The sequence below is a fragment of the Beta vulgaris genome, chromosome 1 (genome assembly GCF_026745355.1).
Source record: "Beta vulgaris subsp. vulgaris cultivar EL10 chromosome 1, EL10.2, whole genome shotgun sequence".
Taxonomy (NCBI): Eukaryota; Viridiplantae; Streptophyta; class Magnoliopsida; order Caryophyllales; family Amaranthaceae; genus Beta; species Beta vulgaris.
Window position 1 is genome coordinate 7,960,640 of NC_079202.1, and position 67,307 is coordinate 8,027,946.

Sequence of the window (67,307 nt, forward strand, 5' to 3'; positions counted from 1 at the left end):
CGGATTTCAAGGATTAATTTGAAGACTAGTATGGAAGACATAGATATATGGTCATACTATCAAATTGGACATTGAGAGACTTAAGAAATTTGAATATTGCACACTTGTCTCGGACAAGTGGGAGATTGAAGGAATTATGTCCTCGACCATTAATGCAATTACTAAATATAATATGGATCATATTATGAAAATAATAAGTTCATTAAATTCGGTCGTCTATATGTGTTGCTTAAGAATGCTCTTGAACTTTATGTTAGTAAATAATAAACTCAGAGCCCAATTCAATGAATCCTACAAGGTCACACATAAGATTTGGATCAACAAAAGAAAAACCTAAAACCCATAAGGGGCTCTAAGGTGGCCGGCCAAGAGAGAGGAAAGAGGGGGGGATTGCCTAACCTAATAATACTTGTATAATAGTTAGGTAATCAAGAGGAAAAGATACTAGGTCTCTCAATATTTTTCTTTCTCCTCTTGTCTCCAAAAAGCCACATTATTTCTCCAAGAAAAGAAGAAGGTTTTCTTCCTTCCAACTAGCCTTGAAGGAGTGTTGATCTATTAGTGGACCAAGTAGAAGAATCAAGGTTGCGGTTCTATCTCCGGATTATAAAAAGCTTTGTGGAAATCACGCTTCAAAGGTTAATTCTAAAACTATTATATGATCCTTAATTGTATATGCATGAGATCTTGTTTTAAGTGCTTATGAATATGATTCATGAAATTCTGCTTATAGTACTTATAATCCTACAGTATGTGGTCCAAACATACACTTCTAATGAGAAGTTGCCACATCATTGTTAGCCGAAAAAAAAGTGGGAAAAATGGAGGGGGGAATAATTTGGCTGATGGCGCAACAAAGTATGGTGTGGCGGGACAAATTGTTGTTGGCGCCCAACATGCATTTAATGCATATTACTCTCACCAGCCTACAAATTGTAATATATGTTTTGATTACTAAGTAAATGTAAGTTGTTATTAAAAAGTTACAAACTTTAAATCTTATGAACCTGCTTTGTTATTAATGCATATTACTCCCACCAACCTGCAAACTGTAATATAGTTTTGATTACTAACTAAATGTATGTTGTTACTAGAAAAATTACAAATTTAAAATCGTCTGAACGTGCTTTGTTATTAATATAACTGATATTTATATTTATATAATTTGTTTTACTTTCAATTTTAATTATCATACAACGGATTCAAATGTTTCCATTGTATTGACAAATTTAATATTCCTTCACGATACAAAAAAAAAACATCTTAATGAGGGAAAAAATATAGCACTACTGGCAAGCATGAGATTCGAACTCGGGATCTAGTAGCCGGAAATGCGCTTTCATTGCTGCTGTTGTAACCAATGTGCGGGATATTCACCATGCTAAAAAGTGGATATATTAAATGATTATAGTATGCACAACCGTTATCTGCAAACTGTAATAAAGGTTTTGATTACTATAAAGACTCTGTTACTAGAAAAATTACAAACTTAATACCGTTTGAACCTGTTTGCCTATTAATATAATTGAATATTTTGTTGTTGATATGATATGTTTTACTTTCAGCTTTAAGTATCATATAATGCACTTCAAACAAGGTTCTCAGGATCGCGATCCTACTTTGGATCGGTGAGGGCATATATGATCGAATCCTTGGATTGAATCGTAGAATCGTACGATCCAACAAATAACTAAAATGTGATAAAATATAATCTAAATATGTTCCGAATGATTCATAATTTGAGGAGAATAATCCTAAAAGTGCAAATTAGATTGTTAAAGCTAACATAGGGGTTGAATTTTAAGATAATAATGTGTTTGTACACAGACGTTACCATTCATATAATAATTTTTAAAAAATGCTTTTAAAATTAAAAAATCTGAATAAGTAATAACAAAGTGATAGTAGTTAACTTATTTGCTTATTTTTGCATTATAAATGCATAATTCATATATTTGGATGACAAATAAAATACAAGTAGAAAAGCAAACAAGAAAGAAAAGGAGCAATAGGTTAGGTGTGTGTAGGATCGGTTGATCCTAACGATTCTATGAAACGATCCAACGATTCTATACGATTTTAATTATTATAACAACGTTTGGTTCAAACAACATTTTCTGTGTAGGAAAGGTTGATGTTTGGTTTTAAACCGGAAGCTTAAATTTTTACTAATCTATTCCTGCTAAATATAACATTTTGTCAAAATTAACAAATACAAATGCAATTTTAAGCAAAAGTTTTATAATCTTTTTGTAATAAAACTTAAAACTTTAAATAATTTTTTTATTTTTTATTATAAGGCACACCAATTATTAATCTTGTCATATACACATACTAACTCTCGCTCAATTATTAGCCTTTAATATTGAAGTTATGTTCCTTAATATTAACACAACTACTAAATCAAGATCAATTGTTTCGCCAAAAACCGAAGTATGCTCCATAATATTATTATTAGATAATTATTTGTTCTAAGTCACTTCAATTATTAATCTTGTAATATACAAATACTAAATCTCGATCGATTGTTTCACCAAAAATTGATATTATGCATACATAAATACTTACATACTAAGGAGTGACCCTTGAAATATTCTATAATACTACAACCACGCAATCATAACGACAAAGCTTAAGTTGGATGGGTCGAATCAAACATTCAAGGGTTAAAATAAAAAAGTGAAGGGTTATGAAGTATAACGATTGAAATTCAAATACTAGTTATCTAAGGGTTATATATATATTTATGATATGTTTTAATTTCAATTTTAATTATTATATTAATGGATTTCAAACGTTTTCTGGATTGAAAAGCTTGATATTTGGTTATAAACCGAAAGTTTAAATTCTTACTAATGTGTTGATGTTAAATAAAACATTTTGTCAAAATTAACGAATATTAATGCAATTTAGGCAAAAGTTTTATAACGTTTTTAAGATAAAACTTAAAAGTTTAAAAATTTTGTTTATGGTTTATTATAAGTCACAAAAGTTATTAATCTTTTTGTACACAAATGCTAACTCTCGATCAATCCTTAGCCTTTAGAAATGAAGTTATTCTCCTTAATATTAACAAAGCTATTAAATCTCGATCAATTGTTTGACCAAAAATCGAAATTATGCTCCTTAATACTATTATTTGATGACTTTTTGTTATAAGGCACTACTTGTATATTTTCATCTTATAATATACAAATACTAAATCTCAATCGATTGTTTCACCTAAAATTGATGTTAAGTATAAATAAATACTTACAAACTAAGGAGTAACCCTCAAAACACTCTATGCTACTATACAACCACCTAATAATAACGACAAAAGTTTAAGCCGGATGGTTGAAATTAGACATTGAAGGGTTAAAATAAAAAACGGAAAGGTTATAAAGAATAATGCTTGAAATTCAAATAATAGTTATCGGTTACTAAAAAATGTCGCGTTATGTGAATACAAATACAAATGAAGCAAAAGGTTCAAATAACATATCTATAATAAAATTTAGATTTTTGATACTGTGTTACTTTTTGTAAGAAGATCTCTAACTATTCTTTGTTTTATTATCCTTTTTTTCAATTATGTAAGGAGATATTAGTAAATTGTTTCATTAAACAATTCATTCACTACTCATTAGCATTACTAATATATGTGATCTTATTCTTTAATATTAATATTTGTCAATAGGTTATTATTAGACACTTCAATTGATCCTATATTACAAAATTTTAAATATTTTTCATTATATTCTAATATAGAATTATAAAATATTTATCATGATATCAGATAATTGTATGTACTCATCCATTCTATCGAATGGGGCACTATATCTTCTGTCATTTTGTCTATAGCATATTCATTTGGAATTGTAATGTCTAAAGGTTTTAAACAAATAAATAGTGGATGGTTAACAAAATATCCATTTGGAAAAAAATGAAAAATTATTATCTATTAAATAAAACCTACAAACATGTTATTACAACAGACTAATGTGCTACTGCAAAATAAAATAAAATAAAAATAGAAAATGGGGTATTAAGCTAATGGCAAGCAACATGGGATTCGAACTCGAGACCTAGAAGTCAGGTAGAGAGTTTTAGTGTTGCTGTTGTAACCAAGTAGGCGGGATATTCACCATGCTAACAAGCGGATACATCAAATACTTATAGTATTCATAGTCATTATTTGCAAACTGCAATATAGGTTTTGATTACCAATTAAATTTATCCTGTTACTAGAAAATGTATAAACTTAAAATCGTTTGAACCTTTTTTGCTACTAATATAATGAATTTTTTTATTTATATAAATCTATTTTACTTTCAATTTAAATTATCATATTAATAGATTTCAAGCGTTTCTTGGATTCTAAATCTTGATCTAAACATGAAGCTTAATCTGTTACAGTGATGAATCAAGGAGCTTAATATGTTGACGTTGTGATCAATCTAATGTTTATCTTCTGTTACACTAATCAATAATCACCCTTTCAAGAAAATGAAACTTTGATGTTGAACATCTAGGAAAACGGAAGAATATTGGAAATTACAATTATTATTTCTTAGTTTTATACTAAGAATTCATACAAATCCAAACAAAAAAAACTTCATAAATCAATTCTTTTTAATAAAGATTAAGAACAAATAATTAAAAACAAAAAAAAAAATTTCTAAAGAACAACTCAACTTTTTCTAAAGATTTCAGAAGTTTTCTTAAGAACAACCCAGAAATCCAACTCAACAACTCATAACAAAAAATTAAACAAAAAAAAAACCAACTCATAAAATTTAAAAACAAACAAACTTTTATGTAAAAATTATATGTCATGAATTTATGTAAATAGAAACAAATTTTTAAAAACAAAAAAAATTAGGTTTGTGAAATATTATACAAAAATTATACAATGTAGAAAAAAATGAAATCAAGAACATGAAGAACATTAGAAGAGAGAGAAGAGGGAAAGAATCAAATTTTCCGATTCTTTTAAAAATTCGTGCAAAAAAATTGAAATCAAGGACATGAATAACATTACCGCAAGAACATGAAAAACAGTACAAGAAAGAAATATTAGACAACATTGTTTATCATTTCAAATATATGTGACCGTATTCATTAACATGAATATTAGACAACATATTATTATTATTATTATTATTATTATTATTATTATTATTATTATTATTATTATCATTATTATTATTATGTTATATTATTATTATTATTATTATTATATTATTATTATTGTGATTATTATTATTATTATTATCTCTTAAGTCAAACTAAAACCATATTTTAACAACTTATTGCTTGAAAACACCAAAGTGCTATTACAACTTTCGAGAAGATTTAAGCCCTACTAAAAAGTAGACAAAAATTTAATAAACATTTTTATAGAGAAAAAATGTAGGATCCTGTGATCCAAAAGGACATGATCGATTCTTATCCTGTTGTTCTACGGTGATTGAGTGATCCTCCAATCCAATCCAACTAAATTTTTTTAATTCTTTTAGATTTAAGTTATATATTAGGAAAGATTGTTTTAAATAAGTCAACCTTTACGTGGTATTTTAGATTTAAGTTACATTATTATTATTATTATTATTATTATTATTATTATTATAATAATAATTATTATTATTATTATTATTATTATTATTATTATTATCTCTTAAGTCAAACTAAAACCATATTTTAACAACTTATTGCTTGAAAACACCAAAGTGCTATTACAACTTTCGAAAAGATTTAAGCGCTACTAAAAAGTAGACAAAATTTTAATAAACATTTTTATAGAGAAAAAATGTAGGATCCTGTAATCCAAAAGGACATGATCGATTCTTATCCTATTGTTCTACGATGATTGAGTGATCCTCCAATCCAATCCAACTAAACTTTTTTAATTCTTTTAGATTTAAGTTATAAATTAGGAACGATTGTTTTAAATAAGTCAACCTTTACGTGGTCTTACTATTTTAAGTCTACCTTTTGATTATCCTTGATTGAGTCAGGCTTGTATGTTTGTTTTCTTCTATTGAGTTTTTAACCTGCTTGTGACTTGTTTAGTAGGTTACTTATGAAACGTGTTACAATGCCCCACCCCCACCCTTGCCTATTTTAGAAGAAGGGACATTGTAACACGTATCATAAGTAACCTACTAAACAAGTCACAAACAGGTTAAAACTCAATAGAAGAAAATATACATACAAACCTAACTCAATCAGGGATAATCAAAAGGTATACTCAAAATAGAAAGATCACGCAAAGGCTGACTTATTTAAAACAATTTTTCCTATATATTATTTAGATCATAAGATATAGACTTAAAACCATCACTTGTAAAACTTATTATTGACATTTATTATATTCCGACCTTTAAATATTGTTATCATGCTTACACCTATTTGATCTATGTCGTAAGATCTTACGATCTAATCCTACCCATTAGATCATGCCTACCTTTTAGATTCAAAGTAGGATCTCGATCGTGACAACATTATTTAGCATTACGAGTATATGTGATCATATAACATATATTATTATTATTATTATTATTATTATTATTATTATTATTATTATTATCTCTTAAGTAAACCTAAATCCATGTTTTAACAACTTATTCTTTTATTCTAATTAAATTTCTTCCATCTTCAACTTTTTCTCTCACTTTATTTATTTCTCAACTTTTCAATAGCTATGGCTCATAATATTCATTTTTCTTCCTATTTATTCTTTTAAGTTAAACCAACAACCATGCCAAAAACTTATATCTTCCTTTCTCCCTTTTTTTCCCATATTAAGTTCTTGTAGTAGCCGGGATTTTGTATGGTTGATGGAAAAAAAAATCAGACAATTTAAATTAGTTTCCAACAATATATATAAACGGCAAAAATTCCAATAATATAAAGGCGCAAATTTTGGTAAATATGTCTTTACAATTAAGGGACCCATTTCCAAGAATATATATGAAGGGCAAAAATGTTACAAATTACAAATTTAAAAGGGGTACTACAAATTTTTTTTTTAAAAAAAACAAAAGAATGGTGGAGGGGCGGGAAATGCGGAAGTAATATCAAGCTTGAGATTCGAACCCAAGACCTCACAGCCATAAATGCGCTTTCAAATGTGCAGTTGTAACCAAGTTGACGGGATATTTAACCGTGTTAAAATTAAAGTGAATACATTAAGTAGTTGTAGTAAACACCAGCGTTATGAACAACCTATAATATGGTCTTGTTTACTTTTCAAATGTATCGTGTTAGTAAACAAATAACAAACTTACAATCGTTTGAACCTTTTTTGTTATTAATATGATTAATATTTTTATTATATAATTTGTTTTACTTTCAATTTCAATCTATTAATATATGTAAAAGAACATCCATAAGCCACTTGTAGTGATTTTCACACGCACGTTTAATTACGTGATACTTTTTTTTATTAAAACAATTACTTATTTTGAACTTATCGTTAGTAAATCACGAAAATTTCATGATAAACTATATAAAGAATCTTTTAATATTTCTTAAAATAACTTATTCGTGAATTATGTACTTTAATTCATTCATTCATTAGAATTGTATTTTAAAATGTCGCAGCATAAACCTATGTTAATTATATCTATTGTAGCCTAAAATCAACGGCTCCTCAGGAGACACGTGGATCCATCCAGAGCGTCCACGTGCCCCCCCCCAAAGGACTAAAAAACAGAGACTAAAGCTCTGAGTTTTACTGAGAAAAGGTACAAGCCCACCTTTTTTTGGTTGTAGTACCGTTTTACTCCTTTGGGCGAATAAGAGAAGGGCCCAAACTTCTTCCTTGTGACGCAAATGGCTTTTATTATACGTATAAAAAAAGCTATTTGCATCGCATGTCACCTTACATGTATGTCACGCAAATGGCTTTTTTTTATACATATAGAAAAAGCTATTTGTGTCGCATGTGACCTTACATGGGACCCAAATGGCTTTTTTTATACGTAAAAAAAGTCATTTGTGTCACATGTAACCTAACATGGGATGCAAATGACTCATATTTTGCATCTAACACCAAACCGACGCAGATCACTCCTGTGCTATTTACGTCGAGACCTGTGTTATCGGACCAATGTACGACGCAAATGGTGGTCCCAGGTTCGACGCCAATTGTTAATTTTGTACCAGTGGTTTTTGCGCCTTTATTAGTTTTGTACCAGTGGTTTTTGTGCCTTTATTAGTTGTTAATTATATATATGTAGTAGATTATGGGTAGCGGTTGTAGAATGTTACCACAGGTTACGTTTGAGATTTAAAGGTAGCGGCCGAGCAAATAAGCACTATATAGTAGCATAAGGTAAATTTATTAGCCAATGTTTTTAATTTCTTTTTCCTTTTTTTATGTATTAATTGATTTATTTTTATGGCAGTTTTTTATTTTTATTCACGATAGCAAGGATGTGATTTCAATACTTATTTTAAAGATAATATATAGCTAATATTTTACAATTTGTTATACTCCTCATTTCACAAGCATTTTATTTAAAATTAGGTAATATAAATTTTTTGAGGATTGAATATTATCTTAAATTTATACATTTCTTTGAGTAGATAAAAATTCGTATGCTCCTTTTTATGAAAGTTATTTGAAAAAATAAATATTAAATTTATTGAACAAACATATGAAAGTATTGTAGTTCATTTCATATTTAAATAAATGTTATCTATTTTTTTTTTTTTACAATTTCAACAGCTACTTTTGCCAAATACTTGTAATTAAACAACTACTTTAACCACTAATCGCTAAGAGCTACTCCCCCCGTCCCAAAATATAGTTCTCGTTTCTCTTTTTTCACGGTAATTAATGCAAGTAGAATCTAAGAGAGATAGTAAAGATTTTTTGTTTATTTAAATAAATGTTGTATGGGAAAATATGATTTTAGGAGGGAGAATGGAGAATAATTGGTGAAAGAGCATTAATTATAACACTTGGGTTGAATAAATTAAACAAAGCAAAAAACAAAATTCAAGAAGCAAATAAATGATGGGACACGATTTTCTAGACAAATTACGGAAAAATATGGAACTAAATATGAAAAATGACACTATATTTTGAGATGAAGGGAATAATAGTAAACAACTAGTAGCTACCTCCAACAACTACAACCTAAACTAATGCAACAATTATAGTTTTACCCAACATGCCAAAGGATTTGGTTTATAAAAGGCTAAATACGTACTATAAAAAGTATCATTAAATTAAAGTTGGGAAAGAACATGAGCGCAAAATAGATCATAATCGATATGATCTTCAAATACATTGGAGTTCACTTCTTATATAAATGCCTCAATAACATATCTGACAACATGGAATATGTCAGTAGCATTTTTATAACATAACCTCTCTCTCTCTCTTCTTCTCCAACGTTAGAGGAAAACTAATTGTAGGTTGAATATTTAATTTATTTAATAAGGCACGATGCAATATATTTTGCCTTTAAGTTCATTGTGCGCAAGCATATTGTCTTTGTCATTTTATTTTTTCTCCATCATCTTTATCATTACCACCACAACAGTGGCAACTCTAAAGCTGCCACCAAATGTGACGGTTCCGGCGATTTTAGGATTTGGAGATTCAATCATTGATCCGGGCAACAATAATAACATCAAGACAATAATCAAGTGTAATTTCCCTCCTTATGGACAGGATTTCATGGGTGGAATTTCTACTGGCAGGTTCAGCAATGGAAGAATTCCTACTGACTTCTTAGGTATGTGTCAATGTGTTATATATATATATCCATGAAATTTTATCATATGACTTATAACATACTACTATTGTGTTTTGATTCAAATATTAGTAACACTTTAACTTTTATGCTTGTCAAATCATAATTTTAAGCCTTTGATTATAAGTTTATTTAGTTATCTATTAGTAATATATATATATATATAGAGAGAGAAAGAGAACGGGGGTAAAATCTCCACCGAAAACTAACCTTAAGTTGAAAATTGAAAACCGATCTTTTTGCTCATTTTACAAAATTTTGTTCATTTTACATTTTGCTCATTTTAAGAATCATTTTAGAAAACTTTTGCTCATTTTACAAATTTTTGCTCATTTTATGTTCTTTAGCTCATTTTATGTTACAGTTTTCAGTATAAGAAGTGGTTTTCACGTAATATTTTATATATATATATATATATATATATATATATATATATAATTAGTGCTTGCTTATTAGTTCTAATGCCATGTCTCCTCTTTTCTCCCCCTCTTCCTTCCAAAAAGCCCTAATCTTTTTCATTTACACCGGGTTGCCATCATACTTCTATGGTGGTAAGCCCCTAATCTTTATTTATCTTCTAGTTGTTGTTGCTTTAATTTTGTTGTTAATCTCCTATGCTCTCTCTTCTTGAGAATCTCCTACCCAATTTTTTACTTTTTTCTCTCCTTTTACGAAAGTTTAGAGTTTTGAGTTTCTTCTCTTCCCATATAGGAGATTCAAAATTGGTAATAGAGGTTTACTTGAAAGTTTCGCCTTATACTTTTGCAATCGATATCGAAATTTCGGATGCGGTGAACATGGTCAGGTGAAGTATTTTCTTCCCAAAATTATAGTAGAATGATAAACTTTTCCATAAAAGGCTGAAGGCTGTCTAATTCAAGGAACAAATTGTATTTTATTTTTCCTTATATCTATTGTAGGTAGGCCCGTATAAAGTTATACTTCAAAATTTAACACTAGTTATAGTAATCCAACAATATGATAATTTAAATGATTAAAATTGAACTCTTTTATGTAGTAGTAATAAATATTGTATGTAAAGTTAATCAAAGTCAAATTAAAACATTATTGGAGATATTTTAAAACAATGAGAAAGTAATAAATACTTTGTAAAAAAAAGAGGTTTATGAGATTAGGAATGCCTTTTCTCAAGGTGGGAAATCAATTCCTAGGTATACAAAATTGTTGATATTAACTCATAAGTCACAGGCCTTACGTGAGAGTGGTCCATGCACATATACCAGCTGGGTTGGAAAAGCTTGTAGAAAGAAATTAAGAAAAGCTCCATGCAAACATCCATATCGTACTATAAGATTGATCCTTCACTATCTAAACGGTCTTTCACTTAATATTAATACCATTTGTAATAATATCAAAATAATAAAAGTAGGTTTACTTCAATTATTGTTATAATAATTAGAATAATGCTATATGCAGCCCTTAGCTTGCATATAAGCATTAAATACATATCTTAAAATAATATAAATTCTGATATTTATGATAAAATCACACATAAATCAATGTAATCAATGCTTTATTTTTCAAAAACTTTCCCTTTTAAGCCTCTTATGTGCAGCCCTTAGGGCTGCATATAGCTTTTTCCTAATAATTATACTATCTCCATTTTCTTTTAATTTAGACATTACCCGTAAACCAACGAAAAGTTCATAAAGGTATAGAAAGATAATAAAAGCAAGGGAAAAGTGAAAAGGTAGACGAAAAGATAATGATCCAACCTACTACTCCCTCCGTCCCATAATATAATGCTTGTTTCATTTTTACACGGTCTCCAAGACATAATTTTGACCTTTAATATCTTCGATTCCGTATTAATAAAAAATATAAAAAGTTGATATTATGAAACTACACATTGAGACGAATCTAATAAGATCCCACATGAATATGTTTTTTTCTATATACAAATGAGAATATTCGGTCAAAGATTTTAAAATTTGACCATCCAAAAATGAAGTAGGCACTATATTATGGAACGAATGGAGTATAAGAAAAAAAAAGAGTCAAATGTTCCAATAAAGAAAAAACACTCCTAGATGGCAAAATATCCAATTAAAAAGCAACAGGAAAGAATGACTGTTATTTAATAGTATTATTCGAGTGATGATATCAAAAGCTGTAAAAAAATGACCTGATCTGATAACCCAACCTGAACCTGTAACGATCTGTAACTGAATTGCACCTGAAATTTTGGCAAAACAGATCACATGTAACCTGACCTGTACCCGACCTGATAATAACTGATCCATGCTCTTGACCCGATACTCTATGACTTGAACCTGAATCGATACCTGTCCAAAAAAGACCGACAACTGAAATGATCTGATCTGACAACGATCTGAACCCGATTCGACACCTGACCTGATTAGGACCTGAAACTGATTATAACTCGACGTAACTTGTCATTAACCCGACCTATTACGACCCGTTACCCGATTTTACTAAACCTGTTGCGACCCGGTACATTATTTTACCTGACTTGTTGCTACATGTTACCCGATTTTATCTGACTTGTTGATTGTTGATAACTCGACTTGTCAATTATTTTGCCACATAGTAGCATAAATCATATAACACATTAACACTACTATAAAACAGTATATAACTAGATGAACTATTCAAGCATTGCTTTTCAATGAAATCTTAAATAATGATACAAATTTGAAGCAACGCCACATAAAATTCATGACATGTTTTGTTCTCGAAGTGACCTGAAAGTGACCTGAAATCAGGTGTGGTACAACCCGATAACCACCAACATGAACCCGACTCGAAAGTGACCCAAATCGATATTGTCCTGACCTAATAAGGATCCGACCCACACATGAACTGAACCTGAAAGCACGCTAACAACCTGCAATAAACCGACCTGACAATATGATAGAAAGAGGACCTGTCCCGAAATTGACGTGCCGAACCTGAAAGAAGAAATGAACCGAGACAGACCTAACCGAATCATGACCGTTCCGGACCTGCACCCGACCTATTTGATTTAATGACCTGACACGACCTGACCGAATATGACCTGAAACCTGAGATGACCTGACCTGAACCCGACTCAAGTAACTGAATTGACAGATCTAATGATATCTATGGATTATTATAGTGTGCCCTTCATTTATTCTTGTTCTTCATATTTAAAAATTTTGCGAGAAAAAGTTGGTCAAAGTAGTGAGGTAGAGCTTTTTTTTTCTTTAGGGAGTAGAATTTTTTTTTTTGAATGAATAAAAAAATATTGATGCCATATATAAATATGACATTGATATATTAGGCACAAATTCTCACCATACACATGAACCCTTCTAGGAAGAGTCATTCGAAGCCTAAAAGTCATACTTATGACATATTATATTTTTTTTTTGAGGGGAAAGCAGATTAGATTAAATTAAAGAAGGTCTAAATCCGCCAAAGTAGAAATACTTTGAGGGAAAGACTCAAACCATACAATCTCAGAGTTGCTAACTCCAACGAGCTAACAGATGGGCACACAATTGCCCGCTCGTTTAAATGTAAAAAAGAGAAAGATTCAAACCCCAAACATAAACGATGAATGTCACTAAAAATCTGAAAAATAGGAGACCCACCCTCACTTTTATTCTTCAACGCATTGACCACCATAAGAGCATCCCCTTCGAAGATAACGTTGCCATACCCAAGACGAGTAGCCAGCTACGCATACAATGCGCCATGGCTTCAGCCGTAGGTGCATCCCAAGTGCAGCCACACGTCGCACACCCATCACACACACCGCACCCACCTCATTTCGAACCACCACTCCCAACCCAGTCTCACCATTTGGGGAATTATGCGCATCAAAGTTCACCTTCAATACCATAGCAGGGGGGACACGCCACGCAGGTGCCGAAGTCGACAAGCCACCACACGGCTGAAACACGTTGTGCGTACCACAATACTCCTCCACCAGCTTAACAAAATTCGCAGCACCGATGAAGCTACTAGAGTCTCTGGTCAAAAACGATCTTGTTACGACAATACACACTGCCCATTAATGCACACATGTGACGCATCTCCTCCTCGTACATTTACTAGCTAACCAAGAGAACACACCATCAAAGGAATCCGTAGGGGCAGCAGCGAGAAGAGGCCCAAACGAGCTTACCTTCCATACCTCTTGAGCGGTAGAGCATGAGAATAATGCATGACAAATCGTCTCGCTTGGAGCACCGCACACAGGACACGATGAGTCGCCACATATATGTCGCCAATGTAATCTCTCCTTCACCCCCAAACTACCCCTGCACGCACGCCATATGAAAGTTTGGAGTTTCGGTGGCCCCTGCACCCGCCAAACATTCCGCCATAACTGCAGCTCCCCTTCCCCATGCTGAAGACGCCAGGTTCGAAGGTGACCCAGCTTGCCGAGCCAGTAACAAGATTTAACCGAGAAGAGGCCGTTCCGAGAAGGCCACCAGTACCGGCGATCATTGGGCCGAAAACGTGACAGCGGGATATTAAGGATTAATGGCCAATCATCCTCTTGAAAAGTTTGGTGGACCAAATCCACATTCCAAGTCATAGTATCATAGTCAATAAGGGCACTGACTTTTAGTGTCATATCACTATCCACTTGTGGAGTGGGCACCAAATGGGAACCCTCCCCAAGCACCCAGCATCCTCCACACATTGATACTCTCGCCATTCCACTCGCCATTCAAACCTTCATCATCAACCTTTGACCCCAATACTACGCCATGTAAAACTTGGGTTATACCCCCTTCGTGCCTCAATGAAATCCACCCCTTTATAGTAGCGCGCCTTTAGTACCTGATGTAGAAAAGAATGATCATCTTGACATAATCGCCATGCTTGCTTAGCTAATAGAGCCATATTAAAGCAATGTAGATCACGGAACCCAAGACCACCCATAGACTTCGGAAAGCATAAAGAGTCCCAACAATGCCAATGCATCTTCCTCTCCACCCCGTTTGAACCCCACCAGAAGCGAGCGAACATAGTATGAATTTCGTCAATCAGACCGCTTGGGAGACAAAACACACTCATCATGTATGTGGGAATTGCCTGCGCAACAGATTTCAATAGGACCCCTTACCCGTCGCGACAATAGTTTCTCTTCCAACCTTGCATTTCTTCCAGATTCTCTCCTTAATACACACAAAAGTTACTTTCTTAGATCTACCAATAACGGTGGGAAGACCCAATACTTCTCCTGACAAGCCACCTCCTGCACCCCCAAAATACAAATCTCATTGCGACGTTGCACCTCCACACATTTACTAAAAACAACTTCCGTCTTGCTTAGATTGACTTTTCTGTCCGATGCTCTCTCGTATTTACTGATTATATCAAGCAAGAACATTCTTGCCAACGTAAGTAAACAGGATATATCGTCTGCAAAAATAAATGAGAAACCAACGGTGCCCCCCGACAAATACGCGCACCATGAATCCTTTTCTCCTGTGCTGCTTTTGTGAGAAGAGTAGAAAAAGCATCAGCACACAATAGGAATAAGTAAGGAGATATAGGATCCCCCTGGCGAAGACCCTAGACGGCACCAACACCTCCACCATCCATTGACTTTGAAAGTAGGAGACACTAGAGATACAAGCCATCACCTTCGATATCCATTCGACACAAAACCCCATTTTCACCATACTCTCTCCAGAAAGCCCCATTCACCCTATCATTATGCCTTACTCATATCTAACTTCAACGCACATACACCATCTCCCCACATCTCTCCTTTTCATGGCATGAAAAATCTCAAAAGCCATAAAGCATTGTCTGTTATTAGCCGACGGGGAACAAAAGCACTTTGGTTTGGTGAAATAATCGAAGGAAGCACCACTTTTGAGCCGATTAGCCAATGTTTTAGATAAAATTTTGTACACCACAGTACATAGGCTAATGGGCCGAAAGTCTTTCATACTCTTCGGACTATCACACTTCGGAATCAATACAATGCACATTTTATTCAAGGCACTCAAATCAACCCCACCATTCCACCAATCTTGCACAAACAGAATAACATCCGGCCCCACAATATGCCAAAATTTCTGAAAAAATAGAGCATGAAGACCATCAATACCTGGAGCTTTATTCGGATGCATAGAAAACAGAGCCTCGCGAACTTCCTCACCAGAAGGAGGCAGCACCAGACGCTCATTCATCGCCTCCGAGACACACGACTGTAACCCTTCCACGGCCTCTCCCATATCAACTGGATTATCTGACGTAAACAAGCCCGCAAAATACTGGTGCACTACCTCGAACATCTCCTCTCTTCCTTTTTTCCACACCCCATTCTCATCAAGTAGACCCTTAATACAATTGCGACGTTTACGCTGACTTGCTTTGTGGTGAAAATATTTGGTATTCTTATCACCATCTCGAATTTCATTTGCCCTTGCTCTAGCATGCCAGTAGGATTCCTCCAATCGATGAATAGCATCAAGATCATTCGCCACCGCTTGACATTGAGCCATAATTGACGCATCCTGGTCACATTATTGCAGCGCATCAAGGCGAGACAACGCATCCTTCTTGCGCTTTTTCAGATTACCAAAAGCCTTCGACGCCCAACTAGACAACTTATTCGACACCGCCTCCAACCGTGACAGCACATCATCCCCACCCGACGCCCTCCATGCCTCCTGTACCACCGTCCCACACTCATCCTGCGAGAGCCACATTGCTTCAAATTTAAACAATTTATTGCCCCGCCGAAAGTGGTCATTGATCCCCGTCTTCAATAGTAACGGAGCATGATCAGAGCGATATCTCGGAAGGTGCACCACCTCCCAGGAGGGGAAGAGATCACACCACTCATCATCAGCCAGCATACGATCAAGGCGCTCCCGAATAAGAGTAGATGGAGAGTTACCTCGCTGCCAAGTAAACCTGCTGCCTTTATAACCCAAATCCTTAACCCCACAATCATCAATCGCCTCCCGAAACGCATCCATCAACCTTTCACTTCGAGGAACACCCCCTTCCTTCTCTTCGAGACTCACTATCTCATTAAAATCGCCAAAAAACATCAATGGAAGGTTACATTGTTGCCGCAATTGTTTCATCAGTTGCCATGTCAAAAACTTATTCCCCGTTTCCGGCCAACCATAAATCCCCACTGCATACCAGCTCGGATTCTTCTGATCATTTAAAATTACCGCAAGCACATGATGGGAGGAGAAAGAGATCACAGAAACATCCAACTCATTCCACCACAAACCTATTCCACCTGAATTCCCATTACTACTCAAACATAAACCATTCGAAAAACCACATCGATTACGAACCTTTTCAAGTATCTGCGTATCTAGCATTGTCTCCATAAGAAAGACAATATTCGGCCTCTCCCTCCAACATAACGAATGAAGGGCACTAACTGTCCAAGGGTTAGCCAAACCCTGACAGTTCCAGCTTAAGAGTTTCATTGCTCTTCACGGGGTTGGACGAAACCAACCTCCGTTACTTGGACCATAGCCTGATCCTGGCATGCACCCTTTAGTTTTTTGTTACTACCAACCACAAGCATATCATTAACAATCAGCATATCATCATTACATTTACGTTTCCCATTAATATCAACAGCATTATTATCCAAAATAGTGGGAGCTACAGTAGAAAAATAGGAAGTATCCATAGGGGAGACAGAATTTCGTAAAATATCAGTATTTTTATGAATCACAGGTACCTTTTTCTTGGATTTCACTTTTTTGGAGACATTGGAGTTCGAGCCCACATGGAAGGTGGGATATAAGGCAGATGGTGGCCTCAAAGCATGTGCCTCATTATTGAAAGTCATCTCCACGCGGGTCCCCCCAACATCCTCATCCGACAATAGAGACAAACTGGTCTCCTCCTCATTATTGCTTGTAGCCCCCACACTCCCCCCTTGTACAGCATTGACATGTGGTCCACTCTCCAACACAGGCATATCTCCCACCCCCTGTACATTAACAAATGTAGAGGGAATATGGGGACCACTCTCCACTCCCACCCCATACACCACCCCATCCTTCCTTACCTCCTTCGTATAAAAGGGTCTCTTTTCCACTCCCCCAGCTAAAACCTCAACCTGCAAAACACTAGAGTCAGTCTTGTGAACCATTGAGTGCGGTTCCTCAGATTGCTTTGCATCCTCCTTCACAACAAACAACACTTTCTTCCTGGCTTTAATAGCCATCGCCTCTTCTCTATTTCTACTTCTCCCCTTATGTGGTGAGGCTTTCAACCACGCTCCCCACCCCAACTCATTCTCATGCTCCGCAGAAAGTTCAGCACTGCAATCCTTATCACTGTGCCCTAACACCCCACACCGAAAGCAAAAATATGGGAGTCGTTCATATTTGTACTCAATCGTTGTTAACACCCCATCCTTGCGCCTGATACGTTGTTGCCGACGCAGCGGTTTAAAGATATTCAACATAACTTTGACACGACAAAATCGTTCGAGTCCAAAGTTATCCACATCCACATCCACTATCGGACCTAGGCAGGAAGCCACAGCCCTAACATCTTCTTCCGCACGACAATTAAAGGGAAGATTATATATCCGAACCCAGAAAGGAGAGGAGTCCAGAACCACCTGTGACGGTTGCTCGTCCCCTTCAATAACCTGCAATACCAGAAGCTTCTGGTCAAAACTCCAAGGTCTCCCTTCAAGGATTTTCTCCTTATCTTTCCAGTGAAAGAACTGGAAAACAAAAGTATTTGTGTCAATCATTCGCACAACCAAACCATGAGTGAGAGCCCAAATTTGGTTCATCGTCCTTCTAAGAGCATCAAGGTTAACCGTTCATTCCGTAATTACTTAACCCACCAACATTAGAGAGGTATTCACATCCGTATTTCTAGAATCCACCGCCCCCAAATCAACAATTTCATTCTCCTCCTCCAGAATATTCAATCGGGCGCACTTGTCGACTAGATCGTCCGCCATCACCGTCGCAATCGGCTACCCTAGGGTAGCGACACCAGCCAGACGTACTGGGTATTCTTCCCTAACTCAGAGAGAGAAGGGGACTACTCCTAGTAAGGAAAGTGAACCTAAAGTAGCATTACATTGCTATTATATGTACATATTACATTATCAATCATACAAAATAAAGTTTGGAATAATATTAATGGCTCTTTTGACTCTTCCTTTTTGCAAAAAAACTTATGACATATTATATGTTAAGTGGTCTTTAATTTTTCTGTTTCAAAATATAGTTTTCAATTTTTTTGGATGTCTCAAAATATATAGTTTTCAATTTTTTTGGATGTCTCAAAATATAGTTCTCATTTTCATATTTCATTCTAGATTTTTCCGTAATTTGTTTAGAAAAACCGTATCCCATCATTTATTTGCTTCTTGAATTTTGTTTTTTTCTTTGTTTATTCAACCAAAATGTTACGATTAATGCTATTTCATCAATTATTCTCCATTCTCTCTCCTAAAATCATTTTTTCAGATACAAAATTTTATTTAAATAAACAAAAAATCTTTATTATCCCTCTTAGATTCTACTTGCATAAATTACCATAGAAAAAAAGGAAATTGAAACTATATTTTGGGACGGAGGGAGTACTATTTCATTCATTTTTTTGTTGTTGTTCCTGTATTATTTATTGGAAAATTTTAATTTGTTGCTCCTACTTTGAATCTTTTCATATATATAGTGTAACTTTATGACTTAAATTCTCATTGGTTTGAAGCTACAATAAATATGTTCACACTATTTAATAGTCATGTTTTACTCTTTTTTTTTTTTTTTTTTTTTTTTTGACGACAAGAACAAATAACAAGATTAGACTAACTCCCTAGTTACCTTGTCTTGCTGCTTTAGCAAGCTCATGAGCTGGTTACACCTCTTCTCTGTTTACCTTTACAACATCACAGGAAATAAATTTGTGCCTCATGGTTCTAATATCTTGGATGATGGTGGTTATCTCGTAAGCTTGATGTTGACTTTCAATTGCTCGAACAAGCTCTGTGCAGTCTGATTTGAAAGCCACCCGAGTAAACCCTTTGTTGTGGGCTTCTTGCATACTTTGAAAAAGGGCATAAGCTTCAGTCTGTAGTGGGGTTGAGGCCAAGATAAACGCTTTTCCCTCAAAACTTTTGACATTGTTCACTGAAGCCACCCATCTTATACCTGCTCTTGGCTGTTGGTTTTTATACTTTTTCCAAGCTCCGTCTACTGGAATGATACATGTTGACTCGGGATGTGAAATAGATTGATGTTGCAACGAATCATGAACATTGGGGCTTGTCTGAGGACTCCTATGATCTGTTCCTCTTAACCTTCTGCTTTATGCGTATTCGTGCTTGAGTGCCTTTATTCTCTGGTAGATAGCTAAGGGGGTGTCATTCTGGTTTCGGAAGACGATGTTGTTTCTATGTATCCAGATTGACCAGAACGTGAGGATGAATTCCTGAGCTCTCTCCGATTTTATTCCATCCTCCTTCCAGAACAGCTTTAGGAAATTTTTTATCCAATCGCTGATAGGAATGTTAGTGGCCAACTGAGTTTGGATGGCCAGGTAGGAGCATGCCCAGATGTGTTTTGTGAACTCACAATCAAGAAATAAATGTTTTGTGCTTTCCAAATGCGCTTGACATAGGTAACATTTTCCCTGCACTCGAATGTTCCTCTTTATTAAATTGGAATTTGTTGCTATTGCATTCGTGAGTATTCTCCAAATAAAGAATTTCCATTTTGGTCTGAAATCAGAGGCCCATAATTTCCTACAGAATTGTCTGCTATCCTGTGACTCAGACAGATTTCCTTTGAGGAGATGGTAGTGGGTATAGACGTCCTTAACTTTCAAAGATCCCGATTTGGATTCACTCCAAATATAGCGGTCTTGTGTGTCTTCCATCGGGATGTGGGTGGAGAGTATTCTAGTGGAAATACTCATATCGAAGACTCTCCTCACGAGAGGGACGTTCCAAGATTTATGATTTTGCATCATTAAGTCCTGGACCTTATTGAGGCCTATAGTTTCCAGGCTGATACCTTGCTTGAGCTTGACCGGCCCGCCTTTCAGCCACTTGTCTGCTAGAATGTTAGTGTTGGCCCCGTCCCCTATTAGTTTCGTGAATCCTTCTCGGCAATCGTCTACTGCTCTACATAGACCTCGGAAGCTCCAGGAGCCACTCAATGCATAACCCAAAACTCATTGGATAGTGTAATAATGGGGGACTTCAATCAAATTGAGTTTTTAAGTAAAAAATTAGGAGGATCTGATCACATACTGGGGAAAGAGCAATTATCGATGTGGCGAAACCAATTGAGACTATCAGAATTACCTTTCCAGGGGCAACCTTTCACCTGGTGCAATAACCGCTCAGAATCGGACAGGATATATGAAAGATTGGACAGGGCATACGCCTCGGAAGATTGGATTCATAGACATCCAGAAGCAACAATGCTAACCCTCCCGATTCTAGTCTCAGATCATAGCCCAATATTGTTATACACTTCGCCGAATAAGCCGAAAAGGAAAACACAAATCAAACTAGAGGCATGGTGCCCGAGGTTCGACGAAGTTGCTACAACTGTCACTAACCACTAGAACAAGCCCGTGAACGGATCCCCGATGTATCAGGTAGCGCAAAAATGCCGACACATAAGGTATGACCTTTTCAAATGGTGCAAAAATTATAAAGAGCAAAATAATATCCAATGGAGAGCGGCTCTAGACCAGTGCGGAAGCGTTCAAGCCAATATTCCTTTCAATCACGGGGGAGATATTGATGATAAACTCAAAAAGGAAAATATCGAGAAACTAGAAATCCAGCTGAAGTACTGGAAACAAAGAGCAAAAATCAAAGGAACGGCCTGGGACGACTCCAGCACAAAGTGGTTCTTTGGAAAAGCCAAACACCGGAAAAAGAAGAACGAAATACTCATTCTGAAGATCTTAACAGGCGGATGGGTCTCAAAAAAGGATGAGATTCAGCAAGAATTACTCACGTATTTCACAAACATATACCAAGGTAAAACCCATGAGAGTCAGTTTTGGTCTGAATTGGACACACTCCAACATCTAGTCCCAAAAATCCCTGAGGTACAACAAATGGACCTAGTCAAACCGGTGTCGCCAGATAAGGTCAAAAAAGTAGTTTTCCAGATGGGAAGCCTCAAAGCCCCTGGACCAGATGGGATTCCAGCTACATTTTACCAGCAATATTGGCATATTATAGGCAATGACGTTTGGAAAGCAGTTGATCATTTCTTCTCAAACGGATTCCTACTTCAGGAATGGAATCTTACGAACATATGCCTTATTTCGAAAATAGAAAGACCTGAGGAAGCGAGTCAATACCGACCCATAAGCTTGTGCAATGTTATATACAAAATCATCTCGAAGATCATCTCCAACAGACTAAAGCCAATTTTGAACCTGCTTGTCTCCCTGTACCAGAGTGCTTTTGTCCCAGGAAGAATTATGGCAGATAATTCCCTCACTGCCCACGAGCTGGTCAACGTCATCAAGCAAAGGAAGAAAGGTAAACAATATCTGGCGGCTTTAAAAATCGATATGTTCAAGGCATATGATAAGGTCGATTGGGATTTCTTGTTTTGGCTATTAACACAAATGGGCGTGCCGGCTGTATGTCGACACTGGATAATGCAATGTGTCACGACTGTCTCATACTCTATTCTGATCAACAGGGAGCCATCACAAAGATTCAAACCAACTTGCGGTCTCAGACAGGGAGATCCTCTATCTTCCTATCTTTTCATCCTTGTAATGGATTTCCTATCTAGATTACTAACTAAGGGTCAAGCACTACAAGAAAATGCCCAGTCAACGACAGCTACTTAGCGACGGCCAAGAAAACAGTAAAGGTAAATAGATCCAGCCCAGAATTATCTCACCTGTTTTTTGCAGATGACTCGTTAATATTCTTCAAAGCGACCCCTAGTGCTTGTGAAGGAGTGAAGAAGATTTTGTCGCAGTTCAGTCGACTTTCAGGAGAAGTGATAAACTATCACAAATCCCATGTTTTGTTCAGCCCTAACACGCCTAATAGATTCAAAAGATTTATGAGGAGCATAGTGGGTACCCCCTCAGCTGAGTCTCTCGGGAAATACTTGGGATGCAATATAAGTCGACGGAAAGAGCTCTCGGAAATTCCAGCCGCTAATCGAGAAAGTTGAGCAAAGAATCTCAAGCTGGCATCATCTCTCCTTATTATCACATGCAGTGAAGTCCTTTTTATTAACGGAATTCTGTCCATGCTTAGTCTAAATATTCTTAGCGTCTTCCTGATCCCCAAGAAAACAGCAGATAAATTAAATTCGATATTTGCAAGATTCTTATGGAATGGGTCTCGAACTACGAAGCTTATTTACTGGAAAAGTGTGGACACCATCGAACTTCCAAAGGGAGGGGGAGGGCTTGGTATCCGTAACGTTCACTTATTTAACAAAGCACTGCTTGCCAAGCAAGCTACTCGGATCCATGATGAAATAGAATCTCTTCTTTCCCAACTTTACTGCGCCAAATATAAGTCCTCCCCCGTCAATTTTGTATTACAGAGAGCTCATGTTTTACTCTTTTACCCCTCAAGCATTTGTATTATTGGTTGCCTAACATAAGTAGACTCGAAAACTATAGTCTTTTTTAAAATTAATTAATTTAATTTAAAATAATGAAATTGCCATTATTTAAGTTGAATTGATTTCTTTCCCGATTTCAAATAACAACAAAAGAAAACGAAAAAAGTATTTTTCATCATATATCCAAAAACTTGGGAATGTTAAAAGATAAGGATTGTATGACTGGACTTTTGTCCCTATCATGGTGTGGAGGGCAGAAACAGTGGGTAAACATAACTTCTTTTTTAATTTATAGGCTCTGTATTCCGGTATAGTCCATATACTTTACTTTGATCATGGTTGATGATTTATAAATAAGAAAAAATTTTAGTCATGTGAAATTATATTAGATTTATTTTGATTTATAGATTCAAACATTAAAATTCATATTTTTTTTACTTATTTATAATAAGAAATATTAACAATCAAATCCTATATGAGATTTCTTTCCCTTCCCCCAATTTCAGAGGATCTTGCCTAGGCGTGCTTATCGAACGGGCCGAGCCCAAATATCATTGGGCTCGGCTCGAGCTCGTTTTTGCATTATCATGGGTTCGGCTCAGGTCGGCTCGTGAGCTCGACGAGGTTGGGGGGGCGCCGAGATCGGCTCGAGCTCGTGATTAGTTTTTGCCGCTCGAGCTCGGCTCGTGAGCTTTTACTTTTTTTTTATCTTTCTTCTCATATATACCTTAGTTAATATTTTAAAAGAAATACTTAATATAATTTTGAATATAAAATATGGTTTGAATATAAAATATGTTTGAATATAAAATATGTTTTTTAGTATAAAATAATAATCGAGCTGTTCACGAGCCGAGCCGAGCCACAACGAGCCGAGCTTTGACTAAGCTTTGACCGAGCCCGAACTATTCGCGAGCTTGGTAGACTCGTTATCACCCTAATCTTGCCTATGTAGTTCGATTGATCAAATTAACATTTGCGAGGTTACGATCCAGTAAGATACTTGTCTTTATCACTTCCAAAGAAAAATGACAAGCATGGAAAAGACAAATTGTTTTTTTTTTTATATAAAAAAAGAGCATTATAGACTTTAGTTTATAAAATGACAACCACCTCCCATTATGACAAATGACAACTACTTTTGATAGAGGGAGTATTATTTTCTCAAAACTGCAGTTTTTTTTTTTTTTTTTTTTTTTGATAAGGAAAGAAAACTTAGGAAAACCTCCTAATCCGGAGGCCATCCTAAAACATCCTTACGGATTTTCTCAAAACTGCAGTGATTTACATTTGTTGCTATTTTCTCATATTATGTGGATCAAATAAGAGCATGAGGTAGGATTGATATCTCATTGTTGCATTCTAAAATGGACTTTAACAAGGATATCAATATAATTTCATAGGTTTGAGAAACAAAGTAAATGTAAATTATACCAAAGCGCTATTGTTGATCGAATTTGCAATGTAATTAGTTCTAAACTGTTATGTATTTGTATTGGAATTTTAGATTTTTTAGGAAATATGCAAGTGCGGTATGACTTTATATTATTAGTGAAACCCTATTTTTGTAAAAAAAAAAAAATGAATACTAATTTTTTTGTTATATGGCCTTTTGTACCAATATCAGTATCTCAAGTAAGCCCAAATCAAATGAAACACCCCCCTACAATGCTACAAGCCTACAACCCCCCTCCTCCTCAACTGTTAGTCGAACCCGGACAAATTGCCTGGTTTTTGGAGTGGGAATCCACTGCTCTTGCGATCCACGGCCTCCTCTAAACCCTAAAGGAATACTTTTACATTGGCCTAATGATGACCACAATTTTAATTCTAAGTATATATACTACAGCGGAAGAATTCTCAATTAAGGAATACCTGCCAGCATATTTGGATACAAATTTAAGTCCACAAGATCTCCTTACTGGTGTGAGTTTCGCTTCAGGAGCTGCTGGATTTGACCCATTGACATCCCAAGTAGCGGTAAACTTTATATTTTTATTTTATATAGTAGGTATGGCTAAATAATAAATAATTTATTAGGAAACAAGAAAGAAAATGGTATATATGTGTTTGGATTCTCGTAAAAAAACTCTACAAGATAGAGTTTGAACAATATCATTTTTTTTTTATTATTTACTATAATTAGTTTGACGTTTAGTACTTTTTTTCCTATAAAACTTTAAATTTAATGGCGTTATGTATGATATGTTTTATTGTTTTTAAGTTTAAATATTAATAATATTATATTAGGCTTTTGATATATGCAGCTCTTAAAGTTGAGATAATAAGCATTGAATACATTTTCTAGAATAGTACTCCATTTATCCTAAAATATAATTTTACATTTCCATTTTTGGGTGTCACAAAAAATAGTTGTTGTTTTTATATTTAGTTTCACATTTTTCCGTAATTTGCCTAGAAAAATCGTGTCCTTGCTACGATTTATTTGATTTTTGAAATTAATTTTATTTTTGCTTTGTTTATTCAACCCAAATCTTAATCCCTCTAATTGGGTGGAACAAGTTTTTGTTGATGATTTACCGCAAGGTTCTTAACCTTAATGAAACTTAATATTACTTACTACTCCCTCTGTTTCCTAAAGATCTTCCATCTTTCCGTTTAAGGACCTGTTCTCTTCGGCATAAACAGTAGAACTGAACTGAACTGAACTGAACCGAACTGAACTGAATTGAATTGAAATGAATTAAATTAAATTGCATTAAACTCAATTGAATTAGATTGAATGTAATAAATATATAAAAAATATTTAAACAATAATAATATGAATATTAAGTAATAATAACGAATAATTAATTATGAATAATAATAGTAATAATAATAATAATAATAATAATAGTATTTTGTATATTTTAAAATAAAAAATAAATAAATAATATTAATAATCATAAATTAATAATAATGATAATTAATACTAATTATTTTATATTATTTGTATTAATATATTAATACTGGATGATGATTATATAATAACAATAATATCTAAGAAGTAAGTTAATATTACTATTTTAATAATAAGATTTAATATATAATAATATTTAGTAATAAAAATAATGATTGGGTCGGACCGCACAAAATTGCATCATAAACCGTTTTGACGCAATTTGATTGGTTTATGGGCTAAAAAACGTGGGTTTATTTGTGCTTTTGACCTAAACCATGTTCCTCCTAATAATAATAGCAATAATAATGAGTAAAGCTATAATAAAAAAAATAATATATAGAAATAATAATAATAATACTTAATAATAATATATATAAATAAATAGTAATAATAAGAGTAATTAGTAAAATAAATTAGACCAACATAATAATATTTAACAAAATAGTTATAAAAGAATAGAGTTGAACTGAACTGAGCTGAACTGAATTGAACTGAACTGAACTGAGCTGAACTGAACTGAACTGAACTAAACTAAACTGAACTGAAAATAAGCTGGGGAGAACAGGCCCTGAGTGTGTTTCCAAAAGATCTTCCATCTTTTACTTTATTCCTTATTTGGAATTTTCCCCCCTTTTTACCCTCACATGTCCCTATCATATGGTCAATCATTACATTATTAATTCAATTTTACTCCCTTGCTCTCTCCTACTTTAACCCCTTTTTATTTGTTTATTTATCTTAACCCCTTTCTCTCTCCTACTTTACCCACCCGACACCCCACACAAATGGATCGTACTTGGTACTTGCAGAAACAATAACAAGGAAGATCTTTAGGAAATGGAGGGAGTACATATTTGGTGCTCTTTCTCCTAACAAATTCATTTTTTCTATCATACAATATTTATTTAAATAACAAAGAAATATTTATTATCCTTTTTAGATTTTATTTACCTTAATTTCCGTGAAAAAAATAAATTTAGAAATTATATTTTGGGACAAAGGAAATAGTATCAATTTAGGATATAATGAATAATCACACGTCAATTATATGTAATTAATGCTTATCTAGTGTTTAAATCTTTCTTTTTAACTTTTTATATGCAACCGTTAGGGCTGCATATATCATTCCTTGTAATATTATAATGATTAAAGCTAGGGGGTTAAAAAGTGGCATATAAACTTCATAAATTAAATTATATAAAAAAAAACTACATAAATTTAACTTCATAAATTAAATTATATATATAAATGCAATCTAAAGGGTAAAACATAAATATTATATGTATTGTCTAAAATAATATTAGTGTAAAAGTTTATAACAACATCATACATTTATTGCATAGTATTGCTTAGTATTTTTACTTTTAACTTCTAAAATCGGCTCTTAAAACTGCATGTTGTTGGTTGACTGCAGTCAGTAATATCACTATCCGAGCAGCTAGAGTATTTTAAAGAATACACAGAGAAGGTGAAACAACTAGTAGGGGAAGAGAAGACCAACTTCATTTTAACAAACAGTATTTATTTTATAGTAGCTGGAAGTGACGATATTGCCAACACTTACTTTGGCACTCCCTTCAGAAGATTACATTACGATGTTGAGTCTTACACTGATCTTATGGTTGAATCCGCATCTTCGTTTGTCCAGGTATTGGGGTTTTCTATTTTATTTTTACTAGGACTTGTAATCTTGTACAAACTATTCCTTCCGTTCCAAAATATAAACATTTTCATTTTGGGTATCCTAAAATATAGTTTCCATTTACATATTTAGTTCCACATTTCAAAAAAACCGTGTCCCATAATTACTAAGATACACGGAGACAGGTCACAAGAGTAATATATTTTAGACGCCATGAAACTTAAAGTTACCATAAATATATAAGTTTTTAGATTCTTATCTCAATGATAAATGAATCAAAATGCTACATGTATTAGGAGTTTAGGAGTACATAATTCATTATATACTTGGATTACCATATGCATGCTATATATTGGACTATTATATGTTGAACTTAATTTTGTAGAACTTAGGCCTGTTCTCCCTAGCTTATTTTCATTTTAGTTCAGTTCACTTCAACTCCATTCTTTTATAACCATTTTGTTAAATATTATTTTTATGCTGATCTAATTTATTTTACTAATAATTATTATTATTATTATTATTATTATTATTTATTTTTATATCATTATCATCAAGTATTATTATTATTATTATTTCTATATATTATTTTGTTTATTATAGCTTTACTCATTATTGTTACTATTATTATATGGACGAATATGGTTTAGGTTAAAAGCACAAATAAACCCACGTTATTTAGCCCATAAACCAATCAAATCACATCAAAACAGTTTATGATGCAATTTTGCGCGGTCCGACAGAAATATTATTTTTATTACTAAATATTATTATATTATTAAATCTAATTATTAAAATAGAAAAATTAATTTACTTCTTAGATATTATTATGTGATCATCATCAAGTATTAATATATTAATACAAATAATATAAAATAATAATTTTTAATTATCATTATTGTCAATAATAATAATTATTATTATTTATATTTTTTATTTATAGCTATCATTTTAAAATATCCAAAATACTATTATTATTCATTATTAATTATTCATTATAATTACTTATCATTATAATTATTATTTACTATTCATATTATTATTATTTAAATATTATTATTATATTTACTACATTCAATTTAATTCAATTCAGTTTAATTCAATTTAATTTCATTCAATTCAATTCAATTTATTCAATTCAATTCAATTCAATTCAATTTAACTTAGTTCAGCTGTTTTATGCCGAAGAGAACAAGCCCTTAGCTTATATCTTATTAATTTCAATATATTTGTACCGAACTTAGCTACTTTTACTTTTTTTTTTTTGAAAGAGTAGCTACTTTTACTTGAAATAAAGTAAAACTTGTTAAAAAAGGATTACGTTGAGAAGAATAAAAGGTCTGTTCTTTTTGCTAGATTTAATTTATATTTGTTGAACTAAATTTCTTTTTGGTCAACTAAACTTATATTTACCAAAGTGAATTAATTTGAGGTGAACTTTACTTATGTTTGCTAAAGTGAATTTATTTTTCTTAACTGAACTCAATATTGTTGGTGAAGTTAACTTTTCTTTCATAAACATAACTTCTTTTTGCTTATTTGAAATTATTTTTGCTGAATTTACTTTATTTTTCTTCAATCATATTTTATTTTTCTTTGCTCAACTCAAACTTATTTTTGTTGATATTATGTTGAATTAAGTTGAGAAGTATGGAGACCAACTTAGTTTCAAATATAAATTTTTTCCTCCTAACTTATTTTTCCTACTTCTGAGTCAAACTTCAAACTTTTACATTATTTTATAATTCTGATCAATTATTGTACTCCCTCCATTCCTTATTAATGTTCCTAATTTGACGTGCACATTTGCTATAAGATTTTGATATTATTAAAGTATTGATTGATACAAATCAAATAAAATCTCACATGATTATTTTTTTCTTATATATTGAAAAAAATGAAAATATTTTGTGTGATTTGAAAATAGTGTCAATATTCCAAGTAGGAACATCAATAAGAAACAGAGTAATACTCTTATTTAACCACATAGGTCAAGCTTGTCCTATATATCCTTGTGATTTGGAAGAGTTTCATATAATTGCTTGTGTATAATTTCTTGTGTTATCAAATATATACAATCTCATAATACATCATCCTAAATAATTAACTGTACAAACCTTATTAATACCCATTATTAGCCAGCAGACAAACCTTATTGATACCCACGTCGTTGAGGTTCCCCTGATGGGTCTATCAAAAACCTTAACAGATTCCACCTCTCCCAAGAAAAATTCCCTAACTGCTCCTCTCCACTCCCCGCCATAAAAATCCCCATCCAAAATTATCTTAAACTGCCTCCAGCTTTATGGGCTTCCCTACCCCAGTCCAATCCAAACTGACCCTCCTTTCCCATACAAACACCTTGTCGATCCCTTTCTCCAAAATTCACTTGTCAAAGCCCAATCTCCTATTTTAACCTCAAACCGATCCAGTCCTCTCCGAAAGCCTAGTAACACCAACTCCACTTCATCTCTCTCAACCAGGCCCATTTTCCCACCAGGCTTTGAGAGCTCAATTCCAAACAAGACCAATCAAGCCCATGCTAAAAAACGTCCGAAAAAATTTCAAAAGACAAAAAATACAAAAATCGCAATCCTCTTCCAGCCTCATCTCTCCCTTCATCCACCTCAGTTAAGAATCTTAGAGCCATTGATGTCCTTAGTATTTCAAGTACTCTCAGATTCAATTTTGATGGGAGCTCTTCCCAACTGCAAGCGCTCATTACAGGAATATTAGCCCAACAGCAAGAGCACTAGAATTCCACTCTCCTTTAACACCTCACATCCCATCATTCAAAGAGTGACTCATGATAATTTTATTTGGAATTATAGAGGACTTGGTGCCAAAGTCAAGCATACCCAAGTCAGGAAACTCACAACATAACCCCTCTTTCATCTGTTTGCAAGAATAAAAAACTGAACAAGCTAATCCAAAATTCATCAAATCTTTCTACCCTAAGACAGATTATGGATGAATATCTATCACGTTAGTTGGTAATTCTGGTGGTTTGATTTTTCTGTGGAAAAAACTCTACTTTTGAAATCGAGTCCAGCAAGATAGATAGGAGTTAGATTGCAATATAGGGCACATTTCCTTCACATAATTTCAGATGCATGATTATAAATATCTATAGTCCTTGTAGTATCGAAAGAAGAACGGAGGTATGGAATGCAATCAATGATCACTGGAGAAGCACCAACCTTTCCACTCTAATCATATGAGACTTTAACGAGGTTCTAAATGCATCAGCATGGGGCAGCTATCATATAATATTTTCGGGTGTCACTGATTTTCAGAATTTTATTCAAGACTCCCATCTTGTAGAAGTTCCTACAGTGAATGGAAATATTACATGGTTTCATGGGCCTTCAAAAAGTAAGTTGGACCAATGTTTCATCAATCCTTGGTAGAAGCTTATCGGACCATCGTCTATAATTAGTTCAATCATCGAGTTCCAACAGGGCCCCAAGCCCTTTAGATTCATGAATACGTGGCTATCGCATCCTGACTTCTTACCTCTAATTAAGAATGTCTGGAGCAATCTGCCCATCTTCCTACCCCTCACAAAATGAAATCTCTCAAAGTGGAATTGAAGGCGTGGAACAAGAACGTTTTTGGCATTATTGATGACAAAATCGGAGGATTGGAAGAAAGAATAACTAGTCTGGATGATATTGCAAACACCCGAGATTTATCAGATGCCGAGTTGAATGAAAGGAAGGAATCACAGATGGACCTATGGACATGGTTTAAGAGAAAAGAAATGTACCAGGTGCAAAATTCACGCGCAAAATGTTTCAAGGAGGGGGATAAAAACACCAAATGTTTTCATGCCATTGCTTCCATGCGAATAAGAAGAAACACCATCTCTAGCCTAACCATTGATAATACGTATACTAACATCTTTGAACCTGCAAGTATACGAAAGGAAGCAACATCATATTTTAAGAACCTCTTCAATTAAGAAATAAAAACTTGGCTTCACGTCGAGGGGCTCGAATTCAAGCAGCTCTTGCTAAATCATATATCAGGTCTCATAACACCTTTTAGCAGGGAAGAAATTAATAATGCTTTGGCATCTTTTGACAGCAATAAGGCCACGAGCCCAGATGGCTTTAATTTTCGTTTTATCAAATCAGCGTTGGAGGTTACCAAGGAGGATATGTATGATATCATTGGAAAATTCTAGGCGACTTCTATCTTGCGTAAAGGGTGCAACACAACTTTCATAACCCTTATAGCAAAAGTCGAGTGTCCAACGAGCGAGCTTCAATGACTATAGACCCATCAGCATGGTGGGTTGCATCTATAAGATCGTGGCTAAACTCCTAACTAAATGATTGCAGCGAGTAATGGACCATCTAATTAGGCCTTTCCAATCATCATTTATCGAAGGAAGAAAAATATTAGATGATGCCTTGGTTGCTAGTGAATTAATTGATTCTTGCAAAAGAAAGAAAATCAAAGCTACTGTTTTAAAACTCGATTTTCACAAGGCATCGACAATGTTTCATGGAATATTCTGGATTGGATTTTTATTTAGATGGGTTTCCCGATCAAATGGCGTGAATGGATGAAATCTTACGTTATGACGACATCAACATCAATCTTAATCAATGGTTCCCCCAATCATCTCTTACTATCATGTGATCTATCATGGCAGTTATGGAAATTGAGGCTAAAATTGTGGAATATTCAATGGGTTTTCCCTTCCTCTCTCAATGAATCTTTCAAGCAATGGTATCATATATGAAATGGCAATTTCTTCAAAAAAAGTATGGCACACCATTTTTTTCATCATTGTTTGGGTCCTTTGGAAAGAAAGAAATGAGAGGGTATTTAACAACAAAGCATCCTCTCTTCTTGAATTCCAAGACTTAGTTCTCCTTAGACTAAGTTGGTGGATCCATGGATAGAATGAAATTCCCTTTCTCTCTTCGTCTGAAGTGTCTCGCAACCCTGCTTGTTTGCAATGGAAGATGAGTCAAGCCTCCATCTTTTAGCAATGTGTGTTAATAACACTTCACTATAATCTTGGGCTCCTTCGGAGTTAGGCTATCTATAAATGGATCATAGACGCTTCTTATATCCAATTCTTGGCCACGCCGCTATCGGAGGAATTCTTCGAAACGAGGCTAGAATTTTTCTATGTATTTTTTCAAGTCGATCCCTATGATGGAGATCAATTCAGCAAAAATCATTGCCATTTTCAAAGCAATCAAAATCACCATGGCAAGTCCAAGAATACAAAGCCATCCTATCATCATAGAGTCGGACTCCCACAATACAATTCAATGATGCTCCCAAGACTATGGTGGGCCTTTGAACGTTGGCTTTTATTCTGAACTTCATTAGAGCTACGAGAAAGAGTTGGCTTGATCTTAAGTTAATTCACAAGACAAGGAGATTGTCAAAACAGCGTGGCCGACGCACTTTCCAAGCAAGGCCTTCGAAGTGTAGATGAATTTTTGGTCTTGGTGTTAGTAGCTTCGTATTTAATCGGGCCTGTTTTTTTTTATTGATGGACCACTGATCTTGTAGTTCCGTGCCTTCCTTGGGCTATTTCAATAAAATCCAACCAAAATTATCAAAAATAAAATGTGTAGTTACTATGATTCGGAGTGGTGGCCTGGAACCAGCCAGCCGTGACCAACGTGGCCGTGACCAACGAGGACGTTGGTCCTTATGGGGGGACGAATGTTATGGACTGACCCAGGGAAAGGATCCTACATCGACCGTATGGGAGGTTGGGTGTGGTTTATATAGGAAATGGGCTCTCCTCCTCTTGAGCTAGCTTTTGGGAAGTGCATCCAATTGTCCTATAACAATGGTATCAGAGCCAAACCTCGGAGTGGTGGCCCACGGAGTGGTGGCCTGAAACCAGCCGTGACCAACGTGGCCGTGACCAACGAGGACGTTGGTCCTTTGGTGACGGGAATGTTATGGACTGACCCAGGGAAAGGATCCCACATCGACCGTATGGGAGGTTGGTGTGTGGTTTATATAGGACAATGGGCTCTCCTCCTCTTGAGCTAGCTTTTGGGAAGTGCATTCCAATTGTCCTATAACAGATGGGTTTCCCGATCAAATGGCGTGAATGGATGAAATCTTACGTTATGACGACATCAACATCAATCTTAATCAATGGTTCCCCCAATCATCTCTTACTATCATGTGATCTATCATGGCAGTTATGGAAATTGAGGCTAAAATTGTGGAATATTCAATGGGTTTTCCCTTCCTCTCTCAATGAATCTTTCAAGCAATGGTATCATATATGAAATGGCAATTTCTTCAAAAAAGTATGGCACACCATTTTTTTCATCATTGTTTGGGTCCTTTGGAAAGAAAGAAATGAGAGGGTATTTAACAACAAAGCATCCTCTCTTCTTGAATTCCAAGACTTAGTTCTCCTTAGACTAAGTTGGTGGATCCATGGATAGAATGTCAAATTCCCTTTCTCTTCGTCTGAAGTGTCTCGCAACCCTGCTTGTTTGCAATGGAATGAGTCAAAGCCTCCATCTTTTAGCATGTGTGTTAATAACACTTCACTATAATCTTGGGCTCCTTCGGAGTTAGGCTATCTAAAATGGATCATAGACGCTTCTTATGATCCAATTCTTGGCCACGCCGCTATCGGAGGAATTCTTCGAAACGAGGCTAGAATTTTTCTATGTATTTTTTCAAGTCGATCCCTATGATGGAGATCAATTCAGCAAAAATCATTGCCATTTTCAAAGCAATCAAAATCACCATGGCAAGTCCAAGAATACAAAGCCATCCTATCATCATAGAGTCGGACTCCCACAATACAATTCAATGATGCTCCCAAGACTATGGTGGGCCTTTGAACGTTGGCTTTATTCTGAACTTCATTAGAGCTACGAGAAAGAGTTGGCTTGATCTTAAGTTAATTCACAGAGGAAGGATGTCAAACAGCGTGGCCGACGCACTTTCCAAGCAAGGCCTTCGAAGTGTAGATGAATTTTTGGCTTGGTGTTAGTAGCTTCGTATTTAATCGGGCCTGTTTTTTTTTATTGATGGACCACTGATCTTGTAGTTCCGTGCCTTCCTTGGGCTATTTCAATAAAATCCAACCAAAATTATCAAAAATAAAATGTGTAGTTACTATGATTCGGAGACATGACCTTTTTAATGAAATGTGAAAGTTTAACCACTAATCTACTACAATTTTAATACTTAATAATGTTTCAAAGTAAAACATAATAAAGTCTTATAATTGTATGAAATTATAAAGACATAAACAACCTTTTTTTTTTATCTTAACACTTTTAGTTTCTTTTTATATAGCTTATCATGTATAACGCCCATCTTCCAATTTCATACTAGACTGAATATTACGAAAAGCTAATAAAATTAATTATGAAATTTATAAATAATGATAATATATTTGATAATTGACCTGAGGCATCGTCCTAGTCAAAATACTAGTTATTAGTTTAATTGCTGACTTGATCAGACAAAAGACAACTCTTTCAATATCTCTATTATATAAACCAAGGGAGGAGATGTGGTGTCCCCATTTGAAATGAATAGAATACCTCTAATACTAAAACAATGTTTTTTTTAATAATAAATTTAAAAATGAGAATCAATGCAACTTGTCATATGGAATAAGTTCTTAATGGAATATGCAATCAACATTAATAACTTGACTAGATCGACACAATCAATTCACGAAATTAATTAGAATCTTCAATTTAAATAAAAGTTAGTGATATATATTCTGACAACATAATATTTCGTATTTACAAAGTTTAAATAATATGGTTTATTAACATCTACAATCGTTAAAGAATTATACTAAAGCCGCAGATAAGAAATTATTAAATCTTGATCAAAATTTTCTAACAGTTAAAAATCGGCCACCTTTAGTTCAAAAAGATAATAACATCTACAAAAACACCTCAATAATTTAAAGCACTACTAAGATAATTTTAGACTAAAAAATATATGCCTATCAGTACATAATATTGTCGACGCACGTATTGCGTGCTTATACGGCTGGTATCAAGATTAAATTAACAAGATCTCTTTCATAAATATAATAATTTCTTAATTACAAATCCTAATGATGAAATGTACAGTATATGAATATTGTAAAAATACAATGGGAATAAATTGAAAAGAAAATAGGAACTATATATGAAGTACTAAAAACAAAAAAAAAGTGTAGATTATGTACTAGAGAACCCTCCAGGGTCTAAATCGTGCAATACTGCCACATGATATTCATGAAATTAGAAATCCCTTTCTTATAGTTAATTTCTCGTAGTTGTGGGAAGTTCCTTTTGGTGGTCATTTTCAGGCACTGATGTCGAGGTTTATGCAAACGTGGATTGATAGAAGGTAACGATGTTGAGAGTTTGAGACATTTGAGTTCCCGGTTCTACAGGATAACGGATACTATTTCTCCTATAACATAAATATGAAAGTCACATCCAACCGTAAACCGTAAACCGTTAATCAATAATACCGTAAACCTACCCTTAAGATAGAGAGTCATAATCTTATATGAATGTAATGCATGCGAAATATAAAGCAAAATTTCATTATTAAAAACCTTAATAATAGGTAACAAAAAATGTTCGTAAAGTTCATCTAAAAAAAATATTTTATATAATGTTTTGGTTTTTTTTTAGATGGACATCAAACTCCTCACTCCCTCTTCTCTTATAAAATAGAGATAAAGTAATCAATTTTTTTTTTTATTTTATTTGGTGCCCCTCACCCTTTCGTTTATAGAATAGAAATAGAATGGTCAGTTTTTTTTTCCATGTGTCCCCATTTTCTTTCCTTATAAAAATAGAAATATTTGCGAATTTGTGGATGACTACAAGATTTTGAACCCTTAATGCATCAATAAATTGAGAGTATGTATGATGATGCTATAATAATGCTACTAACATATTTGATACATTACCTAATTGACCTAACTTTCCTAAATATTTCTTTTTCTTAAATCAAAACAAAATTTAAATTGAAATTTTTCAAAATATATATCACATCGAAATATCTAATTTAATTATAACGAAAAAAAAACATTCTCTTCGTATCCATATTTACAACAAAGATAATAAAATCAACATGGACTCCAATAAAAAGGAACGTCTACTTGCTTTACCAATAATCTTTAAAGGAAAACCATCAAACAGAGATCGCAAGTTCGCAGCCGCAAAACATGTAACTCAAAGTGTATGATCATCTCCAACATCAGTATTAATGAAACATGCAACAACATTCTTATCATCTTCCAGTTAAGAGTAAGCACAACCATGAGGATTATTTACCCATCCTAATGGTGTTTTGCTTCTCCCCCCTCCTTCTCTTACACCTCATTTTCTCTTTTTCACTCCATCTTAATCTTCTTTAATCTTTCCTTAAGGATTTCCTTATCTTTGAGGATCTATCTCATTACTCTCTCTCTATAATCACAAGCTAAGTATACCCCACAATAAATGGAATCCATATTTTTTTTCACATGAGTCCACAATTAATGGGTGTTTACAATTAAAAAAATATATAAAAACTCCACATGGCCTACCTTTTTGCACAAAGGTCGAGCAAAAGCAATCCTCTGGAAATGGAGGATCATCTTCCTTCTCTCCTCCATCTTCATTTCATGAGGATCCTTACCACCTCTTCTCCGTCCAAAGGGAACCTCTTCATAAAGGAGAGAAAGTACCACGAGGATGGTAAATCCTTATGATTAGGCATGCTCTAACCATCACCATTATATCCTTATTCTTCAAGATCCAACACTCATATCTCATGTGCACTTTGATGTGATGTACTTTTTTTTTTTGTTAAAATTTTTACCACCAATAGTAAAGTTATATTCAAAAGATCTACCTTAACAATCAGCACATCATTTTAAGGACTACTTGATTCAACAATCAACTAATTGTTTAATCTCTTTGTGTCAGGAATCCATGCCATCCTTGAAACTCAAATCATCTTTTATTATACATCATAGTGTCAGAAAATGATTGTAGTATGGTGGTGAAGAACGAAATAACCTAATTGTCATATTAACCATACCATCAAACGATACATACTTCCTCCACTCCACAAGAAATGAAACACTTGAGTTTTTACAGTGTACGATGCATAACTTTGATCATGAATATCATTAATTATGTATTAATAAAAATTATCAAAAAGTTATTTACTGTAACTAAAAATTGACATGAACATAATTTAACAAGATCTACATGAAAATGTTTTTACTTATATAGCTTCCAGGTCAAAGTTTGTAAAATTTGAATGTAGAATTGCAAACGTTGCGTTCTTTTAAAGTTGAGGAATTATATGTTTGGCAAATTCACTATTATAAAATAGATTTCAATTAATTGACTTAAGCGTGTTCAGTCTTCGAAATGAAGATCCTGAATCCAATTTTAAATAGCATTTCATTTGTTCGTGGTACTCTTGGTCATATAAAGCGACTATGACATCAACCATAAGCTTCCTGCATAAGTACAATCTCCTTTGTAGCTTCTCTATAAAATTCATTGCAACAACAAAGTTGAATAGAAAAATAGTTTTCATATCTCCTCTCCAACTTATGCGCAGTCATACCTGCGGGTCTCTTGGACATGTTATAGAGCCTTATAATGAAGCTCACACATCAGCAATAACAATTCAGCTTATTACTTAACAGTTAGTTACATTTAGTTAGAAAGTTGTTAATGTTTGTTAGAGGAATGTACACCTCAACATTATTCTGTTATTTTGTACTATATATATCCTCATAATGCTGTAATCAGAGAATTAATGATGTAATAATAATTCTCCTTCTTCCTCTTTCTATTCTTCTCTCAAACTTTCTTTCTGTGAAAGTCTAAAAATCATTACGGTATCAGAGCAGAATTTCAATTGATCCTGGTGAAATTCTTGCTTCTTCAATCTTCCGCAATTTCAAATTGAAGCAAATATCTTCTGCGTTTTCAGTTGCAGATCATTTCTAAGATCTACAGAATTCAAAAATTGCAGAATTTGTTTAGGTTTTGCTTTTAATTTCTCAATCTAATTCTTGTTTGCTTAAGTTTTTCTTTAGTAAATAATCTTTCTTTAATTTCTTCACTGATCAAGATTTCTGGAAATTCTGTGAAATTATTTACAATTCAATTCAAATTTCTTATCATCTTCTTTAAAATTGTCAAATTCTTGATTCATCATGCCTTAAAGTACTCGAACTACTTCTTCTACATCAGATCCTTTGAGTCCGTATTATATTCATCCTAGTGAGAACACTTCTCTTCTATAGATAGCTGAAAAATTTAATGGAGAATGCTATGGAGAATGGAAGAGAAGTATGAGAATTGTGTTTTCTCCTAAAAATAAATTGAGCTTTCTTGATGGAAGTCTGTCTAAGCCTAGTAGTATTGATCCTGACTACAAAGCTTGGGAGAGATGCAATGATGTTGTTATCTCCTACATTCTTAGATCTCTAGAACCTAACATTGCTAAAAGTGTAATATACTTGAACAATGCTGCTGAAATCTGGAGTGATTTAGAGGAAAGATTTTCACAAACCTCAGGTCCTCAGTTTTACACTTTACAACAAAATTTGTCTGAAATTTCACAAGGATCAGCCTCAATTACAGACTTCTTTACACAAATAAAGGCAGTTTGGGATGAACTAAGTGCAATCAAACCTGTTCCTTCATGTTCATGTAATAAATGTACATGTAATCTCACACAAAAGTTTCTAGCACAACAAGATGAAGATAGACTAGTTCAATTGTTGATGAAATTGGATCAGAAATTTGGAAATGCTAGGACTAACATCTTGATGATGCAACCACTTCCCAAGATTTCTGTAGCTTATAGACTTCTCATTCAAGATGAGAAGCAGAGAGAGGTTTCTTCCCCCAATGTTGGTCAAGTCTATGCTAACTCAGCAAATACCAATAGAGAGTACACTAGTTACAAATACAAAAAATCCTAAGTTTGTATTCCAAAATTCTGGCAAGAAACTAGTTGTTGGTGGTAGTAGTTTGCACAAGAGACCCGCTACTGTGATCACTGTAAGAGGCCAGGCCACACAGTTGAAGCTTGCTGGCAGATCCATGGCTATCCATCTCAATTTTAGTCCAAAGGGAAAGGTAAAACTGTTGTTGCTGTAGTCCAGGGAGATCTTCAAGGTGATGCTATTGCAGAAGACATTACTCACATCTCTGAAGAACAGTTTCATAACATGATGAAGCTTCTATCACAAGTTGATGATAACACTACAGCATGTTCAACATCTTCATACTCTGCTCATATAGCAGGTACTTGTCTTATAACATCCTCCAAGTCTAGGTGGATCATAGACAGTGGGGCTACATATCATATTTGTAATAGTCTCAATCTTTTTACCTCTTTTGAACCTTCCAAAATGGGGCCAAATACTATTACTATTGCAGATGGTAAGCAAATAGTAGTTGAAAATATAGGAGAAGTGCAGTTTGGTAATGGTATTACATTGAAGAAATTTTTACATGTTCCCAGCTTCAAGTTTAATTTATTATACACACATAAGCTTTAGCGGGACATGGATTGTGAGATCACATTCAGTGCTGATCTATGTTTACTTCAGGATCCTTACCTCCACCATTCAATGGTTCTTGGTAAGTTTCAATCTGGGTTATACACTGGCACTGAAGATATAATTGTTGATGTTAAGCATTCTACTTCTGAAGATTCAGCTCTTGTGGTCAAATCAAACATTGCCAAGCTGGGGCACTTGAGGTTAGGTCATTTACCTTTCAATAAATTGCATTTTGTTCACCCTGATATACCTAGTGGCATCATTTGTGATTCTATTTGCCAAGTATGTCCAAAAGCTAGGCAAACTAGACTCCCTTTTACTGCTAGTGTATCATATACAACAAGATGCTTTGACCTTGTACATGTAGACACTTGGGGTCCATATAAAACTAAAACATATCATGGATTTTCTTGGTTCTTGACAATTGTTGATGATTTTTCAAGACACACATGGACATTTATGATGACACATATATCTGATGCAGTCACTATTTTGCAACAATTTCATGCTTTAGTTCATACACAATATCAGTCGATCTAATATTGCTTGTTTAAGAACTGATAATGCAAAAGAGCTCAGTGAAGGAGGTATATTAGAGTTGTTTAGCTCTACAGACATGAAACATCAAAGATCTTGCACTGAAAGTCCTCAACAGAACGGAGTCATAGAAAGAAAACATAGGCATCTCTTAGAGACTACCAGAGCATTATTCTTTCAAAGCAATGTCCCTGTCAGATATTGGGGTGAATGTTTGATGTGTGCCACTCACATCATCAAAAGGATGCCATTAAGTAGTGTTGGTTATCTTTCACCTTATGAGAAATTACATGGGAAAGCACCAATTCTTGAGCACTTAAGGGTTTTTGGCTGTTTATGCTCAGTTTCCACTATTAAAGCTCATAGAACCAAACTTGATCCTAGAGCAACATGGTATGTATTTCTTGGCTATCCACCTGATCAGAAAGCCTACAAAGTCTTCTCGCTGGACACAGGAAAGGTTTTTATTTCAAGGGATGGTTATTTTCATGAACACCACCTACCTTTCCATCCATCTGAACAACCAACTTCTTCACAATCTTCTCCCATATACTACCTGCTACTACTCCAATTGATATAACCATTGACTTCACTTTTCTTGAACCTTTTCTTTTCCCTTCTGAATAAAATTCTCCTATGTCATCTTCTCATTCTTCTCCTTCATCTCCATCTTCTCCTTCTATACCTAGCACTCAATTTAATAACTCTGTTCCTACACCACTCTCACCTACAACATCCTCACATATACCCCCTATTCCTAACCTGAGACAATCCACTAGAAATAAAAGTACTCCAGCTTACCTTGATAATTACATATGCTTTGCAGAACAAGTGTCTCCTCATTAGTGGAACATAGTCTCATTTCAACAACTTCCTTCTACTCTTTAAGCTCTCATCAATACTACAAGTGAGCTCACTGAACCAGTTAATTACTGGGAGGCTTCTCAACATCCTGGCTGGGTTGAAGCTATGCAAAAGAACTAGTTGCCTTGGATGCAAATGACACATGGGAGTTAGTTGAACTTCCTAAAACTAAGAGAGCAATAGGGTGCAAATGGGTATACAAAATCAAGCTCAAAGTAGATGACACAGTAGAGAGATTAAAGCTAGGCTTGTTGCAAAGGGTTTCACACAAAAGTATGGGTTAGATTACAAAGAAACCTTCTCTCCAGTCATTAAGATGACTACTATTAGATGTTTATTATCAGTAACAACTAGTAACAAGTGGCCACTTCATCAACTTGACATAAACAATGCCTTTTTACATGGCACATTAGAAGAAGAGGTTTATATGAAGGCACCAGAAGGCTATGCTAATCTTAATCATCTTGTTTGTAAGCTTAAAAGATCTCTCTACGGACTCAAACAAGCATCTAGACAATGGTTTGCTAGATTGCATAATGAGTTAGTCAAGAAAGGGTATACTCAGTCCAAGAATGATTATTCACTCTTCTTGGAGAAAGATGCTTCTTCTATTACAATTGTTACTGTCTATGTGGATGATATCATCCTTACAGGGTCAAATGTAGCTGAAATTATGACCTTAAAGCAACATCTTCATGATACATTTAGTATCAAAGATCTTGGGCTTCTCAATTACTTTTTGGCGATGGAAATTAATCACACCACTGCTGGACTTGTTGTAACTCAGAAGAAATTTAGTAAAGAGTTACTATTTGGTTGTGGCTTGGATGTTTCTAAATTGGCTAGAACACCATTACCTCATGGAATTAAACTCAGTGCTGAAGATGGAGACTCTTATTCAGATCCAGAGCAATATAGATGTCTTGTTGGGAAATTAAATTTCCTCACTCACACAAGGCCTGACTTATCTTTTGCTTTTCAAACTCTTAGTCAATTTACGCATCACCCAAGAGCCTCTCATTTCAAAGTTCTCCATCATGTGTACTAATGTACTTAGCTCACACTCTAGGCCAAGGTATTCTACTTCAAGCCACTGACCAGCTCACACTACAAGCTTGTTCAGATTCTGATTCTTATCCAGACACCAGAAGGTATGTTACTAGATATATTTTGCTTCTTGGGAATTCTCATGTTTCTTGGAAATCTAAGAAACAGCCTACCATATCCAAATCTTCTAGTGAAGCTTAATATAGAGCAATGGCAGCAGCTGCAGCTGAAATCACATGGACAGTCAGACTTCTACAAGAACTTAATGTCAATAATTTGAAGCCTGTCACTTTGAATTGTGACAATCAAAGTGCTTTGCATATTGGAAGAAATCTTGTCTTCCATGAGAGGACAAAACACATTGACTTAGACTGTCATTTCACTCGAGAAAAGGTGCTAGAAGGGCTCCTTGCCTTAACTTATTTACCTACAGCAAAGTAGTTGGCTGATGTTCTCACAAATCTTTGGCCTACCCTCAACATTCCAAACTGATTTCCAAGCTTGGTATGACTAATTCACAACCATCCTCTAGCTTGCAGGGGATAACGAAGCTCACACATCAGCAACAACAATTCAGCTTATTACTTAACAGTTAGTTACAGTTTGTTATAAAGCTGTTAATGTTTGTTAGAGGAATGTACACCTCAACACTATTCTGTTATTGTGGACTATATATATCGTCATAATGCTGTAATCAAAGAATTAATGATGCAATAATAATTCTCCTTCTCCCTCTTTCTATTCTTCTCTCAAACTTTATTTATGTGAAAGTCTAAAATTCATTACCTTATTATGACATCTACCTTGAACTAAGATGACCTTGATCTGTAATAGGACATGCCTAAAATTAACTCACCCATTGAACTTCTCAATATCAAAACTCATTATTGCTTACATAATCAAGAAAATAAGTAGTTTCTCAATTCACAAAATGTATTCACCAAATAAGTAGCATACGAGAAATATAGAAAGAGTCTTTATGGCTTGCAAATATCACCAAATAATGTCTATTCACAATTCATTGTGAACCCTGAAAATCCCCGAAAAAACCCTTGAATCATTTCTCGTAAAAAGAGGCAATAGCAATCACGTATTCGAATAAGAATGAAAACTACCAAAACCGAAAATCTAAATATTCCCATGAATTGAGATGGCAAAAGGTTGAGATGGAATGTGCACTGATACAATAGTATTTCCAAGAAATGAGATTATATAGTCATGAAATGATACAATTTTTATTATTATTATTATTATTATTATTATTATTATTATTATTTCAGTACCTAATACCTTCTGTTTATAGAATGCAGATTTAAATAAAAATTACACTCTTGTACAATTATTTTTTTTGGTCTTTTGAGAATAAAATTACTTGAAATATCTGAAACAACCTGATCCTGTTTGGATTCCAATAACTGAGACTAAATTTTGAAATGAACAGGAATTATATAAACTTGGGGCACGAAGGATGGGACTTTTTAGTGCACCACCTATAGGATGTGTGCCATCACAGAGAACCATTGGAGGAGGAATTGTGAGAGAATGTGCTGAGCATTATAACCAAGCAGCTCAGTTGTACAATTCGAAGTTGTCCATTAAACTTGATTCCCTCGCTCACAAGCTTCCACACACAAAGGTTGTCTATATCGACATCTACAGCCCTTTGCTAGATCTTATTCAAAATCCTGATAAATACGGTATGTACCCCCTGTTCCATATTTCAAAAGTTATATGCCTTTATAATTAGAAATAAAGATTTGGATCTGAGAAAGAGGTTGTAGCTCAATGGAATATTATTTCGAATTCAAGTTATTTGCTCAAAGTTTGAATCTTCATTCCAATGATGAGTTAAAAATTTCTTTTTTGTGGTGGCGGTCCACGTGGGTTTTATTCTAACAAGGGTTGATTCTTGGACCAATTATCTCCCCTAATCCAGAAAATACAAATTGGGCCACATCGAGTTTGAAGAGAAAACATGGGCTACAGTTTTATGCTCAAAGCCGACCTTTTTTTATTGCCTTGAGTTGGATTCGACATGCCAAGATTCAAGAGATATTAGGTTTAGATGATTTTGGTAGCCTTGAGTTTGGCCTGACATGCTATAACATTGTTAATTAATTTATGATTTGTGTGGTTTCTTAAAGAGGAGCCTCAGAGCCATCGCTCATCTTGCTCCCCTTATTTGAGACCCCTCTTATTTTTGAGGAAGAAAGATCAATAAATTTTCTTTTGCCTTTGTTATGTATCCTAAATTAAAAGATAATCTCCTAGTATGTATGACCATTAGATATATTTGGAGAGAAAATCAACCTAAACTTAATCCCAGCAGGGAGACTCGTTATCCTAGCCTAATTAGACTCGATTTTTTTGTCTTCTAATCAATTAACTTGTACTGTGTGATCTCATAGGATTTGGATAAAATTAGTAGTAAGTCTAAACATATTGGGCCCACAGATTTTCTAGCACAATACTATCACCACCGTAAAAGTCCACATTAATTAGCATTCATAATTAATCATATCTATTGTTAGTGATTGCTAAAATTGATCGGAATAATATTTAATTTACATAGTGAGTAGTTTATTCATTATTGGAGGAATTTAATATATGGTGGAATCAAACTCACAATAAACAATTATATTTCAATAGTATATTACAAGTAGGTAATCTATTTATTGACCCCTAGGCAGAAGTAGTTATGTTCAATTTGATCGAAGGACAACTCCTTTAATATCATACAATTTTTAAAATAGGAGAGTATCTCATGCATTCTTTAAAAGCTCTAAAAAAGATTTTAAAAAAATGACTTTAACTTCTCCTTTTTATATCTGCTTTTCCAATTCAGGTTTGGAAGAAGTGGTCAAAGGATGTTGTGGTACAGGACTGTTAGAAGTGAGTGTGCTGTGCAATAAGCTTGATTCAGTTTGTCCGGATGATTCAAAATACTTATTTTGGGATAGCTACCATCCCACTGAAAGAGGCTATCAACTTCTCTTTGATGCGATCATTAAGAAATATGGTAACAAATTATACTGAAAATAAAAATGTTTATTAAGTCTAACAACAATATATACTTTGTTGATTCATACAAAATAATATATTTCATATGAAACCAATAGCATGGATTCGTCTCACAGGTCTATCAGCATAAACATGTAATATAATATATTTGTGTGCTCAGTTTTTACTTGTTCAGTTATGCAAGTTGCACCTGGATAAGAAGCAACTATTTCTATTTCTCTAGTAGAAGTTGACTAAAATACATACAAGCATTTAACAATAAGTTGAACAAAGAAAGAAAAGAGTTAGTAAATTAGATGCACCAATATCATTTTCCAACTGAATGGATTAGTGATGAATTATAGAAGTTTGTATTAATTAGTCGTGTTCGATCTCAAAGATGAAAACTTTGATGTTATTTTTTGCAATAAAATGTCCATGGATGTTTTGCTCTTTCAAAAGAAAAAACAGATTGGACCACCTATATATTCGTGCTAGTTGTATTGCTGGTTTCTCAAACCATCTAAGAGGTCGTTTGGTTCAAGATTTGGAATGGAAAGGAAATGAGAACAAATACAGCAGAGAAATGGTAATAAAAATTGTTCCATTTATTGGGTATTTGGCTCAAGTCATGAAATGAAAATGGAATAGTAACCATTACCACCAACTAATGAATTTTGTTATTTGAGGGGAAGGAGGAGGTAACAAATTGGGGGAGTCCATTACCACCAAGTAGAGGTGGGCATGGGCCGGGCCTGTTCACGGGCTTGTGTAAATGGCGGGCCAGGCCGGCCCGGCCCCAGGCCCATGAATGGTGGGCCAGGCCGGGCTTGAAATTTTCAAAATTTGTCCACGGGCCCCCAGGCCGGGCTCGTGCTTCCTGCGGGCCTGACCCATTTTTTTGTTGTTTTTTTTGTATTTTTGACAATTCTAGGCTAAAAAACTAAGGAAAGGAGCATTCGGCCCACGCGGGCTCGTGCCGGTGCAGGCTTGAAATAAAATTTCTTGACTGCGACAGGCCCGCGGCCCACGTAGCGAATAACGGGCCGGGCCGAGCCTCGAACGGGATCGTGCCGGAATGGGCCCAAATCGTGCCGGCCCGGCCCATGCCCACCTCTACCACCAAGTAATGATAATGGATTGATGAAAGATTGAACCAAACATGAAGAAAGAGAGTCGGTAACTGATTCTGTTTCTTGTACCCTAAAAAATAATGAACCAAACGAGCTCTAAAACGTAACTGTTTTCAGTTTATCCAAATTTCCAAAAGACCGAAAATGGTTTGATTAGGAGGAAGAAATCATTTTAAAATTTGGAATTTAAAAGGATATGCACAAGAACGGAAAAAAAAACCCTGCCATTTTTTTCTCTCTCTTCTTTCCCTTTTCGACATGAAACTTTCAAGGGGCTTGCGTCGACGGCCCCCGATGTTTGTCAAGCTCCCCCTGTTTTCGTCAAGCGTGATGGTCGGGCTATCGATAGGTGGTCCAATCTGTTTTTGGTTTTTGCTTTGCTTTTGGGCTTTCAATAATCGTTCATATGTTGTGATGGTTGTAGTTCCTTGTATGGGGTTAGTTTGTTCCCCATTGGTGAGATTTTTTTCCTCTCTGCCCCCCATGGGGGATTTGTTTGTTAGGTTTGCTTGTGTGTGAGTTTACATCTGCTTTTTAGAGTCTCAAGTTGTTGGTTGTTTTGTTGATCGGATTTTGTGTGGGGATGCAACAAGTGTCAGTACTTCGATTACAATCAGTTAAATAATATTCAGTTCTATGTCAAAACTACATGAAATTGTTAGACCCTCTCGTGAAGGGCTACATGATGTTTAAGCCGAGAGTTTTCTAGGTTTACTCAACGTTCATGGTTTGACTATGTTAGAATTATTTATATTTCAATTTGTTAAGTACTTGTTTATTCTTGACTTCTATTGTAGATGTCGTATAACTCCTTAATGAATAACTGTTCACTTTCAAATAAAAGTATATGACCGTAGGAGTTAGATATGTAAACATATAAATAAGGTCGCCTTAAAATTTTGGAGCCCTATTTTAATCTAAAAAGTAAGGCGCCCTAAGCTGATAAGAAACACATCTGCGGTTAGCTAAATTGGCAACACTCCAGTCTGTTACTTAGTCAAATGCATTTGCAATTGCTAGTTTAATATATAAAAAAAGGATAATTAACTAACGCCTAATAATATCAAGCTAACAAAACAAAACAAAAAAAGTTATTCTATTGGAAATTTATTTTGAAAAATATACAAGATAAAATTATATAAAATAGGCTTTTATCACTGTCATGTTTATAATTTGCACTTTGAAAAGTTTTTTATTTTACAAAGCAAAGGAAAACTGAACAAATATTGAGCCTGAAATGAAATTAACACAAAATTAAAAATAGAAAAAAAGCAGCCAAAAAGATGATGATAATAATCTAAGCCTAATTAAATTAAATAATATTAAAAGTTAAGAATAGAAATGCATTAATTGCAAGTAGGGTTGATAATCATGTCGAATCGGGTCAAATTCAGGTTGACCTATTTACATAAACTGATCAACACCCTCAAACCCGAATCCGATCCATTTACCTAAATGGGTCAGATATTCCAACCCAAACCCGAACCCAACTTGTTTATAAACGAGTTGATTTTCCGAAATTTCTTCTGAGGTTCAAGAATAGGTGGACAAGTTCTCAATGATTAGAATTATATAAGAAAAAAATATATGATTTAATTGGGCGCGTTCAGCTCCAATAACTTTTATCAATATGTTGAACCCTAGTTTTGATGATGACAAAGAAACAAAGATGCAAAGTAAGTAGTGCACTAATGAGTTATTTAAGTGTATGATTTTTAAGGTATCAGTAAAAGGAACTAGGAGAATACGAAGTCAAGGAAGAAGTCAAGAGAGGATTTCAAAGACTAAGTAAAGAAGTTTCTAGAAGTTGATACTGGAGCAGCATTGGATCAAGAAGAATAAAAGCAAGGCGTTTTATTTTCTAGTTCCATTGTAAAGGAACAAGTAAGGATGGTAAGGAACATTGGCAGTCTTATTTGAGAATGAGAGTTTGTTCCTTGTTTAAAGGAACAAACTAAGTGGCACTAAACGAATCTGTTAAAGGAACTTGATATATAAAAGGAACTAGACTTAGGCGTGCAGTAGTATAACGGTTACAATTATGAAGTTGAGGAAGTCATGCGTAAATAATAGGAAATCAGTTTTATCTAAGTGAAAATCAGTTTTAATAGAAAATCTTTTAAGGAAAAGATTTTGTTTTTTGAAAAAGATAAGAAAATATTTATCCGATTTTTATGAAGAGTTTATTTAAAAGATAATATTTTCTTAAAGATTAAAATTCAGTTTTAATATTAAATTTGTTTTGATGTTTAACTGATTTTCGGATAAAGCTCAAGAAACTCCTAATCTTTAGGAGTTGTGGCTAAAACATAACCACGTCCAAAATGAGATCATGGGATCATGGGACATGATAAGGAACGTGTTCCTTAAGGGAAGGAACATCATGGGTTAATGGATTTAACATGAACTCTATTTTAATCCCCACATTCTATGAGTTTGTCACTATAAATATTGAAGTCTAAATTAGTTCCAAACTGTATTTGACTAAGTAATTAAGTGAGTTTAACTAATTAAGTGTCAGTGCCTTCATTCTCTCATAATAGCCATTTGTTCTTTGCTCTCTTACTCTAATTCCACTAAGCGTATTTCGATCAATTGTATTTTGGTTTTTGGAGTAAGGGAACTTTGAGTGAAGTTCGGTAAGAGAGAAGCTTTGAGTAAAGCTAGTAAGAGTGAGAAAACTTCGAGTGAAGTTGAGAGGAACTACTGTTAAGGGAACAGTGGCTCAGGAACTTGAGTTGAGGAACTCAAGGTGTGGCTCGAGAATAGAATTAGGTTGTAACAAAGTTGTTTGGCCGAATTAGTGAAAGAGTTGAGTTTAAAATCCCTAGTGGTCGAGGTTGTTTCTTCTTGTTGGGCCCAAGAAGTTTTTCCTCGTAAAATCCCTTGTGTTCCTCTAGCTTATTTACTCGTTTAAGTTTACAATTCTGCAAAAAGTTACGTTTATTTCTACACCTACAATTCCCCCCCCCCCCTCTTGTAGTGTTCCTAGGGAAATAACACAATAATTTATTGAGTCACTTTTTATAGTCATCATGTCTCTTCTTCTATTTCTTTAGTAATTGAAACTGCAATAATAACTTCCATCTTCAATTAGATGAATTAGGCTATTTTATGAGTTTCTTTTCCCACTTTCTCTTTCTCACACTCTTTCTGTTCGTAGGTCTAACTTTACAATTAATTTAAACGGGTTAGGTGGGTTATTTTCGGGTTGCAAGTTTCAACCTGAACCTAACCTATTTAGTTTTCAAATCGGATTCAGATCTACCCATTAATTAAACGGATCGAAAACTTTAACCCAAATTAGCTTATTTCATGTTAGATTGATCAGATCGAATTCTCAGGTTGGATCAACTTTTGGCAGCCCTACTTTCAACTTCACGCTCTTCGTCCAATAGGAAGTTCCAACAACAAGTACTAGAGCATCATCTAAAGACCAAAATTCTAAAAAGTTGTAAGTATATAAGAGGCAAAAACTTAAGGGAAAATCTATATATGGTAGCCTCATACTTTGAGTTTTTTCATTTAGTGACAGGCAAAGAGAAGATTTATACAGAGTGAAACCATACTTTAAACAATAATTATATATAGTGACTCTAATCCACTTAAAACCTGACTAATCCATAATTGTAAGTAAATTTACAAACGTATTCTCTGATTAATTATCATAAAACAAAACAAAGGTCCTCCACCATCGATTAAATAATTTTAGCAGATGCATATACAGAAAAATGTCCACAATCACGCATTATGATAGTTTCATATATTCCACCATACATACATAAATATGATAGTTTTATCGTTTTTTTCACCATATACCCCTGACAAATTTTTTTTTGCACCGTATACCCTTTCAACTTTCTAAATTCACCATATACCCCTCACTTTTTGAAAAATACATCAACTTGCCCTTTTGACTAACGGTTTTAAACTTCCGTTAGTCATTAACTCCTAATCTCTCTTTTAATCCTAATTAACTATCCTAAACCTTAACACTAACCCTCAACCCTAAACCTAAATAACCAAAAAACCAAACCCTAAAAGTCCACTAGCCCTTACTCACCCCTAGCCCACCACCCAGCCCACAACCCACCAACCACCACCCCCCTAACCCACCCTAACCCTAACCAGCACCACCACTTGACCCACTACTAGATGACCTCCACCTCCTACATCCCCCCTCCCCCACCAAGCAGCACCCTCCCTTTTCTGTCATCCCTCACCACGCATCCCCCCTAGTATGTATGACCATTAGATATATTTGGAGAGAAAATCAACCTAAACTGAATCCCTGTAGGGAGACCTGTTATCCTAACCCAATTGGACTCGAGATTTTTGTCTTCTAATCAATTAACTTGTACTATGTGATCTCATAGGATTTGGATAAAATTAGTAGTAAGTCTAAACATATTGGGCACACAGATTTTCTAGCACAATACTATCACCACCGTAAAAGTCCACATTAATTAGCATTCATAATTTATCATATTCTATTGTTAGTGATTGCTAAAATTGATCGGGATAAAATTTAATTTACATAGTGAGTAGTTTATCCATTATTAGAGGAATTTAATATATGGTGGAATCAAACTCACAATAAACAATTATATTTCAATTGTGTTTTAAAAGTAGGTAATCTATTTATCGACCACCAGGCAGAAGTAGTTATGTTCAATTTCATCGAAGGACAACTCCTTCAATATCATACAATTTTTAAAATAGGAGAGTATTGTTGGGTATATGGCGTGATATGAAGCTCATGGAGCTGTATGGGTGTGGAGATGAGGTTGCGTAGAAGGAAAACGTCATTTGGGACATAAGGGTGAATTTGGATGCACATATCTTTCAATCTATAAATGATCTTGAGGTGATTCAAATTGGAGGTGATATCTTGTTCCGAGAGCTTTCCAACGATAGGTTATATGTCCAATTCCGGTGAGAAACGAGAAAGTTATGACTGTTTTACGAAGAACTGACGAAACTGTTTTCGTCTCGCCCGGTCAGGTGCGCCCGCACCAAACAGTAATGCGCCCGCACCAGACAGTTGTGAGCCCGCACCAAACAGTGGTGCGCTCGCACCTCTTCTACGGAGGATTTTTCACACATTGAGGCAGAAGACTCAAGTGCACCCGCACCAAGTACTGGTGCACCCGCACCTATCGAGAACGCGTTTTTTGCGGTTTTCTTTAGTGGGGGTTTAAATAGGTGCCCTAATTGCGTCATTAATGTATTCTTCATCTTTAAACACATATTTGAGAGAGAAAAAGCTTTAGAGAGAGTTCTGGAGTGCTTTTGTAATCTTTCTTGAATATTCATCGATTCCTAGTGCATATTCGTGGTTTTTCTCCCAGTTCTTGGGTTTCCACGTAAAAGTTCTGGTGTGTTCTTTCCTACTTTCTTATTTGATATTCTATTATTGTTTGCTATTATTTCTAGATTGATAGTCAATAGGGCTTACAATTGGTATCAAGAGCTAGGTTGGTTTATTGTCTAGATCTAGAATAATTAACAATGGAGGATTCAAAGATTAGAATTGAGAAGTTTGATGGGACAGATTTTGGATATTAGAAGATGCAAATAGAAGACATCTTATATCAGAAAAATCTATATCAACCTTTGTCTGAAAAGCCTGCTGAGATTGAGGAGGCTAAGTGGAAGGTACTGGATAGGCAGACACTAGCGGTGGTGCGTTTGACATTGGCTCGGACTGTGGCGTTCAATGTCAAGGATATCAAAACAACGGCAGTATTAATCAAAGCACTGTCAGATATGTATGAGAAGCCCTCTGTAATGAAGAAGGTATATCTAATGCGTCGTTTGTTTGATTTAGAGATGAATAATGGTAGTTTTGCTGTTGAACATATTAATGAATTTAATTCATTAATAAGCCAGTTATCTTCGGTTAATATTGTCTTTGAGGATGAAGTGAAAGCCCTAATTTTGTTGTCCTCCTTACCTACTACATGGAAAACTGTAGTAAATGCTGTTAGTAATTCTTCTGGTAAAGAAAAATTGGTTTATGATGTTGTCAGTGATCTGATTTTGAGTGAGAGCATTCGAAGGAAGGAGAGTGGAGAATCATCTGGAGCATACAGTGCAGAACGTAGAGGGAGGGGAAAAGGGAGGAACTTTCAGGGAAAATCGGAGTCAAAGGGGGACCAGAGTAAGTCAAAAGGCAGGGCTAGTGTTACTTGTTGGAGGTGTGGTAATGAAGGCATTTAAAGAGAGATTGTCCTAAGAAAGTGAATGGGAAAGGGAAGAAGAAGGTTCAAGAAAGTGATGATGAAGAAGATGCATCAACTAACTTGATTTCTGAGCACGATTCCGATGCTTTGATGATAAGCATGGATGATCAGGAAGAGTTGGTTGGGTGCTCGGGATCATGGGTCTTGGATTCGGGTTCTTCTCATCATTCTTCACCATGCAGGAAGTTGTTTCGGAATTTCAAATCCGGGAAAATTGAAAAGGTTTATCTTGCGGATGGCAAGGCAATGGAAGTCATGGGGAAAGGTGATGTGAGTGTGATTAATTAAATAACCAAAAATACGAATAGACTCATATGACGGAGGTTTCCTAAACAACATCTCATAAGCAGTTCTATTTTTTAACACTGGAGTCGGGGTACGATTAATTAAATAACAAGCCTTCTAGCACATTCCCCCCAAAACTTGATAGGCAATTTTCCTTGAAATCTTAAGGCCCGAGCCACATTCATAATATGTTGATGTTTTCTCTCTACTCTACCATTCTGCTGCGGAGTACCAACACATGAAGATTAAAAAATAATACCATGCTTAAGAAAATAATCTTGTAGATGATTAAACTCAGTCCCATTTTCACTCCGAACAATCTTAATAACACAATTAAATTGACGTTTAATCAAGGCAACAAAATTAAGAAACATGAATTCCACTTCAGTTTTATTTCTAAGAAAATAAATCCACACACTACGAGAATAATCGTCAACAATTGTCAAACACATTTTTGATCCACAAGACGAGGCCATCTTGTATGGTCCCCACAAATCTATATGAACTAACTCAAACATGCTACTAGCATGACTATCACTAATGGGAAAACTCTCTCTAGTTTGCTTTGCACGAGGACATACATCACAAACATTATTACTCTGCCGACTAGAATTACTCAAAGGAGGAATCAACTTCAATATCTTCTTCGACGGATGTCCCATTCGTTTATGCTACAAGTCAACCACACAATCTACTGCCAGAACTCGAATTTGCGGAACACCACGGAAAAGATAAAGTCCATCTTGACGTTCACCCACACCAATCACCGTCATCTTCAGTTGGTCCTCAATAACACACATTTTGTTAGTAAATTGAACGGAATAATTTAATTCGTCACTTAGTTGAGTCACAGAAATTAAATTACAATTCAATTGAGGAAAAAATAACACATTATCTAGTGTCAAACCACCCTGCAATGTGACCGAACCAAGTTGGTTTGCATTCACGGATTGACCATCCGGTAAACCAACTGGGCAATTCTGAATTGTTTTAATATTTGTCATCAGGGACAAATCATTCGTAACATGATTCGAAGCCCCGGTATCCACGATCCAAGATACACTATTTTAACCTTCAAGTCTTGATTTAGATTTGGTCAACAAATCAACTATTTGTTGAGCTTGATCAGAAGAAACACCTACAAGACCTTGCGTGGATGATTGGACATTGCTACCTGAGTTGGAGTTGCTTGCTTCGGGTCCCCCTCCTTGCACAGCATTGGCGCACACGGTAACCTGGCTGCCCGTGCCACCCCCACGACCACCGCGTCCACCGCGACCTTCATGGCCACCTCGTCCTGGACCACGACTACCTTTCCTCCTGTCATCCCACCATTCCGAGAAACCAATTAATTGGTAACAAGTATCCTTGTCATGCCCTTCTCGATTACAATGCTGACAAAATAGTTTATCACTCACGCCAGAGACGGGTGTGTACTTGGAATCAACCTTAAAAGCCACAACACTCTCCTTCTTACCATCTTTGACCCGCAACCACTCGGTATTGATGACCGTTTGATAGGCACTATCCACCATGGGCAAAGGTGTGTGAGCCAAGAGTTGTGCACGTATGGCTTCATAATGATCATTGAGGCCAATTAAAAAAATAATTGAGGTACTCTTCCTCACAAATTTTGCTAACTTGCTGGGCAATGTTACACTTACAGGCGCTGCATGAACACTTCGGTACCCGACAATACTGCACCAACTCCTTCCAAAGTTTGGATAACCTACTAAAATACTCAGTCACCGACTCGTGCGCCTCTTGATTACACGACCCAAGAGAATGTTTGAGTTGACAAATGCGTGTGCCAATCACAACACAATAACGCTGCTTCAAGTGAGTCCAGAGAGCACTCGCAATATCAAAATCTTCGATGGTGGAGCGCAGACTATCCTCAAGAGTGTTGGTGATCCAAGAAACCAACATGGAATGAACCGCAATCCAATGTTTCCGCTGACTCTCAGTTGAAGGTTCCTTAATAGAGCCATCAACAAACCCAAACTTCCATTTGGCAATCAAAGAACGACGAACCGCTTTGGCATATTCATCATAATTCACAGCACCTTTCAACTTGATTGGAGTAATCACAATGCCAGGATGATCACTAGAACCAAGGTAATACTCAAGATCCACGGGACCACTAGCAGCCTCCTTCGTCATCTCTTACGAACACAGGAGCAGAAGGCGTAAAAAAAAATCCAGAGTTCGTTGTCGCTTTTTTTTTCTGATGGAACCTAGGCTCTTGATACCATGACAAAATAAACTCGACGGCTCAATCTTTCTCATTCATCGGTGAACAATATATATAGTACATCATATTCCTATTCTAGGGAAAAGATAAGTATAGGAAGGAAAAGATATTCACATATTTAGGGTATCTAAGAGATATATACAATATTCCTAAATATTATCTTAACAAATTTTTTTTTTACAATATTAGATCATGAAAAAGTTGGTAGATGACTAAGAAAAAATGTCATATGCTAGGAAAATGACATTGTATGATTGTTAGTAACTGACTTTTGTAGGTATATCATTTGAAATTCGTTTTGTCTCTAGCTAATTTAACACACTTGTATACTACGTATATTCTTATTTTATTATATTTGTGAAGCAGTAAAAAGAAAATTTCTCGCTCTCTCATATGAATCATAATAATATGATCTTAAAATAGCTTGAATTTAACACTTCTAAGTGTATCTAATCAAAGTTTTATTGACGAAGTGTATCTAATCAAAGTTTTTTTTTGGGGGGGGGGATTCAATTAAATTTTGAAAATGAGGTATAATTAATCTGATCAAGGGGGAGGGGGAGGGGTAAATGTAATTTTTTTTTCAATTAAATTTTGAAAATGAGGTATAATTAATCAGATCAAAGTTTCAAAATTTTACTATATTTATTAGAACAGGAATACTCCCTCTTTTTTTGATAAGGTAGGAATACTCCCTCTTTGGCTCCATTTTAAAATGTTCTTAATTTGACATTTTGTATCACTAAAAAAGAATCTAAATAGGAAAAACAAAAAGGAACAACAGAATCTAAGCTACTTGTAAAATTTGATTATATTTACCTTTTTAGCTAGCTATTAAAAGTGAGGATTGAGGATTTAAAGACTTCTTGGCACTTTTTTTGACTTTCAAAATTTTGAGATATCTTTGTCAAAAAAAGTGCAAACGTCAAATTAAAAAATTGTAGCAAGTAAGTTATAATACAACAACATAATGAAGTGGGTTCACAAATTAAAGAATAGATAAATGACAATTCTTTGATTAATAATCTAAAATTCGACAATGAAAGAATAGATTGCCATATATTCAAGTGACATAGTATTGGACACGCTCTCAAGTCTCAAAGCTAACAATCAACTAAAGGAATACTTCATAAATTTTTTCATGTCTTTTTCTTTCACTAATCTCCTATATTAATAGAGTTACAGACTTGTTTTCTCTCAATAAATTAATTATATCATACTTTCAATTTCAATATTACCGCTTCCCTACAACCAGTGCATGAAAAAAATTGATCGAATATGTACCACAAGTAATCTCTTCCCTTTTTCAAATGTTTCTAGTTAAAGCGCGTCTTGCATGTGGCCGGCCACACGCGAAATGTGTGGCTGCACGTGACAAGCTATCAGCCCGTCAGTTCATTTTCAAATGGTCATATCTCGCTCGTTTCTCATCGAAATCAAGCTTTTGACTAGGCATTGGGAAGCTATCGAGCCAATTTTTCATCTCCAACTTGAATCTTCCCAAAATATTAAGTGTGATATGATATTTGACCTTTTGAAGTTGAGTCTTATGCACAAATATTTATAAACGAATGAGGTTACTCTTATGAACCGATAGAGTTACTCTTATGACCTAATGGAGTTACTTGTATGAGTATGTGGTTACTTTTAATAATAAAATGGTGTCACTTTTATAAACAAATGTGGTTATTCTTATAAGCAAATGCGGTTACTTTTGTGAACCTTTGGGGTTACTCTTATGATTAGATGAGGTTACTCGTATGATTTATTGAAGTTACTTGTATAAATAAATGAGGTTACTAGTATGAATTAATCGGGTTACTCATAAGATTAAATAAGGTTACTCATAAATTAAATGACATTACTAGTATGAATTAATTGGGTTACTCATATGATAAAAATGGGGTTACTTTTGTGAATAATTGGGGTTACTTGATCAAATAGGATAATCATATGATTAAATAAAGTTAATATTATGAACTAATGAGGTTACTCGTATGAAAAAACGAAGTTACTTTTGTGAACAAATGAGGTTACTCATTTGAATAAAAAGGTTACTAATCAGTTTACTTTTATGAATGAATAAGGTTTTTCGTTTAAATAAATGCGGTTACTTTTGCGAACCTTTGGGGTTACACGTATGATTAGATGAGATTACTCGTATGATTTATTGAAGTTACTTGTATAAATAAATGAGATTACTAGTATGAATTAATTGAGTTACTAATAAGATTAAATGAGGTTACTCATAGATTAAATGAGGTTACTAGTATGAATTAATTGGGTTACGCATACAATAAAATGGAGTTACTTTTGTGAATAATTGGGGTTACTTGATCAAATAGGGTCATCATATGATTAAATAAGGTTAATATTTTGAACTACTGAGGTTACTCGTATGAAAAAATGAAGTTACTTTTGTGAACAAATGAGGTTACTCATTTGAATAAATGAGGTAACTAATCAGTTTACTTTTATGAATGAATGAGGTTACTCGTTTGAATAAACGCGGTTACTTTTGTGAACCTTTGGGGTCACACGTATGATTAAATGAGGTTACTCGTATGATTTATTGAAGTTACTTGTATATATAAATGAGTTTAGTAGTATGAATTAATTGGGTTACTCATAGATTAAATGACATTACTAGTATGAATTTAATCTATGAGTAACCTCATTTAACATTATGAGTAACCCAACTGATTCATACTAGTAACTTCATTTATTTATACAAGTAACTTCAAATAAATCATATGAGTAACCTTATCTAATCATACGAGTAACCCCAAAAGTTCACAAAAGTAACTACATTTGCTTATAGGAATAACCACATTTCTTTATAAGAGTGACACCCTTTTATTGTTAAAAGTAACCACATACTCATACAAGTAACGCACTAGGGAAAAAAAAAAGGAAGGGCTGCGCTGGAAGGGCTTCGTTTTCTTCAAAACGCAGCCCTTCTTTCTTGTAGGGCTGCGATTTTAAATAAAACGCATCCCTTCTTTCTTGTAGGGTTGCGCTTCTAAAGAAAAGCGCAGCCCTTTAGAAAAAGGGTTGCGCTTGTCTAAAAACCCCCGCCCTTCTAACTGTAAGGGCTGCGTTTTTTAGTCAAGCGCATCCCTTTTTTGTGAAGGGTTACAGTTGTCCCAAAAAACGCAGCCCTTTAAGGGCTTTTTATTTGAAAATGACTTTAATTACAAGGGCTTTAGGGTTTGTTTTCAGCTCTCTCACCCTTGTCCCTTCTCTCTCACGCACGCCTCTTCACCCTCCTCCCTTCTCTCTCACCCTCCCTTGTCATCATACTAACCACCATAGCTGATTTTCAGAGTAACCTTCACAAGGGTTTGTACATGTAACCTTCACGAAAAGTCTCACCATCACGAAAGTCTCCGGCGAATCTCCGGTAAAAATGCTGGCGAATCTCCGGTATAAATTCGGTTGCTTATTTTCAGAGTACTATCGAGAATATGGAGTTATCCAAGTCCAAAATTCCGATTAATTCGGCTTCAACTAGTAACGATGATCTTCGACTTTGAAGCTTTGAATCCGACTTTGGATTCGCCTTCAATGACAGCAATTTCTCCGACCGAATTTTGAAGGTTGAGATTATTCCTGTTTTGCCAGACATCAAATCTGACGGTGATGGTTGCACCACTATAGCTGATTGGGCGAAGAATCGTAAGCTAATTTGCCTTCAATGACAGCACACCCTCACGAAATAGATTGTAATTTTTGAGTTTTTTTTTTCAGATCTAGGTTTGAGTTTGAGTTTGAGTTTTGTTTAATTTTCATTTTCGTTCCTTTTTTTTTTCGTTTTGGTTCATTTTTTCATTTTCGTTCTTGTTTTTCATTTCGTTCTTTTTTTTTTTCTATTTTTCATTTTCGTTATTTTTTTTTTAATTTTTAGATTTATAAATTGACTGTTCTTGTAAATTTCTTGATATATTTCATGAGTGATTATCCTATGCTTTACTAGTTGTATGTGCTTGCTATCCTAGAATAAATATTGAATTTGACGTCATAAATACAGAAGATACTAAAAGATTTCTCATGCTTTGTTTAGTATTAAGGAAAAAAAATTTAAAATTTTTTTATGGGTCGAAAGGGCTGCGATATTGTGCCAAAATCGTAGCCCTTTGTACAAAGAAGGGCTGCGTTTTTGGGCCTCAACCGCAACCCTTTGTGAAGGGCTGTTATAGAAAGGGCTGCTGGCCAAAAACGCAGCCCTTAGGACTGTTTTAACCGCAACCCTTCCGTTTTTTTTCATTAGTGTAACTCCATTTGGTCATAAGAGTAACTCCATCTGTTCATAAGAGTAACTCCATTTGTTTATATGTGTTTGTGCATTAGGGTCAACTTCGAAAGGTCATATCTCACATCACACTTAATATTTTTGGAAGATTCAAGTTGGAGATGAAAATTTAACTCGATAGCTTTCTAATGCCTGGCCAAAATCTCGATTCCAATGAGAAACGAGTGAGATATGACCATTTAAAAATGAGCTAACGGGTTGATAACGTGTCGTTTGGCCGGCAGCATATAAGAATTTGTGTTCTAGTTATATACTGGTGAAAATATTTGAGCCCTATGGAGTTGTGGACTCTCCACTCTCCCCTTACTAATTAGATTCCCTCATGTGCTTATCTGAGCTGGTTACTAGTGAGCATAGTGAAAGCCTACATAACAGGGTAAAAATATTATTAAAGCCAAATCATTATATGGCTATTATTATAGATTTGGTGAAAACAACTATTTTCTGCGTCTCATAATATAATTTTGATTTTATTTTATAAGGAATTAAGGTAAGTAAAATCTTATTCTATTTGAATAAATAGATTTATTTTTATTAGGAAACACTTACATTATTTTTTATTTTTAATAAAAAATAAAATTAAACATTTAATGTTGCATGGTTTAATGTGTAGAAAAGTTCAAGGGGGTAAAATATACTCCCTTTGTCCCAAAATATAGTTCCCATTTTCCTTTTTTCATAGCAATTTATGCAAGTAGAATCTAAGAGGGATAATAAAGATTTTTTGTTTATTTAAATAAATCTTGTATGGGAAAAGATGATTTTAGGAGAGAGATTGGAGAATAATTGGTGAAAGAGCATTAAATGTAACATTTTGGTTGAATAAACAAAGGAGAAAACATAATTCAAGAAGCAAATAAATGATGGGACACAGTTTTTCTAAATATGGAAATGAAAACTATATTTTGGGACACACAAAATAGAAATGGAAACTATATTTTGGCACGGAGGGAATACTATATAATTGATACCCGTATAACTTTCTCTCTTTATGTTTTCTCCAAACCACAAACCCTAGGAAACCCTTGAAGGTTCGCCGCTCTAGCAGGCTCGCTAGTGCCCAGTCTGAGCTTGCGGCGCTCTAGTCGTAGGATAGGCTTTCCCCTTCCCCTATTCCCCCGCCCTGTCCCTCATCGCGGGTCTCCTCCTCCCCAAGATTTTGCGAGTCCCCCCACCTTTCCCTTAGTTTTCCTCAGTTTGTTGTTCCCCCCACGTCATCTAGTTGTAGTGTAGGTTTCGGGCCCCTTTCCCTGTTCCCCCGCCCCGTCCCCTATTTCACGCCTCCCCTATCCCCTCCCCCAGCTGTCGTGAGTCTCTCTTCCCCCGACACGTTTCCCCGTGTATCCCTCTCTCCTCCCTTGTTTTGGGTTTGTGTTTCCCCCTCCCCTGTTTAAGTGTTTATATTGGGTTCGAATTCCCCCGTTCCCCTGATCCTGGTTTCGCAATGTATATGTTAGGTTCCCCTTCCTTATTACCCTATGTGTTGTTGCTGTTGTGTCTTAGGTGTGGCCAGTTCACCAGAGAAGCGCCAATCACTAGTGGAAAAAAAAATGCAAGGGTTGTGGTAAATGTGAAAACTGCGACTCTTTTAATGAAGGGTTGCGTTTAGCCGAAAACCGCAGACCTATAAGTAATAAAGGGCTACGGTTTTTGGGCTAATCGCAGGCCTTTATGGGCTTTTTAAAAATGTTTGAAATCGGGGCTTAAAATGTTAACAGCTAGAGTTTCTCACATTTCCCCTTCTCTCATTCTCTCTCCTCTCCCTCATTCTCTCACAAATATCACGTCTCACAATCGCATCCCTTTGTTCTCACCCTCCTCTCTTCTTTCTCACCCTCCTCCCCTTCTCCTTCCTTCCCTATCTGGCGGCAGAACGCACTTCGTAGCAACACCACATAGCAAAACAACAACACACAATGACGCAACAACACCACGAAGCAACGAGGGTTCGTCGTTCGTTCGTCCTTCTCCTCGTTAGTCTTTCGTTTCCTCTCATCCCCATTTCTTCGCCGGCAAGGGTTCGCAACGAGGCGACAGACAACTTTCTCTCTCCTCTCATTTCTTCGCCGGATGAAAAGATTTGCGTCGCCTTGCCGCGCCATTCTCCCCCTTTTCTTCTTCTCTTCTTAGTTGTTCGCTTCTACTACTTCTACTTCGAGTGTTGCCTTCGCCGTCGCTGTATCAGATCTAGGGTTTGATCTAGTTTTTATCAACTTTTTTTGTAATTTATTTGTTACTTGTGATATTTAAGGTTTAGTTAAGCGTTTTATTTTGTATTTTAGGTTTTTTATTTAATTTATTTTGTGGAATCAATTTGATGTTCTTGTTGATTCGTTAATTTATAATTCCGTTTTGTTTGTTTTTTCGACTCTAAATTTCATTTTTTTTATAATTTATGATTTCGTTTTGTTTGATTAATTTAGCATTGTAAATTTCTTGATGTTTAGGAGTAAAGAATGGAAAAAAAGAAAAATTATTATTTTGGGTCAAAAGGGATGCGATAATTGTCAAAACCGCAACTCTTTGTAAAAAGAAGGGCTGCAATTTTGACCCTAAACTCCAGCCCTTCGTTGTGAAGGGCTGCTAAGAAAAGGGTTGCTGGCCAAAAACGCAACCCTTACGACTGTTTCGACCGCATTCCTTGCGTTTCTCTCCACTAGTGGACAAAGTTGTAAGTTTCTTCCCTCTTCACCTATTCGTGTAGTGAAGACTTGTAATCGACGGTTGTGTTTTGGTTATGATGCTCATTTCTTCAGTTTGGTTTGTTTGTATATGTTGCTTTAGTCTTAGTTTAGTCATATCTGTATCCATTTAGCCTTGCCATTTTGATTATGGTTGTGATAGGGTGATTTTTAGTAGTTCTAGGTGGGTGATAGAAGGATATGAGTTTCCTATGACGAGGAATGATATATAGGAAACTTGATAGACAATTTAGTTGCTCCTGGAGTTTGGCGTCGTTTGGTTCAAGCAGCTTTTAGAGTTCGAGTGTTGGGTAAGATGAGAGGTAGTTCTCATTCTAGGATATGAATTATGCTTGTTGTGGCTCCATCTTCTGGTTTTGGGATCGCAGAGTTGGATCTAAAGATCCGAAGAATGGGAAAATTCATTCAAGTCAATTCGCCCTAAGTTCATGTGATGACTTCAGGTGCCATCTCATATAAAAAATGCATCTTGTGGAAGGCACTCTCATTTGATTTGTGGCATGTTTTGACCTCCACGCATTTTGAGTTTCAGCCTTACGAGAAATATGTTGGGTACCCTCGAAGCAAAGTCAGAAGTCCCCAAAGGATGTGGCTTCTTTGGAAACTTAATTAGTAGAATCCTAGGAAGAAATTTCTGCTCATCAAGGACCTTGGGATTTATCATCTTGTGAACAAAGGGTTCAACAAGATGAAATGTAATCATTTATCTCTAAAGATCGTATGGAATCAGCATCTCAACAACCTCTCTCTCACCATATTAGGTCTTTATTGTTAAAATCCCGATTCGAATCTTATGATCCTAGAATTCTACGATCCAAAAATACCTTTTCGATTCCCATCCTACATAGAATTTTAATTTACTAGGATCTTTCAATCCTACCCAACTACAAAAATTCACATGGTAAGATCATAACACGATTCTACAATCCTGCAATTGTACGATCCGATTTTATCATAAACTTTCTAAAATAATTCCAAATATTATCTTTCTCCTATTAGAATTTAGTCACATGTTACTTTAATCTTAAAGTAATAAAAAACTATCACCATTTGAGAATGAAAAATGTCATTATTAATATGTGTAAAGTTCTAACACGAGTCTTTTGACCACATTATAGCATAATTATCACTAATTACCCTATATTTTAGAATCTTACGATCCTACAATTCGATCATGTCGTTTCGATTCTTCCAACCCTTACTACCTAAATTAGGATCCCGATAACATTACGTACCCAAACCCATCCAAAAGTCGCCCAAGATAAGGTTCATTTCAAGTGGATCAACAACAAGTTGGGTTTGCTTAGTAGGGTATGTAAGAGCAAGTGAAGCTCATCTTGATGTTTGTATGCTTTATGATTATGTTTAATTGTAATAGCATTAGGTTTTAACTCCGTTTTTAATTAATGGAAATTTTCCCGATGTCAAAAAAACAATTGTAAGGATTTAATTTAAATTGTTGGCATAACCTCCATACAACAACTAACACCATACTAACCGGACATTAGCATTACTATTAGATTATATACATCTAATATGTTTTCTTATTTTATACTAGATTCAAATCCACACATTGTGTGTTTCAAGTTATAATAAGATCAATTTTTTCATTATATACCCCTGATAAATTTCTTTTTGCACCATATACCCTTTCGACTTTTGAAATTCACCATATACCCCTCACTTTTGTAAAAATAAATCCATTTACCCTTAATGACTAACGACGTTAAACTCAGTTAGTCATTAACCCTAATCTCCCTCTAACCCTAATTAACTAACCTAAATCTACCTCTAACCCTAATACCCTAACCCTAACATCCTAACACCCCCACCCTCCCCCCACCTCCACCCATGTAGGCTGCATCCCTACCCCGTCCCTCACAACCCTCGCAACCCCCTTCCCCCACCCTGCAACTAGAGATGGCCAATAGTGCGGGCCAATCCAGCCTAGCCCACTCCATTGGCCATGTGGGCCGGGCCAGCAAAAAGCCCGGCCCAACCCAACTCGAACCCTGAAATTGGTGGGTGGACCGTGGGCCAAATTTCTTGAGCCCATCCCACTAAAGCCCACTACTAAAACCGCCCAGCTCGGAAATGAAATCGGTCCAACCCGACCCATGAACCACATCAGACCAGCCCAATCCAAGTAAATACAGAACCAAATTGTGTATATTTTAATCAAATTGCATATATTATAATTCAATCAAATTTAAAAATAATCAAATTATTCATTTATATTAATATTTGTATATATATTTAATTCATTTTACAGATTTTATGTAACAATAATTAATTCTCATGCCGGCCCGTCAGCCCGGTCCAGCCCACCAAACCCACGAACCGTAAAAACCGGTAACAGACCGGTGTGGGCCAAGATTTTTCAGCCCGCGGGCCAACCCACCCAACCCATGAATTTCACGGTCCGGTCCTGGGCCGTGAAATCTCAGCCCAGCCTACTACGACCCACGGTCCGGCTTGCCCAGCTCGCACCAGTGGCCATCACTACCTGCAACCCCTCTTCCTCCACCCCATAGCCCCTCCCTCGGAAGCCTCGTAACCCCATCCTCCCTCCCCCTACCTCGTAGCTCCCATCCCCTCCCATTCCCCAGCTGAATCACGTAACCCCTGTCCCCTTCCCCCGTTGTTGCATAACCCCGCAACCGCCTCCCGCTCCCCCGCATCCTCGTAGCCCCCTCCCCTTACCCCTCCCACGCATCCCCACAACCCCCTCCCCTTCCCCTTCTCCTTCCCCTTCCCACGCATCCCCACATCCCCCTCCCCTTCCCCCTCCCTTAAGTGACTTCCCTTCATCTTACCTTTAAAAGAATTAGTCCTTATATGTGGATTTCGTGGATCCTTAAGTTACTTAGGCCCCTGTTTCTTCCTCTAACCGCCATTCATCTTGTCAATGAATTCACCTTTGGTCATAGCAAGGAAGATAGCCCAAACAAGGTGTCCCAAATCTTCTCGCCACCGTGAAGTAATAGCTTGCTGGCAGATGCCAAATCTGATTGTCTGTAGCTTAAGTTGGTGGTTCATCCTACGACCACACTTGACTTTAATCGTCACTACGGCTATGTTCTTTTCAACTTACTAGTTGTTGCACCGCGCGCCTACGCGCGCGGCACCCCAAAATAGCGTACTTGTGATATTCGAATTACATTGGATTTAATTAGCAAGATGGTTGTAAAGTAACTGTTCTAAAACAGTTGGTGCTTGCACTTGTTGTTTTGGTGTAAATCACAAAAGCAAGGTGTACATACACATTTATTCATACTCCCGTACTATGGGGTAGATATTATACATGTCTGTGATTGTTTGAAGTAAAATTTAAAGATTAAATATAAAAATTATAGAGAGCTCTAAATTGGAACTTATTGCTAACTTGTAGTTATTTCACATGTCTCCGAAGTGTTTTCAAAATGGAGTTTTGGCCTATTCACACAAGATGGATATAAGCTTCAACTGCAAGACCCTATTTTTGAAAACTGATGCAGTTGGCGTGATTTGGATATAAAAGTTTTTTGCCATCAATTCCTTTTAAGGTGGTGGTAAAGTTCTAGCGAGTAAATGTAAATGTAAATGTGCAAGGCTATTTTTTGTACTTCTTTTTCAAACAATGATGAGTAGTTATGTAAGGACCTGCATAACTTGACAAAATTTCTTTTAAACAATGCGAACAACTATATGGCTTATTGCTTTTGAAGGAGACACGTTTGATGCAAGTAGCGCATCCAATATATGTTAGCAAAAATCAATAAGTTGCGTGTTTTAGGCTAGAAGTCTCTAGATTGACAACAATGTTGGTCAAATGGTCTATATATGTATTTACACCATACATATTAATGAATAATGACTTTCTATGTTATCATATTATGGAACGTGTTAGGACCAAATCAAAAACTTGCAATTTTGATATACGAACCAAGTTAGATGTATTCAAGACATCGAATTGGAAGCTATTTTAGTAAGTTGTTTGATGCTTGATAAAGATACATTAAATTATTCAAAAAGCAAAAGATTTTACTAAATAGATTGAATATTATGACAAATTAGGAGCAATATATATGTGACTTATGGAAAAACATGGATTAAGTCCAAAAAATGGATTTAGGCACCTATCTCAACATTCCATTTATTGACAATGAGGTACCAGGAATGATCTGGATGTAAAGGTATATCGTTCTCAACTTGTTGGAATGGTGGCAAAAATCAAATATACCTTGGGATAAAAATTTGAACATGCATTAACATGGTCTATAAGTTTTAATTTATAATAGAATGTCAAGAGGATTAAGCCCATAAAATGAATTTAGGCCTCCATCCTCTCGTTCTCTCCTCCCCTCTGCTTCTACCCTTTTCCCCTTGTCCTTTTTTTACTCATAAGTAGATAATAAGATTTCAATAAGCTCATATAATAAGACTAAAATGAAATATAAAGTATTTAGTAAGGATAATTACCCTCCTATATACCCTCTTAACATTAAAAAGTCCCGTCCTGTATACCCTTTTCACATTAG

The 67,307-nt window shown here is 35.2% G+C and overlaps 1 protein-coding gene across 1 annotated transcript; it reads left to right on the forward strand.

Moving 5' to 3' along the window:
* The first annotated feature begins 9,235 nt into the window (after positions 1-9,235).
* On the forward strand, positions 9,236-46,043 carry LOC104905617 (GDSL esterase/lipase EXL3). The gene is made up of 5 exons (XM_010694203.4): positions 9,236-9,734; positions 25,155-25,285; positions 27,622-27,855; positions 44,298-44,553; positions 45,702-46,043. The coding sequence occupies exons 1-5, from the start codon at positions 9,443-9,445 to the stop codon at positions 45,890-45,892; spliced, it is 1,104 nt and encodes a 367-aa protein (XP_010692505.2). The 5' UTR covers positions 9,236-9,442; the 3' UTR covers positions 45,893-46,043.
* The last annotated feature ends 21,264 nt before the right edge of the window (positions 46,044-67,307 follow it).

Bases quoted from the DNA above. Each gene is read 5' to 3' on its own strand.
- LOC104905617 (XM_010694203.4), top strand. From the start codon at position 9,443: ATGCAATATATTTTGCCTTTAAGTTCATTGTGCGCAAGCATATTGTCT. The intron at 9,735-25,154 runs GTATGTGTCAAT...TATATACTACAG, and splicing joins AATTCCTACTGACTTCTTAG to CGGAAGAATTCTCAATTAAG. The intron at 44,554-45,701 runs GTATGTACCCCC...TTTCCAATTCAG, and splicing joins TCAAAATCCTGATAAATACG to GTTTGGAAGAAGTGGTCAAA.